The sequence below is a fragment of the Peromyscus leucopus genome, chromosome 15 (genome assembly GCF_004664715.2).
Source record: "Peromyscus leucopus breed LL Stock chromosome 15, UCI_PerLeu_2.1, whole genome shotgun sequence".
Lineage (NCBI taxonomy): Eukaryota > Metazoa > Chordata > Mammalia > Rodentia > Cricetidae > Peromyscus > Peromyscus leucopus.
The window spans coordinates 27638229-27706218 of NC_051076.1; the positions used below are offsets into that span (position 1 = coordinate 27638229).

Genomic DNA, 67990 nt, shown 5'->3' on the forward strand with positions numbered 1-67990 from the left:
TCTATATAAATAAAACACTGATGGCCAGTGACCAGGCAAAAAGTATAGGCGAAACAAAGAGAGAGGAAAATTGGGGAAACAGAAAGAAGGAGGGAAAGACACTACAGCCACCGCCAGGACAAGCAGCATGTAAAGATGCCAGTAAGCCACCAGCCACGTGACAAGGTATAGATTTATAAAAATGGGTTAATTTGAGATATAAAAACAGTTAGCAAGAAGCCTGCCACGGCCATACAGTTTATAAGTAATACAAGCGTCTGAGTGATTATTTTATAAGTGGATTGTGGGACTGCGGCGCTTGGGGAACCTGGAGAGAAGCCCTCCAGCAACAGGATACCCAGAAAAGAGAGACACCCAGAAAAGGCATTGAGGTTTCCGTGTGTTGGTCCTTGGTTAGGGAACGTGGCTACGAGTGGATGTACTCAAAGCAAAATGAACACAACTGGAGCACTCTGGGGAGTCTGAGACAGGAGAGTCACAGGTTCACGGCTAAAAATGTAGTTCTGTTGGTAGAGTGCTTGCCTAGCATGCAGGAAGTCCTGGGTTCAATCGAAGCATCACATAAAAACAAAAAACAAAACAAATCAAAAACATGCTGACTCCCAATTGTAACCCAGCATTTGGAACAACTCAGGAGGATTGCTGTGAGCTGGAGACGAGCCAGGACAACATAGCAAGACCCTGTCTCACCAACCTACAATTTTTTGTTTTGAAAAGAAAAAAAAGAATTCATTTTATTTTAGTAAATTATTATTATTATTATTATTATTATTATTTTAGGTTTACTCCTTTTTTTTTAATGTGTGTGGTATTATTTTGTTTCTATGAATGTTTGTATTTGTGCACCATGTATGTGCCTGATGCCTGGAAAGGTCAGAAGAGGGCATCAGATCCCCTGGAACTGGAGTTACTAACAGTTGTGATCAGCCATGTGGGTACAGGGAAGTGAACCAGGTCCTCTGTAAGAAATGTTCTTGACTTGTAGCTGGACATGGTGACACACGCCTTTAATTCCAGCACTCAGGAGGCAGAGGCCAGCCGATCTCTATGAGTTTTTTGAGGCCAGCCTAGTCCACAACGTGAGTTCCAGGACAACCAGGGTGGTTACACAGAGAAACCCTGTCTCAAAAAACAAACAACCAACACCCCCCCTAAAAAAAAAAACTGAAAAAAAAAAAAAAAGAAAGAAAGAAATGTTCTTGACCATTAAACTATCTCAACACTCCCAGTAAACACTTTTTTGGGTTTTTTGTTTGTTTGTTTTGTTTTTTATTCCAGTAAACACTTTTTGAACTTACATTTATTTAGTGAGTGTGGAGGTCAGAGGACACTTTCAAGAGTTGGTTCTCTTCTTCCACCTGTAGGTCTTGGGAATTGAACTCAGGTTGTCTTGGCAGCAAGTGCCTTTATCCGCTGAAGCATTTTACCAGCCTATAATGCTTCTTAAAACAATCTTCCGGGGCCAGGTGGTGGTGACACCATGCAGGTGGATCTCTCTGACTTCAAGAACAGCTTGGTCTACAGATCGAGTTCCAGGACAGCCAAAGCTGCACAGAGAAACCAGGCTCGGGAAAACAAAAACAAAAAACTTTGGGCTGGGCTCAAGCCCTGGTACCACACACGGTGTTCCAGACGGCAGGAAGTGGAGACAGGACTAGCTGAGGTTCAACTCAACTACATGAGACCCTGTCTCCAAAATCTAAATGAAATTTAAAAATGGAAAGTATATGAGACCCTGTTTGGCTTGTCAAAATCAAAACCAAAATCCTTCAGTGAACTAAGCGTTTATACAACTGTCTTTTGTTGCAAGTAAATTATGTCTCCGTAATTATAATCATAAAGAAATACTATGATCCATAATAAAGATAATGGGAGGGGTGTGTAGACTCATGACAAGGAGAAAAATTAAACCCAGGAGAGATTTCCCAATCTATTTCTGAGTCAGAGATTGGGTTTTGGGGGAAAACTGGCACCCGCCATTTACCCTAGACTCAGGAGTGGAGCACCTGGTGAGCATGTGCAAACAAAAACAAAACTCAACAATGTCTGGCTGAACTCCTGTAGCTCAGGAGAACGTAGGGTGGGTCAGTGCCTGAAGCTGGTGTGTGGAAGAGCAGAGGAAAAGGAAGGAAAAAAGCAAAGAAAACAGGAAATGTCTGATAAATTGTTTTAAACACTTGAAAAAAAAATCAGAAAATTGGGTTCCCATCTGAGCCAGCCTGCTCTTCTGGCTAAAGGAATACATTTGCGTTTGTGTGTGTGTGTGTGGGGGGGGTGAGGGGCTTGTTTTATCTTTCACAACAGGATTTCTCTGTGTATCTCTGGCTGTCCTGGAATCACTGTGTAGGCGAGGCTGATCTAGTGTGTGCCACCACTGCCCTGCAATTTAATTTTAATTTCATTCTATGTGTATGGGTGTTTTGTCTGCCCACTACATGTGTGCCTGGTGACTGAGGAGGCCAGAGGAGAGCATCAGATGCCCTGGAACTGGAGTGGCAGATGGTCATGAACTTCCAGGTTGGTGCTGGGAATCATACCCAGGTATTCTGGAAGAAGAGCCAGTGCTCAGTGCTCTTAATTGCTGAACGATTTCTCCAGCCCCAAGGGATACTTTGTGGTTTATAAAAATGCATGTGTCTTTATTTGGGTGTTTGCATATGGGCACATGCCACACATGTGAGGTCAGCCTGCAGAGTTGGTCTGTCTTTCCACCTTATGGGTCCTAAAGCTTGGCAGCAAGAGCCTTTAGTTGGTGGCCTGTCTCACCAGCCTGTATTTGAACCTTTTGTTCATCTTCTCAATTGTTTTTCAGCTAGTGTCTCACTGTGTAGCCCTGGCTGACTTAGAACTCACCATGCAGACCAAGCTGGCCTCAAACTCTGTAGTTCCAACTTCCTCTTCCTCCCAGTGCTGGAATTAAAGGGGTTTGCTACCACCACAAACAGCAGCTTTTTCTTTCTTTCTTTCTTTTGAGACAGGGTCTCTCTGTGTTGCCATGACTGCCTATAACTCATCATGTAGCCAGGCTGGCCCAGAATTCAGTCTAGCCCAGCCCAGACTAGCACCTAAAGAAATCCTGATGCCACTGCCTCTGCCTCTGCTCACGGTTTACAGGTGTGTTCCACCACACCTGGCTAAAATATTTTTTCATTAGAACTGGGGAAAGGACTTGTTGCAAAATCCTGAGGACCTGCATTCAAATCCCCAGAATCCATGTAAAAAGCCAGGGGTGATGGCATGTGCCTGTAACTCTAGCCCTTGGGGGGACAAAGACAGGTGAAGCTCATTGGCCAGCCAACATGCCTTGCCAAATCCCTAAGTTTCTGGTTCAGTAAGAGACTGTCTCAAAAACTAAAGATGGAAAGCAGTTAAGACAATTAACACACACACATTCACACTCACAAAGATATTTCATTATCTCAAAGAATATCCAAATGATTTACCACACCAAGGGAAGTTATATATCTACTTTCCAGCGAGTCTAGTTTCAGCAAGCATTTGCTAGTTGCTGTTAAGTTCCTTGTTGATGTTTTGTTTGGGTTTTTTGAGACAAGGTCTCTCTATAGAGCTCCAGCTGTTCTGGAAAATTATGTAGATCAGGCTGGCCTCCAACTCACAGAGATCTGTCTCTGCTTCCCAAGGGCTGGGACTAAAGGTGTGTGCCACCATACCTGGCTGGTAAATTCTTTTTAACATATACATTTATTGGTTTATTCATTTATTGGTGGTATACTAGGCAAGTGCTCTCCCACTGAGCTCTCTATCCAGTCCTTTTTGAATTTCTCACTAAATTGACTAGGCTGGCCTAGTCAATTTAGTGAGAAATTCTGTAACATAGACAGACCCTGAATGTGATACTCCTGCCTCTCAGCCTCCTACCTTAGACTTTCACCACCAGTCCAGGCCTAAATGCATTTATTTTCTTAAGATTATCCTGCCATAGTGACTTAGCCTTGAACTTGTGATCCTCTTGCCTCAAACTCCCAAATAGCTTTCTATAAGCATGTGTCCTACCCATCCCCAATGCTTTTTATGGTGGGTCTTTTTTGTTTGTTTTTTGTTGTTGTTGTTTTGGAAACAGGGCTTACCAAAGCCACCCTGGCTGTTCTGGAACTCACTCTGTAGACCAGGCTAGCCTCGAACTCACAGAGATCCTGTATCTCTATCTCCCAAGTGCTGGAATTAAAGGCGTGAGCCACCATCGCCCGGCTGAATTCAGAGCTTTATATCCATTACTCTACCACTGGGCCGACCACTAGCCCATAGGACTAACTTCATTACCTTAACCCAGTTCTAGACTCTGAGGAAGGTGGAACTGGGGCCAAAGAGCTGCAAATCTTGAGCAGTAATGGGCAAGCACTTTCTATAGAGGACCACTAGGTAGGGCCACTTTCGGTTCTGAAAGGCATGCAGCTGTTACAGCTCTTCTGCTAATTTTGTACAACAGTAGCCGCAGACAACACATAAAGGGAAGGTAATGACAGCAGTTTGTAGCTGCGTATGGGAAACATCAGAGCAGCCCATAAAATCACACACACCCAAGCTCTTTTCCTAGGTAGCTCAGGCTGGCCTTAATTAAATCTTTAATCCTCCTGCCTCCCCCTCCAAAGTGCTGGGATTATACACATGTTCTATCACACATAGCTAAAAAGTGGCTTTAAAAAAAAAAGATTTATATGATTATCTTGCTTACATGTATGTATTTGCACCTTGTGCAATCCTGGTGGGCGAGGAGGTCAGAAGAGCCCATTAGGCCCCCGGAACTAGAGTTACACACGGTTAGGTTGTGAGCTGCCATCCGTGTGGGGCCTGGGAACCAAATACAGGTTCTCTGCAAGAACAAGTGCTCTTTTGATTTTGTCCTGGAACTCACTCTGTAGACCAGGCTGGCCTCAGACTCAGCTGCTCGCCTTTGCCTCCTGAGTGCTGGGATTAAAGGCGTGCACCACCACCACCGCCAGACCAGGCTCTTCAGTCTTGCCGTGTTACCCAGACTGGCCAGGAACTAAACTCCTAGGTTCAGCCTCCCAAGAAGCTGGAACTGAACACACCTAGCTCCAAGATTTTGTTTGTCTTTTTAATTGGCGCTATCTTTTTTTTTTTTTAATTTAACTTTATGTGTATTGGTGTGAAAGTGCCAGATCCCCTGGAGCTGGAGTCACAGACAGCCGTGAGCTGCCATGTGGGTGCTGGGAATTGAGCCTGGGTCTTCTGGAAGAGCAGCCAGTGCTCTTAACTCCTTGAACCATCTCTCCAGCCCTGCTCCAAGATTTTGTAAAGCTATTGGGTGATTATCTGGTAGGCATTCTGGGCTGGAAACTGCCGCCGTAGGTCAACTTCAGTTGTTCAATAAACTGCTTTAATTGGGGAGTAGGAAACAGATCAATGGACAAGGATCCCGAGATAAACACTGAGAATGAGATTGCTATTGGAACCATTTTTTTGTCCACCTGACAAATGAAATGCTCTTTATTTGAGTTTTTCATGTGCAAAGCACCACAGAGACTTGCCCAACCCAGCAAGGTGGTCACGAGGAAGGGTCACAACCACCAAGGCTTCCACCTATCCCTCTTTCTCCAGCCATTCCTTATAGGCCCCAGCATAGTGTCGAGCCCTGTGGAGAGAAAGAGCGATGGAAGAGCAGGTCCAGGGGGCAGCCCCCGTCAGTTCCCAGCTAGCAAGCCTTACGCCGCCACTGCCTTGTCATACCCTGTGTATCCAAGACCCTGTGCCAGCGCTGTGGCCTGGGAGCCGCGCTTGCCCAGCTGACAGAAGAAAACAAGATTCTTGTCTTCAAGCTTTGGCTTCTCAGCACTGTACAAGGCTTGGAAAGTAGCTGGGTCCATGGTCAAGGCGGTTTCCAGCTCCGACACTGAGAGGGGACAAAATGGGGAGCCAGTGGCACCTTGGGGTTCACAATATGGGCCTCAAAGAGCTGGGTCCTGGCCAATCTGCAGAGACTGTCCAAACATATGGTGGCCACCCCCCATCCCCATACCAACCTCAAAGACAAGGAACAAACAGCCTACTCGTGTAGGAAGTTAGGCCAACAATGCAGTAGAGGATCAGGTGGATGAGGGAATCCCCCATCAGGCTGCTGACTTGCCCCTCTGGCTGCCGGCTATCCCCTCCAACTGGATAAGCTAGTTCCACTGCCAGGATTCTCCATTCAGCTTTTCTCTAGGGAACCCGAGTGCTGACCCCCGCTATCTCTACCAGCATCGCCCCTACCCTAAGTGAGGCCCCGTTAGCGAAGACCATCATGGGCTGTCCCTCTGCCAACACAAGAAATCCTGTACCAGGGATGTTGAGTGCCCCGGGGATGGTACCAGCTTCTGCCTCCTCCCGAGATCGAACATCGATGAGCTGGGCCCTGCCCGAGGCCAGGAGTGAGCGGAGTTCCGAGTACGAGACTGTAGGCACTGAGAAAGAGGACACGAGAGAACTGAGGCTGGGGGACCGCCAGACACCTGTGGCCTGTGCCCCCTCCCTGGAAGCTTCCGAACTCGGTGGAGTTGTTTGTGAGGACCGCAGCCACACCCCTACGCTCCTCTCTCCACAAACAACTCTATCCGCGGGACCAGCATACACAACCTCACCCCCACATCCCAGATACCCTCACGTCCTCCTCAGGTACCTCCAGTCATGGTGCCAGCAGCAGCAATTGTGTGACGGAGACGCAGGAAGGCAACCCGAAGCATCTCCCCTCCCTCCCTGAGCCCAGCCAGGGAAACCGGAACTGGAAGCCAAGTGCGGCCCCTGGCTGGCACCCACGCAGCGCCCCAGTAGCACCTGTTGGTGATAACCTCTAACTCCAGTCCACAATTGAAACCTTTAAAGACTGCAGTGTAAGGCCGGAAATGACATCCAGGCCTGGCACAGGTGCCAGGACTCTGGGTAATCAGTATAGGAATAGTCACCCCCACCCAAAGGTTAACCCAGCCCTCACTGGTCAAAGGGTAATATGTATTTCCCCTTCCCCCAGGACCCCATAAAAGAAGGAAAACAGACAACTGTGGCTCTAAACAATTTTATCTTTAAAAAAAAAAAAAAAGAAGAAAAGAAAAAGAAAAGAAATAAAAAGAACCATCCCCAGAAGGGGCTGGCTCTCAGTGAGCCCCTGCCTATCTTCCTCCCTGGCTTCAGAGACTTCTGCAGAGGCCCAGCTGCTCACTGGCCCCTCTACTATTCATGGGAGAGCAGCCACCTTGCCTCCTTCCCCACTTCCTGAATAAGCCTGCTCCCCAGAGTAATCAGGTGCGCATCTTAACTTCTGCTCCAGGAAAGGAAGAGCCAGTGGAAGTGCTGGACCCAGAGAGTGTGCACAGACCCTCCGCTGGGCACTCTAAGCAAGCACACGGCAAGCCCAGGTTCGGTGTGTCCAGTGTCCACGGATACAGCACATGCAGTGTGCAAAAGGAGCACAAGGACCCGGGGACTACACGGTGGGAGCGGGCGGGCGGGCAAGGCGGTCAGTACACGTCCACTTTGTGTTTCACACCACTCACTGCAGACCGACACACCACAGGGCCTCAGTTCAAAGTCACGCTTGCCAAACTGCCCCGGTCCCATGCCAGACGTGGGCAGTGAAGGAAAGGGGCATGGGATTAGCCTGTTGCTCCCAGGCTATCTGCAGTTCTAGGGCCCAAAGCCCCCCGAATCCCCATAGTTAGTTGCTGTCATTCTTGATGACGACCTCTAAGCCATGGTGCCGCAACTGAGCTCGTAGTAGCAGGTTCTTGTTTTTAAGATCTTCCACCTGCACAGAAAAGGAGGCAATTAGGGAAATGGCAGGAAAAAAAAAATCGATACTGCTAAGCCAAAAACGTAGTCACACACCCAGTGCTGAGTAGGACAATGTGAAGTGTTTTCTAGGTAATCCAAACTGGGTCAGTGGCTACAGGGTGGCGGAGGGGGCCTGTCCTGGCATTTGTCTGACCTGTTGTCGAAGCACATCATTGTCTAGCTGCAGCTGATCCAACCCCTGCAGTTCTTCAGACAACCGGTGGTTGCTCTGCCGCAGCTCCTGGATATAATCACAGGCTTTGGATAGGATTCCACCTTTACTCTGCAAGGCAAAGTCAACAAATGAGGACAAAGGCTTAAAACACCTTGCTTGCTTCCCAAGAGCAAACTCACACTTTTGGATTGTCGCGCCCCCACCCCCACCCCAACGGTGAGACAACATCTCAGAGAGTATTGTGAGAAAAGGACGGCCATGAACGCTTTATTCGCCACCATTTCTGAAAACAGTCCCAGGAGACAGAACTCCAGCCTCCTCCCCGCTACCAGGGTCTTTCCATGACCTGGCCAGACTTGGTGCTCTCCATGGAGCAGTCTGGGATGATTTTGGACAGCTGCACAATCCAGTTGTTGATCTTGTCCCGTCGGCGCCGCTCCACTGTGGGACAAAGTGGAGGACACAGGGACTCAGTGAACGACCAGCCCTTCCTGCCCTCACACATCCCACAAATCTACTGAGGCTGCTCCTGGCTTCACACCTGGCTATCCCCTACCTTCATTATGTTGAGCCCGGCGTTTCTCATCTCGAGTTGTCCTGGGAGCCTCTGACTTCCTGACAGTAGAGTCCAGGGTGATCAGACCAAGGAAAAGACAAACAAACAAAACCAGACTTTTTAGGGTGAAGATTACGCAAGATTTAGCAGCTATTAAAATCACTCAAAATGACTAAGAATACATAAGGTCACTCACGGGGAATAAGGGTGGGTCCTGGGGGCAATGGAACGCTGGCTCCCTCCCTGCAATACTTCTTGTGGTGACATCATCACAAAGAACTGACCTGTGAAGATGTGAGTTAGGCTTTTGTCAGGACCTGGGACTAGGAACCTCACCCAGACCTTGGGACCCTTTTGAGAGTATGCTCCCATCTGCTGGTAAAGCATCTTAGGCTCACTCTATGCCCTCATTTTTTTGGGGGGGGATGGGAGAGGTTCAGACATGGTTTTTCTGTGAAGCCTTGGCTGTCCTGGAACTTACTCTGTAGCCCAGGCTGGCCTCAAACTCGAGAACAGCCTGCCTCTGCCTCCTGAGTGCTGGGATTAAAGGTCTGTGCCAGCACCGCCCGGATTAAAGGCATTCTCCACCACTGCCCAGCGACGCTGAACTCAATAATGACTGAACGTCAAGTGCTAAGGCCCAGAGCCCCCAGCCACGCCCCACAGCCCAGCCCCACTAGCCCAGCCTTGTACAGCATCTCACCGGTACTGGGAGGGGTGGCCTGCCCCAGCAGAGCCTCTGAGCCCTGGGTGGTAACAACAGCAGTTGTGCTTCCAGATGTGGTACCCCCTGACCCATCTCCCACTGCGGTGCTGGGAAAGTAAGTATAATGTGTTTCGGCCGCTGTCCCCTCTGCGTCAACTGCATCGTCACTGGTGAAAGCACCCTGGATCACTGCCTGAGGAGGGAAACGAGCGGAGTCCAGTCAGGCAGGGACACAGTTCTACGCTATCAACCTGAAGTTGCTATCCCCTACCAGAAAGAAGGAAAAACAGAGAAAGCCTTCAAAGATAGCAACAAATGCAACCCTGACACAAAATTAAACTTACTTCAAATACGATCTGTTGTTTTTTTTAATTCAATTGTGTGGGGTTTTTTAGATTGATTTTTATATGTATATTTTGCCTGAATGTATCTATGTGCACTCTGTGTGCGCCTACTGCCTGAGGAGGCCAGAGGAGGCCATTTGATACCCTGAAACCAGATGGCTGTGATCCACCATGGAGATATTTAAGAACTGAACTCAGGAAAGTTTGTAAGAGCCAAGAGTGCTCATAACTGCTAAGCCATCTCCGCAGCCCCAAATGCACGTGCATGTATGGCTCATGGGCACGATCTCTGTAGATGACAGGGTCATCTCAATGACAAAAGGCTGACTACATCTGAAGCTAGTGCTTGGGGTCAAAGCCACCCAAGACGCACACACTGTTCCTAATCCCACCCCTCCTTCCTACTGGCCCCTCCCCATCCTCTCACAGCCTATCCCCTGTACCTGGGTCATAGACTGAGTGGCCGGGTAGCCACTGATGGCGCCAGTGCCCTCTGTCTGGCCATCCAGCTGCCCCTCAGACACCTGGATCACCCTGTACATCACCTGGAAGCAAGAAGAAGGGGGAGAGGTGGGAAGAGAAGACAAGAGTAAGTGCCCAGACCCTACGGATCCTACGCCCTCTCAGAAAGGGCCTCCTAGATTGAGTCCCACGAGTCGTTCAAAGACAGAGTCAGCTATTTGCCCTTTCTTTCCCAGCCCCACACCAATCTTTACTCTTAGCCTATTAACATGTCATCCCGATCACACAGTTTCATCTCATTCTCCAAGCTGCAGCTTCCCAAAATATGTTCAGGCACCTCCCTTGATCCCAACCCCAGGCAACGTCTGCAGTCACCTGGCCCCCTCCCTTACCTGGCCCCCATTCTCAGTTCGGAAGACGTACTTGACGTTGGGGTCGGGGAAAGTAGCAGCTGACTGGATGCTGGCGATGGCTACACTAGTTGGGTCCTCTCCAGTAGCCACTGCACCTAAATCAGAAGAGGCACAGAAAGATCTGTGAGTCACCTGCCTCTCTCCCTGGTCTACCTGCGTGTTGTTTAAAGACACATGGTATACAGAAGACGGCCAGTCGGCTGAGGTGGGGAGGCTGGGACGGGCTCTTGGTCTTGGTTTGAACATTCACCTTCCTGGATCTGCACTGTTCCCTCTTCGGCTTCAGCTGTCTTCTGCTGCCTATTTGAGGTAAGACAAAAACCAAAAACACAGGGGGAGATGTGAGACGCTCATGACTTGTACACAGTTCCCAAACGCACTGGCACTCACAACAGATGTCAGGTTAGGTTAGATCAGACAATGGCAGTATTTTACTGCCAGGAAATGACAGTTACTGCCAGTCATGGGGGCGCACACCTTTAATCTCAGCAGTCAGGAGGCAGAGGCAGGAGGATCTCTGATTTTTGAGGCCAACCTGGTCTACAGAGTGAGTTCCAGGACAGTCAGGGCTATGTAGATATATTCTGCCTCAAAAACAAAACAAAAAAACTAGTAAACTAAGTGTTTACCATGTACATAGACATCAGGCTATAAACACTTTTTTTTCTTTTTGGCTTTTCAAGACAGGGTTTCTCTGTGTCGTCTTGGCTGTCCTGGATGGTACTTGTTCCAGGCTGGCCTCAAACTCAGATCAGTCTGCCTTTGTCTCCAAAGTGCTGACATTAAAGGCGTGTATCACCACCACCTGGCATACTACCGTGACAGTAATAACACATGAAATCAATAGTGCTCTGCTATTTTATAGATAAGGAAACCAAATCACAGAGCTGGTAAGTGATGGAGTTGAGGGGCCCAAATCCAGTTCTGCCTGAATCTAATACTCTTAGCCATTCTGCATTCTCCAAGGCCATCCCTCTCTCCTCCCAGACTCCACTTCTTCACTTACCCCTTCATCTCTCTGTGAGGGGGCTCATCCGAGGAACTGGTCTTTTTTTGGAAGTCTTCGTATCTCCTGACTCAAAGGCCTGAGTGCTAAATCCTGGAGGAAATTATAGAGTTTACAGTGAGGCTAGGCAACTGAGCAGCTTTCCAAGTTCTGGAACCTAGGCTCCAAGAAGACAAAGGCAGAGAAATGAACCAATTATCTGCAGAGGCCAGTCAACTTCCCCAGTTCTGATGGCAAGGGCTGGCCTACAGTGATTGAAAAGCAACTCCTCATGAGACACAGTGGCTCACTCCTGGAATCCTAACACTGAAGGGAATGAGATGGGGGATTGGTGCAAGTTTGAGGCTAGCTTTGGCTACAGAATGAGATCTTAAAGAGAAAAAGAACCAGGTGTGCTTGCCCATACCTGTAATCCCAATACTTAGGAGATAGAGGCAAAATAATTAGGAATTTAAGGTCATCCTGGGTTTCAAAACAAGTCTTGGACCAGGATGGGCTACAAGAACTTGTCTCAAAAACAAAAACAAACACACACCATAAAGTGGGGAGACAGCTCAGGGGTAAAAGTACTTGGATGGAAGCCTAACACTTGAATTCTAAAACCCACATGAGAAAGGGATGCAGTAGTGAGAGCATCTCTAAGTCATAGTACACCTCGATGGAGAGATGAGCAGTAGACATAAGAGGATCTCTGGAAGCTGGGTGGCAAGTCCAGGACCGACACCCCAAGGTTGTCCTCAGAACAAAAGAAAAATCAGGTTGCTAAGGTGGCTCAGCAAGCTGGGCAGTAGCAGTGCACTGGGGAGGTAAAGGCAGGCGGGATTTCTGTGAGTTCAAGGCCAGCCTGGTCTACAGGGAGAGTGACTGATATGGAAGATCACTTTAACTAGGTAAAGGTGTGTTACATTTATTTGTGTTGCATTTGTTTAATTATGTAAAGATGTGTTGCCTGCTAAGGCACCTGCTTGGTCTAATAAAAAGCTGAACAGCCAATAGCTAGGCAGTAGAAGGATAGGCAGGGCTGGCAGGCAGAGAGAGTAATAGGAGAAATTTAGGCTTGGAGAAGAGGAAAGACAGAAGAGAATGAGGGAGACAGGAACATCCCCAGGGCCAGAATCCAGGCAGACAACAGCCAGCCAGACACAGAGGAAACAGAAAAGTATGACACACAGAATGAAAGAAAGAAAAGTAAAAGGCCCCAAGGCAAAATGTAGATGAAGAGAGACAGGTTAGTATAAGTTAAGCATAAGCCCCAACATCCACCCCATCTATAATCTGCTGGAGCACATGAAGGAGGGACCTGACCTGCAGACCCAAAGCTGCAGATCTCCAGGACACAGGGCAACAACAGGATATCCAGGAGGAGTCCCAGTGAGGGCCCAGTATTGATAGTGTAGCAGAAACCAGAGGCCTCGAGCCAGACCACTGACTCTTAGCAATGACCACTTGCCTGCATGATTCACTGTGTCACACTGCAGCCTCCATGAGATTTTTACCCCCCACCTTTTTCTCTTAAATTTTGTTTTATTTGGGGAGGGGTGCAGGGGTAGAGGACAGATTCGAAGGGAAGGGGAAATGAATGGATCAAGATGCATGATGTGCCAGGCAGTGGTGGGCAAGGCCTTTAATCCCAGCACTTGGGAGGCAGAGCCAGGCGGATCTCTGTGAGTTCAAGGCCAGCCTGGGCTACAGAGCAAGATCCAGGACAGACACCAAAACTGCACAGAGGAACCCTGTCTTGAAAAAAACAGCCCCAAGGCCAAAAAGACACATAAATAAAAAGTAAAAACAAGCATAAGATGTATAATTCAGCTAATATTTGGCTTTAAAGGGCTTATTGGGAAATGGTATCATTTTTACTATTTTCTACAGAGAAAATATTTTCCAGTTTCAAATAACTCTGGACTTTGGAATTACAACCTGTTTTTGTTGTTGTTTTGTTTTTCGAGACAGGGTTTCTCTGTGTAGCTTTGTGCCTTTTCCTGGAACTCACTTGGTAGCCCAGGCTGGCCTCAAACTCACCGAGATCCACCTGGCTCTGCCTCCCGAGTGCTGGGATTAAAGGCATGCGCCACTACCGCCCAGCTACAACCTGTTTTTATGTTATAAAAAAAAAAAAAAAATTTAAGTGGGAAATGCTGAAGGACCACTGAACTTGATGTTGTATTTACATATCTATCTGTATAAAATGATTATAAATGTTTTTAAAAAGGTGAAGTGCAAATGTGAATTTAATAAAAGTTGTAGATTTTCCACACTGTATACAAACTCCTTTATTACAAATAAATACTTATGCTTAAAAAAAACAACAAACAAATGAAAATAAGCATAAGGCCGAACATTCATAACTAGTATTAAATTTCTGTGTATGATTTGGGGGCTGGCAGTCAAAGAAAGTCTGCTACAATCTAGAACTACAGAGAAACCTTTTCTCGAAAAACCAAAAGAGAGCGAGAAAGCCAACTCTTGCAAGCTGTCCTCTGACCTCCACAGCCCACACACATGTGTGCATACGCACACACCATAACTTTTCTTTTAAAGCAAATTTTTAAATAATGTTCTTTGCTCCTTCCCCCACCCCCTTTGGTTTTGGTTAAGACTGTGCTTCTATGTGTGGCTCTGGATGTTCTGGAACTCACGCTGCAGACCCGGCTGGCCTCCAACTCACAGAGATCCTTCCTGTCTCTGCCTCCCTGAGTTCTGAGATTAAAGACATGCACCTGCTGCTCCTCTGAATTCATTCCAAGAGGGGAAGGAGATAATTATACTGGAAGGCTGAGAAATAATGTATTTCAAGGTACAGTATTGAAGCAATTATGGATTATTACTAAAGCTATTATACTCTGCTATAACAGCTTTTTCATAGGAATAGCTAGGGCCATGTTTAGACCACCACTATTAAATAACACCCACTATGGTCCCTGATGCTTCTTCCAGCTTCTTAGACACAAACTGTACAATAAGAAATTGTAAGCCAGGCAGTGGTGATGCGCATCTTTAATTCCAGCATTTGGAAGGCAGAGGCAGGCAAATAGATCTCTGAGTTAAAGGCCAGCCTGATCTACAGAGTTCCAGGACAGCCAGGACTACACAGTGAAACCCTGTCTTGAAAAACCGAACGAACGCTGGGCAGTGGTGGTGCAGGCCTTTAATCCCAGCACTGGGGAGGCAGAGGCAGGCGGATCTTTGTGAATTCGAGGCCAGCCTGGTCTACAGAGCGAGATCCAGGAAAGGCACAAAACTACACAGAGAAACCCTGTCTCGAAAAAACCAAAAACCAAAATGAAAAACGAACGAAAGAAAGAAAAAGAAATTCTAGTCCTCACCAGGCCTTTTGGTGCTCGCCTTTAATCCCAAGCACTCAGGAGAATCTCTGTGAGTTCCAGGCTAGCCTGATCTACATACTGAGTTCCAAGACAGACAAGGCTCTGCAAATAGAGACACTGTCTCAAAATAAAATAAAACAACAACAAAATTCCAATCCTCAAATCTAGAAAGGGAAAAACTGGAACGTCTTTTTGTCATTGGAAAACCATTACTAACCACAAAACCTAGATTTGGCTCTTGGGCACCATTCTACTGTCAGGGCTCTTGTTTTGGGGGAGTCCAGATTTACAGCATCTGTTACAAACTCTAAAGCCCAAGCGCATCATTTCAAAGCTTCTTTATTTTATTCATCAAGGCTTCCTGTAGAGAAACACAGTTGCTACAATGTTGCCATGACAACTCCACATCAACTAAGCCTCAGGAGGAAGGGGGGGGGGCGGGATCCAGGCTCAGGATTCTGAAGGAGAAAAGACAATGGGGGAGGAATCCATCTACAATGTTTCTGCCTTAGGACTCTTGACACCCCGCCAGAGAACCGGAACAACAAAGAACTGAGCAGACTGATGCCTCCCGAAAGAAACAGCTGCACAGTACAAAGCAATAAAATCATCTCAACAAGAAAGGGGCAAGGTTTTTGTAAATTCTCTACCCGAAAGATCCTCCAAAACCTTTCTAATCCAAAGAAAATCTTAAGTTTAGCGGATAATAAACCTCGGAAAGCCCGCGTAACAACAATAACAAAAAGGAACAGAAAGTGAAACTGCCCGTCCAAAGTAATGCTGCAAAGGGAGGTAGCCACAGCGCTTGGGGACCACCTAGCTCTCCATCCTCAAATGCCAGGAGGAAGAGTCCCTTCGAAGCTTGCTTGTTGCATGGCCTGCAGGAGGAGGCAATGAAGGGAAGGCGAGTCACAGGAGGCAACTGTATAGCCCACAGCTGTCAGAGCAACTTCTGAGGCCACTCAGCAACCGCGTCAGGCTACTTACTCAAATCTTGGTTGTACATCCGGAAGCGTTTCCTGAGCATTAAGAATATGTGACACGGAAATCAGCATAGGATGTTGTGGTTTGCACGCTCAAAAGGAGGGCCCAGCAAACGCCCTCGCCAAGCACGGACGCAAAGGCAAAAAAAAAAAAAAAAAAAGGATCAAGTTCCGAAAGACTTCACGCGCCGGGACCTTGCCTGAGATCGAGGCGTCTCCCTGCAGGCCCACCAACCAGTAGTAGGCGCTTGGGGAGCGGGGCACCCACCAGGCGCGAGCCCCGAAGCCCGCGCGGTGACCCCGTCGGCCCAGCCCCGCTCGCCCCGCGCCCCAGCTGCTCTGCAGAGGAGACAGGAAAGGACGCGGGGGACCTCCCCAGGCCTGCGGCTGGCAGCTGCAGCCCGAGGCAGGGCACCGCGGGAGGGAGGGACGTGTGCACCCCGGGGCGGGGAGCGAGCTCGGCCCACAAAGCAGGGCAGGAGATAAAGAGCCCGGCGCGGCCCCCTCCCCCAAAACAAAGGCTGGGTGGCCAGGCGTCGCCTGGCCCGAGGAAAGAAAGCCAAACCCAAGCCGCCCCGCCTCGCCGCTCCACCTCGTCTCCAGATTCCAGCTGCCTCCTACGCACTCACCGACCCAGGCCGCTTTAGTCGCCAATTTCCCCCGGCAGCGTTCTCCCTCTTTGGAGCTAGGGCTCGCCATAGACAGCTGCTCATGCGCAATCGCAGCCTGCGGCCATATTGGTGAGGGGCGGAAGTGTCTCCTCGGCCCGCCCTGACTACTGATTGCCCCAGACCAGCCCCGTTTCCGTTCGCTGCAAACTTCGATGCGGACTAAAGGAGACGTGGGTGTGTGAGGTTTGACCGGCCCCTAAGAGAAACAGTGTCCTTGGGGACGTCGCTGGCGTTCTAGCTGTTTTCAGCAAGAACCAGAAAAAAAAAAAAAAACCCGACTAAATTGTACTTCCAGCTTGGGGCTAGGCGGAGCCTTTTCAGTTCCACTAAGAGGAAGTAGGGGAGAAATGGCGTTCCTCGGCGCCATCTTTAACAAGGGCAATTTGGGACGCCATCTTGGTTCAGGGCATCACTTTGAGGGGTTCCAAGTGAACATTGGGACATTTCTGGGCATATGCAGATCTGGGTATATTCCTTTGAACGAGCGTCAGCAATCCCCAAAGACTTAATAGCTTCCAGTTTTTCTGAGGCTCGTATGTGACAACTTTGATTACCGTTTTTCTCACTCAGGGTCTATACCTATAATGGTTTTGGAATAGTCAAGTATAGTAGCTAGAATTCAGATTCTGAAACCATTCAGACCCCAATCTTAAATCCACAACTGACACTTTTTTTTTCCTTTCTTTTTCTTTTCTGAATAGGATCTCTATGTAGTTCTGAACTGTCCTATATTGACCAGGCTGTCCTCTATGTCGCTTAGATCCCCCAGCCTCTGCCTCCTGAGTGCTAGGGTTAAAGGCATGTGCCACCGGAAACTGCCACTTCTTAACTCTGAGATCTCTGATAAGCATTTTTAATTAATTACAGCTTAATATCCTCATCCGTAAAATGGAAATACTAATACCAGCTTCACCAAATGAAGTGGATTAAATAAATTCAAGGGCAAAGTTTTTATGCACACAAATCTAGCCCAATTCCTGGCATGAGATGAACATTATGTAAATACAGGTTTCTCTTCCCCATTTCTTGACCACCACGAACCTAGTTCTACTTTCTAACCGCAGGTTTCCATGACAACTGAGGAAGAATATCTAAACAAGAGATACACATTTTGGCAACATTCAAATGGGATGCCTTTCCCCCAGGCTTTAATAAGCGTAAGTCCATACACTGTTTAAGTGTAAAAAATTCCATTTTTATTATCAAACAGCCACCATCACTAAATGGGGCCCTGTAGCCCCTGCCTGTGCGAAGAAACAGTACCAGGGCCAGAGTGATGACCAGACATTCCCTTTTCCTGAAATGGGAGGAGGTTATTGTAATGGGAAAAAGAAAGGCCAGAGAGATCTGTATAGGACCTCTTCTGCAAAATAATCGAAGGCAGAGGATGTTATCCATTTCCTTCAGTGAACAGTGAGGACTTTAAAGAACTTCCTGGACATGTTTCTCCTAATCTAGAGCTAAAAGAGTCAGGAGATAGCCGAGGATCTGGAAACAAAACATGGGTGAACAATTCTGTATCTGACCCTGTGTTCTCCACGTCTACCCTAGGCTTCTTTGGAGAGAAGTTCACAGCCTCAGAAGGGGGCAGGAGTTTGGCTGGAATTCCCCCTCTGTATTTAAATTTAAGGAAAAAAAATAAGTTTCTATCTAATCTATGTTTTGGTTGATACTCACAACTTCATGGGAACAAGACTTTCCCATACTTCTTAAGACTCTGCTAAGAGACAAATGCTTTGTGTCTAATACAAACTCAAGTAAACCCACCAAGGCTGTTAGCCCCGTGGTCAAAACAAGTCGCTGGAGGACCCAAGCCTATGGCACTTCGGCTGCTGAGGGTGCAAAGACAGCAGGCAGGAGCTGCAGAGATTGATAGTTTTCTAGGCCTCTTGTCCTGCCCTCATCACAGCCCTTCTTTCCCACGGTTAGTCTGTGTTTCAAATGCGTATGTCTGGCGCTGAGGGGACATAAGAGGGACAGTGGGGTGAAGCTCTCTAGGGGGCAGACTAAGCCGACTTCTGGGCTCAGACCCTTCTCTGTCTTCAGGTGGGAGTTCCAGACAGCTAAAGGGCCGGGAAGAATGGGCAGGAATCATGCTACAAGGAGAGGTTCTGGAGTGGAAGCTATAATCCCCACCCCCAGTACAAGTCTGGGTGCGCCGAACTTCCTGAGCCTCAGCCCTCTGACGTTCCCGGGCCAGGGCCACAGCAGCATCAAAGGAAAGACTACCCCCATTCCTCCAAGAAGCCCGAGACGCCCAAGCCCTTTCTCCAGGAGTCCCGTCAAGCCTACCGGGTCTCGGACATGGGCTTGCGGGTGACACGTGGATCTTACCACACATCGCACTGGGCAGCTTGGCAAACTGTGGCTTGGGGGGCACGACAGGAACAGAGCGGACCTGTTGGACCTGAACTAGGCTGGAAGCCAGACGCATGCCCACACCACCAGTTGAACCACAGGGACATGAAGACAGGTCACATCCCTCAGGACTGAGCTGTCCCTCAGCCTCCATCCCCTCTGGCTCAGGTGGCTGTGGAGGGCCTTGTTCCTCCTTAGAAGACTGTTCATTGACTTCTTCTGTACTGTCAGTCTCCAGGAACGATATACCTGGCCCTTGAGAGAGGGCCGCCTCTTCTAAGTGATCACTAACAGCTCTCCTGCCTTCAGTTTCTACATCTATGCTTTTCGGTTCCTTGCTGACCTCCCCTTCCTCCCCATCAGCATCTCCTTCTGGACTTACACTATCTTCACCATGTCCTTGATCTTCTCCTGACTTGAGGTCACTATTCCCCCTCAGTCCTTTGATCTCATCCCTTTTGTCTTTCTCAGCCTCTTGTTTGTGTACAGCTTCCCAGCTCTCCCCAGGAAGCAGGTACTCCTGGACTGAATGCTCTGGATCCATCCCAGAGTCTACTGGGATGTCCTCTCCTTTCTCAGCCCCTTCTTTTCTCCCAATCTCTCCCTCCTTCTTGTCTTTATCCTCTTCTCTTGTTTTCTCCATATCCTCAGTCTCTAAACTTGAAACTTCTTGACCTTTGGAATTTTCTTCCTTGGTCTCTATCTCTTCACTTCTCCCTTCTTCAAAACTACCCATCACCATTTGGCTTCTTTGAGCCTCCCCTCCTTCCTCATCAGCTTTTCCAGCTTCCATCTCAGTCTCTGGAATTGCCTCAGCATCTTCCCTGTTATCCGATGTGCCTCCAGGCTCAGTCTCCTTGTCCTCTTCGGCTTCCCAGCATTCCTGTTTTTCTTCAGCCTGGTTTGGAGGTTGTTTCCCACACCTTGTTGCCTCTTCCTCCAGACTCCCTACACCCTCCCAGTTCATGGGTCGAGGCCCCAGAAGGGGACTCAAGTCATCATAGGCACTCAGGAAGACTTCTTCCCCGTTTTCCTCTTCCACTTCAGGTGTGGGGCCAGCAGAATCAGGGGAACAGCAGCTAGGAGCCAAGACGTACTGTGCATCATCCAGAGACAGATCATCCAGGGGCGGCTCCACGGAGAACTCTTCCACCTGTAGGCATAGCATTGTAGCTAAGAACCAGGTAGCCCTATCCACTCTCTAGGCTACACACTACCCGAATACCCAACATGGCTCCTCCTTACCTGAGGCCCAACTCCCAGGAGCTCCTCCAGGTAGCCCATCCCAGGGTCGTCCTCCCCAAGGGAGAAAGCTGCTGCTCCTGCGGCTCCTGCTGCTCCTGCCTTGGCCACCTCCCGGTCCTCCACCCCCACCCACTCAGGCTCTGAGCTGCTCAAGTCCTCTAGGAAGGAGAAGGAATCCTGCACCTCCTGGGACAAGGAGTCCTCCAGGACAGGAGTCATATCTTCTGGGCTTGAGTCAGCCAGGGGACCTGGGGCTGATCTTGCCTCCGACTTCTCATCTGTTGAAGGAAAGGTAGTTCTAGAAATCCAAAAGTCAAGGTCAGGCCCAACCCTTTCTGATATGGGTGTTTCTCAAACTGATATGCTAGGGGCCCAACACTCCCTTTATATAGTAGATAGTCATTCTGGTCTGAGAGGACGAGCCATGTGGACTAACTACTTATAGCTCTCTTCATTAATTCTCACTCAAGTGCCGAGCACCTTGGGTTATTTGAGTGTTTGTTTGTTTATTTGTTTTTTGGGTTTTGTTTTTGTTTTTGTTTTTCTTCAAGACAAGGTTTCTCTGTGTTGTTTTCGTGCCTATCCTGGATCTCACTCTGTAGACCAGGCAGGCTGGCCTTGAACTCACAGAGATCAAGCTATCTCTGCCTCCTAAATGTTGGGATTAAAGGCATGCACCACCATGACCAGCTCTAAGCATTGTGTTTTATATCTTTATAATGAATTTTTACATTTTCCCTACAGAATAAAATGTTATGTAGATGGTTTGGTTCACAAAGTGATTATATGGAAATATGAGGACCTGAGTTTGATCCCCAGAATTCCTGTAAAATAACTCTGGGAAGGTTGGTGTGCTCTTGTAATCCCAATGCTGGAACAGGGGGACAGGTAGGTCCATGGAGCTAGTTGGCCAACCACCTTAGTCTACTTGGCAAGTTCTAGGCCAGTGAAATACTCTGCCATAGAAAAAAAAAACTATGGACACCACCTAAAGAACACCACCTAAGGTTGTCCTCGGGTTCCGACATTCATGCCCACACATGCACTGCCACTCCCCTACACTCAAATACACTCCAAAGATAGAAGGAATGTTATGGAGGATGTTGTACCACATCTTTTGTTGAGACAGGTCTCCTGTATCCCAGGCTGATCTCAAACTATGGAGCTGGGGATGACCTCAAACTTCCATTCTTCCTATCTCCCAAGTGTTGGATGACAGACATGAGCCTCCATACCAGGTTTATGATGGGGTGCTGGGGATCAAATCCAGGGCATTGTGCATGCCAGGCAAGCACTGTATCAACCGAGCTGCATCCCCAGATCTTTATCCCCATTTTGCTTTAATAAAACTGAAGCTCAAAGCAGTTTGTTCAAGGTCTCACGGGTAACAAGTGGTACAGACAAAATCTGAACCTCCGTCTACTTAACTGTCCTATTTACTTCTATACAACCTCGGGAATCTCTGATCAGTGACACTTTGGGAATAGGAGTCTGAGCATAAATCAGATCTTAGCTCTTCCTACCTAAATCAGCAGTGAATTGTTTAAGGTATCTTTCAGGTTCTACTGTTGTAAGAATAACAATACTTATATCTTCATATTATGAGGAAGTGAAATGAGCTAAAACTTCAAAGTGCCTAATAAAGTCCTCAGCACATATTGGCAAGTATTATTTAGGTCTTAGTGTTAATGCTGTAATTAAGACTCTTTTGTTTGTTTTTGTTTTCTTGAGACAGAGTTTCTCTGTGTAGCCCTGGCTGTACTGCAACTGGAGACCAGACTGGCCTCAGACTCAGAGATCCTCCTTCCTCTGCCACCCTGGAATTAAAGGTATATGCCTCCACCACCCAGTGACTGAGCTGCAAGTCACTAACTTTTGTACTTACCCATACTTGTATGTATTTATTAAGTCCCTTATGTGTCTGTCACAGAGCCCTATTCTTGGGGTAAGTCAGTGATTTGAAGCCTGGCAGAGATCCCTTCTCCATTTCATATAACCTAATAATATTACTGGATTCCCAAACCCCAAGTCTAGGCAGACACCATAAGACTGTGTTCAAAGCCTAAAGGCTGAAGCCTCTGACCTTCCAAGGCTGCATCCTCAGCACCAGAACTTCAACCTAAAGTTCTAGATCCCTTTCCAGCCCTAGGCAATCTCCAAGTTCTCACCTGGGGGGCCAGGTCCTGGGCCGGGGCCTGAGGCAGGGCTTGGCCTGGGCTGTAAGGCAGGGCACTCAAGGCCACGGGTCAGCCTGGCCAAGGAGACGTTAGAGATGATGTTTGGAGGTACACTGAGGATAGAGGTTATGTGTAGAGGGAGGTTGACGTTGTAGGGGTCTGAGATGTGGACACCAGCGCAACGCTCTGCACGGCTGCTACCCGAGGCCCGAATAGCTGACCGCCCAGCTCGCGGAGTTCCTGGCTCAGAATTCGCACTGCCCTGTGCCTCTGCCTCAGGCTCCTGTTCACCCTCTGCTGCATCCATGGAATTATTCTCCAAGCTCTCAGACGTCAGTGAGCTCGGCTGAGGACTGCTGGGCCCCACCAGCCCCTCTGGCTCTGTGGAAGGGAAGACAGGGTCACTTAGTTAGTAGCCTCAGCTCCAGAGGGTCTTGACAGCTCAAATAAGACCTCAGCAGCTCTGTTTTCTTAGATTTTAGAGGTAGAATGACTGGAAGGTACCAGACCCAGCTTCCTTTGTCCCCTACTGCAAATTATCCACCCAGTCAGCAGGTCAAAGATCATACACAACCTGATGGATCCTCTTGCCTGTCTGTAGATACAGTCACTAGCAACCACTAACACACTAATGTGTGTGTGTGTGTGTGTGTGTGTGTGTGTGTGTGTGTGTGTGTGTTTATATGATGGGGAAATGTCTTTCTGTGTACTGTGAATATGTGTTGCTCTGATTGGTTGATAACTAAAGCTGTTTGGCCTATGGCAAGGCAGCTTAGAGGCAGGTGGGAAATTGAAACAGAGAGACAGCAGAGAAAGGAGAAGCAAGGACATGCTGCCAGCCACTATCATGAGAAGCAAGATATAAAAGTACTGGTAAGCCACAAGCCACGTGGCAAAGTATAGATTTATAAAAATGGATTAATTTAAGATATAAGAACTAGATAACAAGAAACCTGCCATGGCCATAGTTTAAAAATAATATAAGCCTGTGTGTATTTATTTGGGTCCGAGCAGCTGCAAGAGCGGCAGGTGAGAGAGATTTGTCCTGACCGCAGGCCAGGCAGGACACAAAAAACATTCAGCTACATTTATACCCTCCTACACACATACCCAGAGTCTCCAGGTACAAATACTCATGAATATACCCACAGATTAGACAATAGGCTCATCTATTGGAAAACTTGGCATCTGTCTCCAAGACTGGTATATAATAGGTATTCATCAATTTTTTTTAATTACTGGACACAGTTGGACACATTTATAGACACACAAGCCTGCATTGTTACTGTCACAACACACACACACACACACACACACACACACACACACATAGCCACTAACACCTGTACTCACCATCGATGGCCCCAGCTGCAGCACTCAGTGAGTCCATGCTCTTAGCTGGCCGCAATGTCCCCTTGTTGGATTTTTCTTCTAAAAATATGAATGTACATAGCACCAAGACCTTGCACACCCTCGGCAGAGCCCCATCCCCTCACCATCCCGGACTTACCCCTGTCCTCAGCCCTCAGTGGAAGTTTACGTTTTGTCTCATGGCCAGAGCGACCCAGATTGAAGATAGATCGCCATTTCCTGACCTTCAAAGACCCCTTTCTCCTGCAGAGATTGGAGATGCAATTAGGAGTGGAGTCTGGGTGGTCAGTGCAAGGGAAGACCCAGGAAGGAGGCCTTACTTGTGTTCTGCAATCTCAATGATAGTATGGTAGGGCCGGATCTGTGGAGGTCCATCGCCAGCCTGCAAGATGCTAGGCAAGTGGTAGGGAAGAGACCTGGGCATGAGGTCCTCGGAGCTGCCTGATGCCCGGGCCCCTGGAAGTGATTTCCACCCACTCTCCAAATCTGCACCAGCTAGGAAAACAAGAAGAACTGGTTAGCCAATAGCAGAGCCAAGAAAGGAACCTCAAGTCCCCAGTCCATCCCCCTCACCAAACAACCAGGCCAAGGATATATGCAGAGGCTGTTGGAGAAAGACCCTCTCTGTCCATTTCAGAAGGGTTATTCTGAAGCACAGAGGAGGCCAGGAGATCCCAAGACATTAGCCTTGGCATCCAAGGTGGTGCCGCAGAGGCCAATCTGTATGCTAGGATGCCAACAGAAGAGGCCTGCTCAAGTCCTAGCAGGACTGATATTTCTCCAGTGTTCTCTGTGTGCGATCATCACATCCCTCCCTCTGTGAGAGACACAGTCGTCTACCCACAAAATGAGAAAACGGGATGAAGTGACTTTCGAGGCTCTCTACAGTCAATCTTAGTCAAAACCATAAAACGGCTAAAGCTCTCCCTAGTAGAGAGTGGTGATAGGTAACGGGCAGAAAGGACACTGACCAGAGAGGGAAGCACCGCCGAAGAGCTGGTCCACGTGGGTGAGGATGAACTCCACAACAATGGACTGCACACGCACCTCCATGAACGCTGCTGTCCCGTTGAAGCCTGAGGCCTCTATGTCCTTAGACCTGTCAAGATGTGGGGTCAGTCCCTAGCAACTCTCAAAACACACACACACACACACACACACACACACACACACACACAGGAGGAATGACAGACAAGGTCTTATTATGTAGCTGTGGTTGTAGTTGGTCTAGAACTCTCTGTGTACACCAGGCTGGCCTTGAACCCACAAAGATCCACCTGCCTCTGCCTCCTGAGTGCTAGTGTTAAAGTCATGTTGCAAAATGCCCAGCCTCTGAAATACTCTGTACTCGCCGTTCCTTGTCCTTACCTCCATCTCTACCTCTTAAGCCACAGGTATGAGTCAAGTTCAAACACCACGTCCCCCAGGAAAGCCATCGTAGACACCCTCAAACAACCTCTCCTTTCCTTTCATACTCCTTGCACAGTAGCACAAAAGGAAGGCTATGAGAATTGTTATAATTAATAATGCTTTGTGCCATAGTGAGTGATCTACAGCCCAGTTCGTGAATAGTCTGTGAGATGTTTGCTCAGGAAATGTTTGTCAAAGACCAATATTCTAGTCCCTGAACCCCTCAGCACAGTGTAAAGAACAAAGGCCTTGCTCTTAAGAACTTCACTTGGTCTCCGAGAAGGCCCAAGTTGGTAGATTCTATACCACTCGGCTACTGCTGAACCTTCCTGTCTTCCTGTGCTAACAAGACTCACCCACCCCCAGCCCCTCCAATATGCTCACACAACCACATCCACTTGGGTATATCTTGCTACACCAAGGTAAATCTCCCAGCAGCTCCACACTGCTCATACCCACACCCACCTCAGCAGGTTGGGGGCCCACACAATCGCCAGATTTCGGGCATGCATGTTGGTTTGGGCACTAAATGAGGCCATGTGGACCAAGTGCCTCATAAGGAACTCCAGTGTCCTGCAGAAACAAGAAGGGGATCACTGAAAAAAAGAAAACTTGAAGCAGGGGTGGCTGAGACCTGAAAACTGGGAGAGACAAGCAAAGGCTTGGGCTGTAGGTGGGGAGGGGTGGGGTGGGGAGGGTCTCTGGGGTACAGAGGGTGGAGTCCCACACACCTGTAGTTTGGGGCAGGGAGTTCTTGAAGCACGTCTAGGATCTTGATCAAGCGCTCCGGCTCTAACTGCACTGCCACTGCCTCCTAATTGGGGACAAGGGTGTAAGAAGGAGACGTCGACTCAGAGATGACCATCTTGCTTCTTAGAGGTCCAAATTAAACGTTCAGAAATGATCTATTGCTGTGTTCCACAATGGCCCCACCTAGATCTTCAAGGCACCACAAAATAGTGAAAACACCTCAGTCTTGAGCATGGTAGCACACGTCTATGATCCCAGCACTCTAGGCAAGAGGAAGAGAACAAGGGCTGGGATGTAGCCCAGTGGCAGAGTACTCACCCAGCATTCACAAAACCATTGGTTCGATCCACAGATCCACAGAAAGCTTAGGACCTTTGGGCCCACAAATGACTACTGAATCTTATTTATATTTAACAGTCTGTCTTGTGACCTTGAGCAACTCACTGTTATTCCCCTGCCTCAGTGTCCACACTAGACTGTTTTAGCTGTCTGGGAAGGGGATATGCCCAGGCTAGTCTGGATGAACTAAGCAGGCTGTGGTTGCTATTCAGAGTCTCCGTGTTGTTGCGCTCAGTAAAATGCAAGCTCCTTTCGCAAGTAGATGGGGTTTTGCTATGTTGCCCAGTCTAGGCTCAAACTCTACACTCCAGCAATCCTTCTGCCTCAACCTCCCAAGTAGCTAGATCTTTAAAAGTATTACTCAAATCAGGACACCATTTTTTTTTTTTTTTTTTTTTTTTGAGACAGGTTTTCTCCATGTAGTTTTGGTGCCTGTCCTGGATCTCTCTCTGTAGACCAGGCTGGCCTCGAACTCACAGAGATCCGCCTGCCTCTGCCTCCCGAGTGCTGGGATTAAAGGTGTGCGTCACCACCGCCCGGCCCAGGACACCATTTTTGTTGTGTTTTCTCCTCCAATGCTGTTTAAGATACAGTTACAGTTGATGGAGGGACATTCCTGAAAATATTTTTGTTAGGTAAATAGCATTTTCGTTCTCTTAAGTGTAGGGAAACTCTGGTCTAGGTGCTTTCCAAGGCCTCCCAGCTCGGACAACCTGCCTTTTATCTCCCAAGTCTTACCACTGTGCTGTGTGCGGTCTGTAGGCCTTAGGGAAATACACCATAGGGAAAAAATGAAGACAAGAAGGACAAGGGTTGACAGAGGTGGCAGGGGACTGAAGAGATCTGAGAAGGAGGGGTCTTCTTCTCAGTAATGCTTTACTGTCCCTCAGGATCCCTAGGACGGTGGCTGGCACAGGACACCCATGGGATGTCAAAATTGAAGTGGCGGCCCTCGACCCTTGTCTTCCATCCCTCCTGCCTCTCACTCAACTCACCGCAAATTTGTCATAGAGCCGATAAGTGAGAAGAGGATCTGGTAGTTCTCTGAAATAGGCCTTGCACAAGGAGGAGACGCAGTGAATGTCCTGGAGGTAAACGTCCCGCCGAAGGTCGGGCTTCCGCTCTGCCTCGAATTCCTGCCTGGGGAGGTGCAGAGTGGTCAGGAGGGGTAAAAGTCAGACAGAAGCTATGTAGGGAGAAGTAGGATCTATTAGAGGTCAGCTGCAGACAGGGTCATGGTCCAACACATGTGAGACTTGGAAGGAGAATGTTAGAATGTACACGTACACATGTGTATCTATTATATATACATATATATTCACTGGCATATTTATATGTATTTTCTATATATGTCAGGAAATATTAGGAATTGCATATGTGGATATGTAGATGTGAATGTAAAGATGGGTGTAGAGGTAGGTGAGTGGATCTATGTATGACCAACCAAGGATGCATGATTAGCAGCGAAGAGGTATGTAGGAATCAGTAGACATGAGCAATGGATTTAAATGTGTCTTTCCTTTTTCCTTGTCGTATTTTGAGAAGGGTCCCATTATACAGTTCTAGGTGGCCTGGAACTCAATACATAGACAAGGTTGACTTCTGACTCACAGAGATCCATTGGCCTCTGCCTTCTGAATGCTACCATTCAAAGTGTATGCCACTGTGCCTAGCCTGGGTATAATCTTTAAAAAAAAAATAAATCTTCATGGTCTTGATTAGATTAGCCAACAGTTGCTCAGATATGGCACCAAAAGTACCAACAACCAAAAGGAGAAAATAGATAAACTGATGACCAAATTCTCCTGAGACAGGAGGATTCCCATGAATTTGAGAGTAGCCTATGCTATATAAGTTCTAGTCCAGTCTTAGTTACACAGTAAGACTGAAGAAAAAAGAGATAGAGAGAGCAAGACAAGGGTCTGGGGAGATAACTCAGTTGATAAAGTGCTTGTCCCATGAGCATAAGGATCTGAGTTCAGATCCCCGGCACCCACATAAAAAGCCAGGCACAGCAGCAGAGGCCTGTAAGCTCAGCACTGGGGAATCCCAAGAGTTTGCTGGCCAGTCTGTCTAGCCTAATCTGAAAGTTTCAAGTTCAGCAAGATACTCTGTCTCAAATAACAACAATAACAGCAATAATGTAGGGGGGACTGGAAAGATGCTCAGCAGTTAAGCTGCCCTTCCAAAGGACCTAGGTTCTATTCCCAGCACCCTCGCAGCCATTTGTAAATTACAATTCTGGGCCTCCTTGATGTCTGTGGGCACGAGGCACACACATAGTTCACAGGCATACAAGCAGGCAGAACACCCATACACATAAAATAAAAAATTTTAATAAAAATAAATTAATTTAAAAAATAAAATGATTGAGGAAAACAAGTATTATTGATCTCTGGCTTCCGCACAAATGCACATACCCACACAAACACATACGTACATATACCATACACAAAAGAAGAAGAGAAAAGGAACATTTATGTGTCAAAAGACACTATCAATAAAAAGAACCCTGGGTTCAAAATTCCCACTACCACAAAAGAAGAAAAGAAGGATAACACCCACAAACCACAGATGGGGAGCAGGAAACGCTGTTCATCATACATGTGATTAAAATCTAGTACTCAGTCAGGCTGTGATGGCTCACTTTAATCCCAGCACTCAGGAGGCAGAGGCAGGCAGATCTCTGTGAATTAGAGGCCAGCCTGATCTACAGAGTAAGTTCCAGGACAGCCAAGGCTACGCAGTGAAACCCTGTCTCAAAAAAAAAAAAAAAAAAATCTAATATTTGGAACATACCATCTTATTACAACTCAATGATTTAAAAAATGATTAAGCAGAAGCATAAGGTTTGAATAGGTGTCTCCCAAAAGAAGTGCTGAAAGTGTTCACCTCATCTGTAGCTGGGGAAATGCATAGGTAAGTCACAATGACTTATCAGTACACACCCACTAGGATGACTGCCACCAGAAAGACAGTGACAAATGTCGGCAGGGCTGTGCAGAAATTCGAACCTTCATACATTTATGGCAGAGATATAAATGATACAGCTGTTATGGAAAACAATTTGGTAGTTACTTTTAAAAGTTCAACATGAAGTTACCATATGGTTCAGCAGTTCCACTCAGGTATACATTCATAAGAACTGAAAATACATCCATAAAAGCTTAAACATGTTTGTAGTAGAATTATTTATAATAACCAAAAGGCAGAAACAACCTGGATAGCCATCAACTGACAAATGGGTAAAAAATGTTATGTAGCTATCCTGGAGAACTGTATTCATCCATAAAAAGCAATAAAATACACAGCATGCATGAACCTTGAAAGAACTCAGAGTGGAGAGCCAGACTCACAAAAAACATGTATTGTATCATTGGTTTATTTATGTGAGATGTCCAGAACAGACAGATCCATGTGGACAGAAAGTCAAGTTAGGTGAAGGGGAAATGCAGAGATTTTTTGAAGGATGGTGACATGTTCTGGAATTAATGATGATGGTTGCAGTGTTGTGAATATACTAAAAATAACTGATGCAAACATTTTTAAATGGTGAATTTTATAGTATGCAAATCGTGTGTATGTGTATGTGTGTGTGTATTAAAAGCAGACTGTATATGTGGGAGTGGAGAGAGTATGTGTGCTGAGGGAATGAGCTTGGGGTCCCCACCTTCCCTGACCAGACTGTGGAGCCTCTCCTTGGAATAGTACCTAACATCTGTGCTTCCTTCTCCCACTTCCCCTTACCCCTCCTGCAGCTTTCCCCAGCAGCTTTTGCCATGGCTCCCTGGCCCACAGAGCCTGCCAACTCTGTCTGACTCACCGGAGCTTCTGGATGTTAGAGGAGACCCCTGAGAGGCGGTAGATCCCATCCACCACTCCATACTCTTGCACAAATTCTGCACAGCTCCTTAGCACCTGGGGCACTGGGGACACAAGATAGGCAGAGAAAAGAACATCTGAAAAGCTAGAGACTGTAAGGGGTCTGAGAAATGGCAGCATCATGGAGGAGGGTTCATGGAGATTAATTAATTAAGGGCAAAGCTTATGAAATAAAAAACTCCCTGGAAAGGTTCTTACAGGTGATCAGACTCAACTCACCTATCTTTGTATAATATTTTTATCCCGTGGTCCTGGAGTCTCAGCATAAACTCCAGTACTTTGAAGAGGAAGTCACTGCTACTCAATATTAACCTCTCAGTGCTATCTCTTTTTCAAAGATAAAAAAAAAATTTTAATTATGGGTATGTGTCTGTTCACGGTAATTTGCGTATAGTACTGGTGCCTGCAGAGGCCAGAGATATCAGATATCCCTGTAGCTGGAAGTGTAGGGGCTTGTGAGGTGCCCAACATGGGTTCTGGGAACTGAATTCGGATCCTCTGCAGCAGCAGTAAGGGCTTTTAATCGCTTCAGCCCCAGGTCTCTAACAGGCTTTCTCTTTGGCCACCAATCAGCTCCCAAATTATGAGGCAGAGAATGATTGGTTATGAATGCTCGGCCTTATCTTATGCTTGTCCTGCTAGCTGATAACTTAATCTGTTTCTCTTCATCTAGTTTTTTGCCTTAGTGCTTTTTACCTTTCATTCTGTATGTCCTACTCCCTATTAAGCTGGCTGACGGCTGCCTGGCTGGCTGGCCCTGGGCATCTCCCTCTTTTCCTCTCATTCTCTCCTCCTTCTCTTTCTCTCTCTCTCCTCCTCCTACTTACTCTCTCTGCCCACCAGCCCCACCTATACCTCCACTGACTGACTATTGGTTGTTCAGCTTTTTATTCGGCCAATCAGGTGCTAAGTAGGCAGGCAAGGTGAAACAGCAACACATCTTTACATTGTTGAACAAATGCAGTGTAAACAAATGTAACATCTTTACATCATAAAACAAATGCAGCATAAACAAATGTAACACATCTCTACATAGTTAAACAAATGTCGCATAAACAAATGTAACACATCTTTGCCTAGTTAAAGTAATATTCCATAACACAGCTCTACCTCTATTTGTTTGTTCATTTGTTTGTTTTAAGACAGGGCCTCAGCCGGTCGGTGGTGGTGCACGCCTTTAATCCCAGCACTCGGGAGGCAGAGCCAGGCGGATCTCTGTGAGTTCGAGGCCAGCCTGGACTACCAAGTGAGCCCCAGGAAAGGCACAAAGCTACACAGAGAAACCCTGTCTCGAAAAACCAAAAAAAAAAAAAAAAAAAAAAAGACAGGGCCTCATGGATCTTGGCTGGCCCTCAACTTACTATGTAGTTGAGGAAGACCTTGAATTTCTGATCCTCTTACCTCTACTGCTGTGGAATAATCTTTCTCTACATTGTGTGAATATATGTCACTATAATTCGTTTAATAAACAAGCTGACTGGCCAATAGCTGAACAGGATAAAGTTAGGAGAGAAAGCCAAACTGAGATTAATGGGATGAGAAAGGTAGGAGTCAGAGGAGATGCTAGCTAGCCACCTAGCAAGCAGGACATGTAAAAAATGAGGTAACAAGCCATGAGCCATGTGGCAAAGCATAAATAGAAATATGGGTTAATTTAAGTGTAAGAGTTAGCTAGTAACAAGCCTGAGCTATTGGCCCATCATTTATAATTTATATTCTGCCTCTGACTCCATTATTTGGGACTGGGTGGTTGGGACAGGAAAACTGTGCTTTACACTCTACTCCTTGAGTACTGGGATTACAGGTGTATACCATTACATTCTATTTGTTTGTTTTTGAGAGTCTCACCTAACCCAGGATGACCTTGAATTTGCTGTGTAATTGAAGGTGACTTTGGATTCCTAATCCTACTGCTTCTGCTTCCTGAATGCTGAGATATAAGCGTATGCCCGAATACTTGGTTTACAAGGTACTGGGATCAAACCCAGGGCCTGTGCATGCTCGGCAAACACTCTGCCAACCAAGCTACATCCTTAGTCCCTCTTTTTATGATATATACCCAGTAGTGTATCTTGTTTATTATTTAAATTTTACACAGAAAATGATGGGCTAGGGTTGTAGAACAACAAACCATTTAGTACAATAACCTTACATTCTATTTCAACAGTTTATATATGTTTTACAGCTTATATATAAATCCAGATGACAAAAACCTTAAACATCAATTAGCTTAAAGATAAAGAAATAAGCTTGGCATGGTGGTGCACACTTTTAATCCCAACACTTGGGAGGCAGAAGCAGGCAGATCTTTATGAGTTTGAGGTCAGCCTGATCTACAAATTGAGTTCCAGGACAGCCAAGGCTACACAGAGAAACCCTGCCTCAAACAAAACAAAAACAGATAAATAATTAAGAAACACAAAAGAACTGGGCAATGGTGGTGCATGCCTTTAATCAAAGCACTTGGGGGAGGCAGAGCCAGGCTGATCTCTGTGAGTCTGAGGCCTACCTTGTCTACAAATTGAGTTTCAGGACAGCCAGGACTGTTACACAGAGAAAACTTGTCTTGAAACACCACTCCCCCCAAAAAGAAAGAAACATAAAAAGAAAACCACCTCAATCTAACTTTAAATATCACTGTCCATATTACAAGAAATAAAAAAATATTCGAAAATAAAACTATTAGGTAAATCACAACCTAAAACGGAGAAGTAAGATAAATGGTATCTCTTTGTTTGTTTGTTTATTTTTGTTTTTCAAGACAGAGTTTCTCTAATTAAAGGCATGTGTCACCAATGCCCGGCTAGGTAAATGGTATGTCATTAATAATCGTGTGTGTGTGTGTGTGTGTGTGTGCGCGTGCGTGCGCATCCCAGGATCCCTGAGTGAGTACAGAGAGGCATCCCAGGATCCCTGAGGTAATTGCAGGTGGTTGTGAGCTGCCCAACATGAGTGCAGGGAAACCAAACTCTGGTCCTCTGCATGTGTTCTGAACTGCTGAGCGGTCCCTCCAGCCTCGCCCTCAGCTTTCAATGCTGTAGTTATGGGAAGAATAGGTCTGCACCTTTGGAACTGAAACTTCTCTTTGTCATCAGTTGTTACCCCAGAATTTTTAAAGGGGGCAGCAATTTTGTGGGGCAAGGGAGGCAAAGTAAAAGACTGGTCCCCAAACTGCACTTATGCAACACTCTGCCAGCCATGAAAAAATGAACACTGGTTATCCCAGCTGAAATGGAACCCAGCTGGAGGCGTTTGGTTTGAGGCACTTTCTCTGGTAAGAAAGCTTACGGTTGACTTCAGAAAGTGCCAGACCTGATGACTCAGTCAGGAATGAAAGGAGAGAACTGACTTCCAGGTGCCTTCATGGCACATGTGTACCCACACAATATACACACAAAATAACGTTTTTTAAAAGTGCAAAAAATTATTTTATCTCTACTGACCCTGGGCCACCACTGTGTTACTAGACTAATCTCCTTAAAGATAATATTGTGGTATTTCTCATGTTATCTTGATATAGTATTAGCTGTGATAGTGTCTCAAAAACAAGTGTTGAATCCCAGAGAGAAAGCCATGCAGCCAGACGGTGGTGGCCCATGCCTTCAATCCCAGCATTCAGGAGGCAGAGGCAGTCAGATCTCCCTAAGTTTGAGGCCAGCCTGGGCTACAGAGCTAGTTACAGTACAACCAAAGCTGTACAAAGAAACCCTGGCTCCGAAGACAAAAAGCAAAACAAACAAACAAAGAAAGCCACGCAGCCAAAGGTAGCTGTGAGTGCAACCTAACTCAGATTATAAACCCTTTCCCCACTTTCAATCCTAGGCTATATAAACACCTAGCCTGCTCTAACCAAGTAGTCATTGCTTATCTTAAAGATACAGAATAAAATATGAGCTCCTCAGCCTGAGATATAAAACCTTCACAAACCAGGTCTTGACAAATTCTATGACTGAGCCCTTTGCTCCATAATCAAGCCTGGTTACCATTCTTCATTGATGTGGCTTGGATATGCTTTTTCTCTCAGTGGTTCATGAGTGTAGTGATGTCGAGACGGGAAACAATTAAGAAAGTGGGGCCTAGTGAATGATAATTAGGTCATGGGGCTCTCTCTCCTCATGTATGAATTATCACCGTCTCTTGGATTTTGTGGGAAGTTTGTTTGGCTCTTTTTTTTTTTTTTAAACTGTGTGTATGTTCTTGCTGTTTGAGACATGGTCTTTATTACTAGCTCAGGATGGCCCTTAAGAAGCTCCAATACTTTTCAAGTAGTGGGGTTATAAATGTGTGCCACCAAGGCTTACAATGCTGTACCTCTTTGGGGTGGAGTGGGTCTTGCATGACTGGATCAGAGAGTGGATTATCGTAAGCAATGCCACCCCATGCTTCTGCATGGTCCCTTCTGCATACAGAGAGTTTTCTTTCCACCTCATCATATTGTGACATGTCTAGGGGTCCCTTGCTAGGATGCCGACATACGCTCTCTGAAACCCTCAGCCACTATAGCCATGAGCAAAATCAACCTGTTCATAGTTTCTTCATTTGAGGCATTTTGCTGGAGCAGCACAAAACTGACTAAGGCACTTGTTCTATTCTCCTGTCTGGAAATAACTTCCCCTCCAATTGCCTGGTAAGCTATTACTCAAAACATCTCAAGCATCACCTCCTAGCTGGGCAAAGTGGCACATGCCTATAGTCCTAGCTCCTTGGGAGACTGAGGCAGGATAATTACTTGAGCCCAGGAATTCAGTCAGGGCTAACGTACAACATAATGAGACCATCTTTAAAAAAAAAAAAAGCCGGGCGGTGGTGGCGTACACCTTTAATCCCAGCACTAGGGAGGCAGAGGCAGGCGGATCTCTGTGAGTTTGAGGCCAGCCTGGGCTACCAAGTGAGTTCCAGGAAAGGCGCAAAGCTACACAGAGAAACCCTGTCTTGAAAAAACCAAAATAAATAAATAAATAAATAAACAAACAAACAAACAAAAACTGAACCAACTAAACAAGGGCTGGAGAGGTGGCTCAGCAGTTAAGAGTGCTTGCTGGAAAGTAAGGGGACTGGAGTTCAGATCCCCAGAATCCATGTGAATTCATGTACAGGGCTTGCAATTCTAGCCTCACAAGGTAGAGACTGGAGATGCCCCAGAGCAATCAGGCTGATGATACTAGCCATAGCGGTAAACTGTGGGTTTGACTGAGAGACCCTGCCAAAAATAATGTGGTGGAGAGTGATGGAGAATGATCCCAAATATCAACCTCAAATCACCACACACTTATCTACACACACACACACACACACACACACACATACACACACACGAATAAGACAAAAGTAAATAAAAAAGATCACTGTTGATTCTGAACCCTTTGCAGATTCTATATTACAATTCCCATAGTCCTTTGCTCATCTCAATATTTTTAAAGATGTATTTAATTTATATGTGTATATGCATGCATCCTCTATGTGCACCATGTGCATGCAGCTACCTGAGGATTCCAGAAGAGGGCATCAGATTAAGGTGGAACTGGAGTTACAGGCAGTTTCGAGCTACACTAAGTGGATGCTGAGAACTGAACCCAGGCCCTCTGCAAAAGCAGCAAATGCTCCTAACTATTGAGCCATCTCTCCAGTCCCCAATATCACAGTACTTACTACATTTTATTATAAGTGGTTGTATCTGTACCTCCTGACAAATGGTACTCACTTGTCAGAGAATCATATCTCTCACTGTGGTAAAAAATAAGGTACTCAAATGTTCGTTAGATTACATGATGAATTAATTCAGAATTATGTCAGAATCATGACATCCCCTAGAGATTTGATAAAGGATATTGTGTTTGAGAAAACACTGAGTCTTGTTGACTGGAACTCACCAGAGAAATTCCTCATTTATGTCAGTGTCAGGGAAAGCTGTGTTTCTTCTCAGCTACCTATTTTTTGTTCCCTAAAAACCTTGTGAGTTTCATATGACTTTAACCACTACGCAGTTCAAGGCCCAACCCTGGCAGCCACAGAACTATCTGACATGCATTTCTGGGTCCTACTCTTCCTAATTTCCCTTCAATTGAGTCTCTTCGGTCGTTTATTTGTTCGTTAAGTTGTGTCTCAGAAGTCAACCCAGCTTTTATGTTTGATGTTTATTTGTTTTGTTTTTCGGGACAGGGTTTATTTGTGTAACAGTCCTGGCTGTCCTGAAACTCACTCTGTAGACCAGGCTAGCCTTGAACTCACAAAGATCCACCTGCCTTCCCAAGCTTTTTGTGGAACAAACACGACAGAAAACCAGAGTGCAGAATATAGATAATAATCCCACCAGCCACTGGTTTCACCTTTCTTCCAGTGACCTGGTTTTCAGATCCTTTGTCTTTTTGCTCATAACCGGAACTTAGGTAAGACAAGAAAAAAAGCATGGAGGGTAAAAAAAAAAGGAAGCCTTTGTTTTCAGGGTTTTGCATGTGTTAACATGCATCATCCTTAGAATGAGGGGCCTAGGACATTTGCACAATGTCCCTGGAGTGAGTGGTTCCTAAGTTTTGGGCCCCTCTCATCTCTCCTCACCTCACTCTAGTCTCAGCTGTATGGATTACTGTTCATGCCTTCAGAACCTGCTCCCATTTTTCCATGGTCCCCTGTCCTTAGTTCTGCACTGGATGCAGAGATAAGGCAGCCCTCCTTGTTGAAGCTGCTGGGTGCCTGATGCTGCATCAGTTCTTTTGGCCACCACATTACTCTGCTGATTCATAAACAGTCTGCTGGCTGGGCCTGGTTAGTGCACACTTGTAATCCCAGCATTCAGAGCTTACACAGCAAGAGGATATCTCAAAATGGAATAGAGAAATATCAATATCCCACTCTCATTTAGACTCCTAGGTTTAATCTTAACCAGGTTTCCCTGTCCTATTCTCTTCAGTTGATTTTCAACCTCTGGAGTAGGTCTTTACAGAGATGGGCGATCTTAAGGAGCCTGAGCCATAAAGGAAATGGGCCGAGAGATAACAGGGTCAGAGATGGTGGCACTGCAGATATAAATCAAAGAAATGAAATCAGAGATGTAACCTAGAGACAAGATTGGGGTGATGGAGTCAAAATGATATGACGGATATGGGTGGAGTCAAAGAAGAAGTACCTACAGTGAACCAGAAACCGAAGCAAAGTATGTAAGTGTATGTAGGGCTGGGGGGAGGAAAAGATCCATTTAGGGTAAAAGAGTTGGGGAAGAGGTCTGAAGCCGAGCAAGGGTATAAGGATGAAGAAAAACCATCAGATCATCAGGGAATATCAGTACACCAAGAGCAGATGATCTCACTGGCCTGGACCTTCATTTTCTTGCTGGGTATTGGGCTAAAGAGAGAAGCTCTCATCAGCTAGCCTCACTCATCCCTAAGAATTTCCACCTCTCTCTACCAGGGTGTTTTGGGTAAGGGGAGGAGTTCTCACTGCTGCTCTGGCACCCAAGATTCCTCTCTTAAGCCTTGGGATCAGGTGAACTTCTGATAAGGGACAGAAAGTATTTCTCACCTGCTCTGAGTTCACCTGCAATCAGGAGCCACTGGCCTTTCATTACTCCTGAATCTCTAGGGGAGAATCCCTTCACCTGCTGAGAATGATGAGTCTGGGAACCACAGAAAGGGAGTCTGGGCTGTCTGTGGATGATGGGAATCACAGGAAAGGGCTGAGCCAGGATAAGGAGGCTGCACTGAGGGTTTGTCAAGAGCTGCAAGAAATCCCCAGTTAAGTCATATGGCTGTCTGTCAAGAGTCATTGTCTGGTGCTGGCTAGATGGCTCATCAGTTATGAGAATAGACTGTTCTTCCAGCGCACCCACACGGCAGCTAACAATTTTAACTCCAGTTCCAATGAGAATCTGATGCCCTCTTCTGGCCTCCATGGATACCGCACACACGCGGAACACAGACATACCCACAGGGAAGACACTCACGCATATAAAATAAAAATAAATAAATCTCAAAAAAAAATTTTGTTTTGATCATTTAGTGCTGATGAGATGGTTCAGAGGGTAAAAAAATGCCTGGCACCAAGCCTGAAAACCTCAGTTCAACCCCTGAGACTCACTCTTTATGGTGGAAAGAGAGAATCCGATTCCAAAAGTTTCCCTCTGACTCCTACATATGCACCATGGTACATGTGGGGACACACACACACACACACACACACACACACACACACACACTAATAATAACAATAATAACAATAACAATAAAAATATGGCCTGCCAGGCAGTGGTGGCACACACCTTTAATCCCAGCACTCGGGAAGCAGAGGCAGGCAGATCTCTCTGAGTTTGAGGCCAGCCTGGTCTACAGAGCAAGTCCCAGGAAAGCCAGGGTTACACAGAGAAATCCTGTCTTGAAAAACAACAGCAACAACAAAATATGGTCTGTGAGGTGGTAACAGTAGGTGGGTAAAGGTGCTTGCCACCAAACCTGATGACTTGAGTTTGATCCCTGGGACCCATTGATGATGGAAGGAGAAAATCGATTCCCTCAAGTTGTCCTCTGACCTTCACACCTGCATTGGAACTAATATTCCCCTCCCCAACATGCATACAAAATATATAAACAATGTGGTAACTTTAAAAAAAAAAAATCATTATCAAGAGTGGGATGATCGTAAAAGAGCCAGGCTTGCTCAGTGAGAAGAGGAAGGCACAGAAAAGTCCACCTCAGCTGTAAACACTCTTTCTTGGGGCCTGGGCTTTCCCTTAATGGAGGCTGGTGGGGATGGGGCCCTCTGATGGAGGAGAAAAGGGGAAGGAGGTGTCTGGGGACACAAGGGCGGGGCTAAGAGCAGGAAATGAGCTGGGAACCACCATCACCCTCCCTTCTCTGCAGGCACCACAACCAGAGAAGGGGACAAAGAGGAAATGACAGATTGGGGTGGGGTGGAGTGGGGGGGGAGAATCATGCCCTTTTTTGTAAGTCGCTCGGTGTACTGAAAACAAGCTGGACAGTGTAGTCCCGATACCTCAGTTTCAAGCCAAATTAAGACATGGTTCTGAATGCACGCTAGGCAGAGTGGTGAACCAGGGGTTGTCCCTGGGCATGCCGGCTTCCAAGCCCACTGCATAGTAAGCCAGGGGAGGAACTGAGGAAGCTCCAGACAGTGCCCACACCCCTCTTTATTAAACAGCTTCTACTCCCAACTTCAAATCAGGGCTTAAGCCACCTCCTTCACGTCTCCTGGGTTCCCCACATCAGCAGCGTCTCCCCTCGCCCTTCGACCACCGCAAACCCGTTCCTTTTTTTGCAAGCCGTCTAAAGAGGGTCACTCCTTCCCCCGACCCCCTCCTGTGGCCCAGCAAAGGTGCAGAAAGTCCAGGTCCCTTGTCCCTGGGTGCTGTTCTCCAGCTAGGATGCCTCCTTCCTCTCTCGCCAAGCTATATCCTCAGACCTACTGGGCCCATTCCCATCTGTGTCTCCATTTATTATTCTACCAACCCTCCCCTTCAGCCACTCTCCTGACACAGGACCTCTGTTCCCACCCTCTGTCCTGTCTCCGTCCCGTCACCTGATTCATCTGCATCTCTAGACTTTTCCAAATCTCACCGTCCCGCCTCTTGTTCCCTTGGACTTCCCACCCTCGCCCCCGTCTCAGCGATCTGTCCCCTAACTCTTACAGAAGCGAGCCTCTCTGCCTTCTCTGAACCACATTTCCTGTCTTGCCTGTACACAGGTCTCATGGATGGTGACCCTGGGCCACTGGGCCCTAGCAGCTGATTCTTCCCCACAGACCAAATCAAGCCAGAGAAGACAAGCTTAGTGTCTGCGTGGCGGTCCATGCACCCACCCAGCTTCCCCCGGCTCTGGTTGGTCCCCTTACCGTCCTGGCCTGAGTGCTGTAGATGTTCCTGTAAGTCGCACCCAAACACCCGTTCCTTGGAGCAGCCTTTCTTCTTTCCTTTCTGCCGAGACTTCATGGCCAGAGCCCCAGGGATCTGGCCCCTCCACCTCTGTCCCCCAAAACCTTTGACCTACCAGTCCCCCATGGAATCCCAGTCAGTAGTTGGGTTTGGCCCGGCCCCAGAGGGGCAGGGCTCCAAACTGGAGGTGGAGGGTGGCCTGGGCAACGGCCAGCAGCACTTGCCTCTGGGGGCCCCCTGGGGCCACACGGAAGTGGATATGGAAGAGGAAGCTACCAGAACCCGGGCATGAAGCTGCGTCTCGTGGCCAAGCTGAGCGGCAGCCCTTCTCGCCCTGTGCAGCTCTAGGGGGGCAGGAAGCTCTGCAGCTCCCCAAACCCGCTTCCTGTTAGAGCATCTTTGCAACCACAGGGCCCGGGGTGGGGGTGGTAGCTGACATTCACATCCTCATCATTGCTGGGACTTCATCCATTGGTCACGAAGGGAGGTGATGTCAGAACCCTTGGGTGGAGTAATGGTGCCTGGGTTGTGAGCAGGTGGCTGGCATTTCTAGAGACCAAAATTCTTGGGTGGGACCGAGAACTGAGGCTTGCCGGTGAGCAAGGCAGGAAAGGACCGTACAGAATATACTCAGGATGGAGGGTGCCTCAGATGACCCTGTCATCTTGGTCAAGCCACATTCCTTCACTGAGCCTCAGTTGCCATACCTTTCAAAGGGAGGACACAGACCAGCTGGCTTTTGGGGTTTCAGTTTCTTTGTCTGTAAAACGGTGCATGGCTGTCCACCCCACACAGCTGCTGGAAGTTTCCAGTACACTCAAATTCGAAACACGTTGCAAACGAAGGCCGATGAAGGCCGACCGGCTTCCCCTGAAGAAGGTCCTGTCCACACTCTCCTACCTGAGGGCACTCAGAAATGGCTGAAAGTATTTTGAAAGCCATTTGCTCCCTTCTTAGCTGCAAGTATCTGAGTCCTCACCCTGTCTGGGAGCAAAGGAAGGATGACATTGAGACTCAGTGCATGGCACTTGTGACTTACCCAGATTAAGGGGCAAGACAGGAACCACACAGAAAAAGTTTTATCTGTTTATTTAAAAACAGAATATCATTTTATGTACAAATATACATATATTTACATGAAATATACACACTAGGACCCCAGATCCTCGGGGTCCACAAGTCCTGGGTTGCTTGGGAATAGGATGAAAGCCTCTCCTTTAGACCAGATGTCAGGCCGCACAGGGTTTGGATACTAAATCTCAGTATTCTGGCTGAGTATGTTTGAGCAGGCTAAAGAAAAACATGTAACCCCAGGCCCCACACATAGAAAGTGCCAGAAGAGCCCCAAATTAATGACTCAGGAGACCCTGGGGAAGGAGCTACTGACACCCTTCACCCACAGCAGCTCTTTCTCCTCACCAGGACTTCCACCTTCCCTCGCTACCCTCTGCCCTCTACACAACTGAACCCGGGGCCCTCGACACCACGTCCCAACTCCATGAAGGCATACATAACTGCAGATACAACCAGGGGAAGGTTTGAGGGGCCAAGGGAGCCAAGCACCCCATCTCTATTCTCCTTTCCCAGTGTTTATATCTCACATCACTGGTTCCAGACTCCGGCAGCTGCCCACTTCCTCTCCAGAGCCTCTTTGGGTGAAAGTGCCCTAGGAGGAGAACTTTCCAGAACCATAGGAATTAGCCCCTGCTGTGGGGTTTGCTCAACAGTCTTGTTGAATGCCTATGTGGGTTGTCCTTGCTTAAACAAGCCCAGTAAAAAAGCATGCTCCTAATTCAAAAAGGGTTTTGTTGGTTTGTTTTTAAGTGTCTTTTTCTCTTACTGAGGGAGTCTGAACCGAACTCCAGAGGTTCCCTCGGAGGTTGGTTTACAGAAGGTATGTACATGCAGCAGGCACACAGGCCACCAGAGGGCAGAGGGCTTCTGCCACAGTTCAAGCCTCTGACAGACCCCTGGACGTCTGCTTCACACTTGCTCCCAGAGTGTGGGAACACAGCTCCCCCACTCTGGAGGTCAGATTCGAGCTCCAGCTGTGCCCGCACACCTGGATCTGGCCCATAGTCTCCACCTCTCACTTCCAACCTCTGCATCACTAATACTGCTCTGGGGTCGGAGGAAAATACCTGCATCTGCAGGCAGAGGTCACACATGAGACGCAACTGCTCACAAGCCACACCCTGGCCATGCTCTGCACACAGCCACGAAGCCCGAGTCACACATACCATTCACTTGGACTCTCAACATGACATCACAATGCACACCAGGCACCATGGACAATCACCCCTCTGTGCAAATACAATGGAGTGCCATGAATGCTTACACACACACACACACACACACACACACACACACACACACACACACACAAATGACCTACACACAATGATGGGAGGCACTCAACCAGTGGAGCCCTCCTGATGAACAGAAGGAGTGGAGGTCAAAGTGGAGCAGTCAGTGGGCTGGGAAGTATCTTCCTAAAGAAATGCAGGCGTTTGAGGAGGGTTCCCCTTAGAAGAGTTGAAATCCCCCACGGAAGCAGAAGAAACCAGGCCTGGGGAGGGAGGCCGACCTGGGTCAGACCAGGTGCCCTCGCCCGTTGATGTAGATGCCGTTGCCTGTGGGTTTGGCCCTCAGGGTCCCATTCTCCTGAACAAAATGGTTCATGGCCTGTTTGATGCCTTCATCCTGATCCTCCTCGTCGTCTGTCCTCCCAGAGCCTGGAGACAGCAGTTCTGTCTGTGTTTCTATCTCCCTCACGGTGGTCAGCGTGGAGTAACTACGGCCCTCTGGCTCTTCACTCTGGAGACCAAGGACAGAGGCGGAAGTCGGGAGTCAAGATCAAACAGGCAGATGCGGTAGGGTAGGGCTGGGTTGTGATGGGGTCCGAGGTCAGGTAAAGCACGCACGCACGCACGCACGCGGAACGGCTGTCCCAGAGGCATGGGGCTTGGAAATTTGGGGGTGGGGAGGGCAAGAGCAAGTGTTGTACATAGGGACGGGGAGGCAGAGAACAGAGGCATAGCAGTGGGAGGGGGGACGGGGACGGGGGGGCGGGGACGGGGGGCGGGGCTTGCATGTGAGCCAGGGATGAGATGCAGGGACTGGGCTAGGGGGGCTGCTGTCACACCACATCGGGGCCAGGAGAGGGGCCTGAGGAGAGTGTTGGGGACACCGGTGGGGCCGGGGGGCCTCACCATCACAGAGCAGCTACTGTTGTCCTTGAGACTATCAGGGTGGCCCTCGGCTCTCAGCCCTACACTCTCCTCCGGCTGCAGGGGCCCAGACACAGGGGAGGAGTTAGAAGAGGGCTCAGCCTCCTCCCCCAGCCTTTTCACCTCTCTCTTGCTCCACCGGCCTCGGCCTCCTCCCTGATCGCCTGTCCCCCCCAACCCCTAGGTCCACGTGTCTCTGACACAAACATCCTCCTTCCCTCGCTGACTCCCCCAAACCCACCCTGGAACCAGCACTGGTGGTGGATTCTCAGAGCAGCCCCCCAACCCAGAGCTAGAGGGCCTTGCAAGGAGGAGTCCTGGCAGCCCCAGAGCATCAATCCCCGGCTAATACCCCAGCCTCAGCTCAGCTCCAGCTATGAGGAAGCAGCCAGACCTGGCACGGGGCTATGCTCTTATCTACAGAGGAGCCCAGACCCAAGCAAACCTGCGTGCCCACGCCCCACGCATGCACCCAACCTTAGCACACACCTGGCTCCTAGGGTCCGAATGGTGGGAATGCAGCCTCCGGATGGAGTTCTCCCTGGTCAAAGTCAGCTCCTCCTCACTGGGGAAGACATCCTCTCGTCAGGAACTGAGAGCAGTGTGACAGCCCCCTAAGGTGAGCCTAGCCTGGCTGAGCCTGTGTAAGGTGACTGCCCAACTATGCCTACCACTGAGTATGTGGCTGCAGATGACAGCGTGGCTGCAACGCGTGGGTGTGCCACATAGCGCTGAAGTGTGCAGAGTAGATGATACCTGGGGAATGCGGATGTGTGCTTCTCTCTGGCACATGTCTCCTCATCCAGCTGTGGTCCAGGTCCCGGGCTTTCCTCACGTCCCCAAAGACTTTGCCCATCTCGGGGACCCAGTGTCCTTTCTCCTCTGTTCACCTCCTGCTTCACCCATCTCTGTCCTCAGCTCGCGTCCACCCACCCGGTGTAGCCAGTACTCACTATTTCTGGGTCATCTGCTGTGCTTTCCGCCGGTGATACCGCGACATGAGGACCACCACCACCACCAGGAGGCAGAACAAGAGCGCAGCGATCACACCCACCACCACCACTGAGGCCGACACGAGGTCCACTTGCTTCCCTGGATCTTGAGGGTCTGCTGGAGACAGGCCAGTGTCTGAGGCACGTGCCCAGATCCTTTCTGGAGCCACCCCAGATCCCCTTGCTACCCAATGAGTATCCTCACAGAACACATCCACAGCTACCCACTCAGCTTAACTCTCTCCAAAATATAATATCTCCCAAGACATTCTTTCCCATTTCTTTCTCTGTCTTGCTTCCTGTTGCCCACCCCCAGCTCTGAACTCAGCATCCCTGTCTTTGTCCCCCCAACCACTGTGCTTACCAAGAACTTCCACGGTGACCTGAGAATCCCTCGAAGAAAGTTCATTGCTGACATGGCAGACGTAGATGCCACTGTGCTCAGGAGCCAGTCGGGGAAAGCCCAGAGTGTCCCCTTTTGCTCGCACCCCACTCGGCAGAGGTCCATCCAGCCTGAAGGACAGGGAAGCTGAAGGGTGCTGGCTGGGGCAGGCTAAGGCTGCCACCACCCAGCGTGCCCAGGCAGCTCTTCATCCCCTTCCCCCATGACGTCATCCAGAGCCTCAGGCTGTTCCCACGGTGCCCCTCCCTACCCCAGGCAGGTCTAGGCAGAGGCCCTTTCTCCCTGCCGCCCAGCCTGACCCGGGCACCCCCACACACACTTGGGGAAGATCCACACGCGTGCCATCCCACATGCTCCCACAGGCATCACGTCATCCAGCACCAGGTAACAGGTATACATGCTACCAAGTCCACACAACAGGACACTCCACTCCTAGCTGGGCTCAGAGGTACTTGGAAACTGTGACTGCATGCTCCAACAGCTATGATATTGCATGGTGGAGTAAACAAACCTAGCCCCAGGCACAAGGCCACATGTGTCATTCACATGTCCACATGTAAGGACATGCCTGTCATAGGCTCACACACATGGGTGTCCCACCCACCCCTTTCCAATGCTCTGAACTCTTGAAAGAGCTGGTGGAAGTGGGTGGGAGTCTCTGAGGTGCTGGCAACATTGTTACAAGCAGCGTTGGTATAACAGTAGTTATAGTCCGCTGTCTTTTTGTCTCATGGGCTTTTAGCACTCACAAATACGTAAAAGATTAATATTTACTAAGTTATATTTCATAGTTTAGAGTTGGAGGGGGAAGCCAAGAAGATAGCTACGTATTCCCTATGGGTAACCACACATCCACACATTCCCTAGAACAAGCTAGTAATATTTACTGACTATGGATTTTTTTGGTTTTTTGAGACAGGGTTTCTCTGTGTAGTTTTGGTGCCTGTCCTGGATTTCACTCTGTAGACCAGGCTGGCCTTGAACTCACAAAGATCCACCTGCCTCTGCCTCCTGAGTGCTGGGATTAAAGGAGTGTGCCGCCGCCGCCGCCGCCGCCGCCACCGCCGCCGCCCAGCGACTATGCATATTTTTATATTGGTCTGAACATATGCCCTAACTTATCTAGGGTTCAGAATATGTGGTCCTAGCACATGATAAAAGAAAAGGATGATAGCCCCAAGCTAGGCCTTCCTTTCTCCAAGTATAGACCCTTACCGTGTCCAGTTGTACGAGGGAGGGGGCTGTCCTTCACTCAGGCACTTGAGTGTAGCTCCTTCTCGGCCAACATGCCACAAGTTCTGGTCCTCCAGGCCTCTCACAGAGGCCTCTGCAAGGACTGGAGTGGGAGGAAGCAAGAGGAAGAATGGGAAGAGGCCTTAAGCCATGATTCTTTGAAGGCCCTCTTGCCCGGCTGGAACAGCCTTCCTTTACCCTCACCCACAGCTCCTGGCCACACACACACACATACACACACACACACACACACACACACACACACACACACCCAAGCTCAGAGTCTATTTTGCTTGACCTGTGCCTTGAGCCCGCATGTCCCTTGAGGTGATGGAGTTCCACACTCTTCCTGGATCTTCCGTGGCGTCTTAGCATAGTGCTACTCACAGAGCAGGAGCTCACTAAATGCCTGACAACCCACCAGTTTGTCCATTTCTCTAACAAACATTTGTTGATTTCCTCCTTTGTGTCAGATGATAGTGAAGTCTGGGCTTGAAGTCTAATGCTGGGAACACACTATCATTTCCTGAACCCTTGTAGGATTTAAAATCTGGGAGATGCTTTGCATTCATGGATGCTAATTCTCATCAAAATCGGGTAAAGTTGGTATGATTACAGTCATTAGAAGAAAATGAAGTCTAACAAGATTAAACACCTGTTGGTAAATAGTGGAATCGGGGCTTGTCCCAAGCCCATCTCCAAACCCTAAACCGTATATTTTGCAAACACCTTCACTTCTGTATTTATATTTTATTCTCCCATCAACACTGTAAAAACAAGGCAGTCTCTTCTATAAAGCTCACAGAGACACCAGGTGGCGATGGCACACACCTTTAATCCCAGCAGAGGCAGGGGGATCTCTGTGAGTTTGAGGCCAGTCTGATCCACAGAACTAGTTTCAGGGCTACACAGGGAAACCCTGTCTCAAAACAAAACAAAACACTAGCCAACCAAACAAACAAAGGCTTACAGAAACCCCAGTGATTTTCCCAGGACATCTAGGTTGGCCCCCAAGTCTTCTGTCTTTGGATTAGACTGTGGACTCCGGGACTCAGGCTGACCCTCCTGGCATGGTTCAGGGTCCTAGTGTCTTATTACTATTTTCAGAACGTAGGGATACATAGGAATATCTTACCCCTATATCCCAATACTCACAGGCCACTTGGAGGGTGAGGGTGATTCTCTGGTCCTGGAGCAGGCCAGGGTGAGACACCACACAGGTCAGTGGCTGCCCATTCATGCTTCGGCTAGGCACCAGGTGAAATTCTGAAGTGACAGCTGCTGAGCGGGTGTGCTTGAAGGAGCGGCTGGACTGTGTGCCTTTGACCTCGGTGTCCCAGGTCACACTGGGAGCTGGGCTGCCCTCCGCGGTGCAAGAGGCCGCCAGTGTCAGGCCTTGGCCCTCCTCCAGGGGTGGGCCAGGATTCAGTGAAGGCAGGGGAGGCACTGTGGATGGGGGGAAGGGGTGATGAAAGAGCCGCACAGTTGTGGCCAGGAGGCCTCTCTCAGTCTTACACAGTTGCACACTCCAGTCCCCCTTTCTTATCTTACCAATAAAAGTGCCAGATCAGTGGTGTAACTTCAAGTGTCTTTACATCTTTCTTCACTATTAGAATTTTTTACTATGAGCATAGGTCATTTAAAAAAAATAAAAATAGTTTTAGAACTAATTAGATACTATCTGTGTAATAATAACAATAATAACCACTACTTACTATGTGCCAACTATTATGCTAAATATTTTGCATACATTATCTCATTTAATTCTGCTAACAAACTTGTGAGGTGGGTATGATTATGCCTGTTCTTCAGATGAGGAAAGCAAAGCTCAGGGAGACTCACTGATTTGTTCCAGGTCGTCAGCTCTTAAGTGACAAAGCCTAGAGTCACAGATTTTGTTTTGGGGTGTGTGTGTTGGCCTCAAATTCTCCATCCTCCTGACTCAGCTTCTGGAGCAGCGTAAGTATTTATATGTATCACTATGCCCAGCTTTTTTTTACACTCAGGTTTTGTGTTGTTTTGTTCCCTCCAAGGCTTATGTTACTAATCTCTACCCAAAGCAAAACCATAAAGGCTCTTATTTTTACCTTCAAAATAGCCCAAAGCAGAATTTATTTGTGTGTTTGTTTTTACTTCTGGCTTCAAAACAGCCCAAGCACAAAATTGAAAAGACAATTTAACCATGGGTCCAGTTGACCAGCACCTCTGCCCATGGGTTCGAGGGAGTAGTTTAAAACGTCAATGTGGTCTTAGACGACATTCACTGAAGGCCCAATCAAGGACTGTATTAACCCCCCTGCTCACATACAGCCACATCCCAGCTGGGCCTCATGTCCACATTTGGGACTCCCGCATTTTAAAACCAAAGCGCTTAGGATGATGAAGAAGGCTTTGCGTTGATGTCTTCTGTAGAATCAGTAAAGGGCAGCTTGGAAAAGAGGGCCTTTAAGTGGAGTCTGGCAGAGGTTTTCAGCTCTTTGAAAAGCTGTTCAGAAGAGTTAAGTCCATGCTATACTGCTCCAAAAGGACAAAGGTGTGCAGGGTAAAATTCGGGCCGTCAGAAGGACAGCTTCCTAAAATATATATTATTCCCCAGCTTTGGCGGCTTTTGGAGAGAATTTATGGATTGGGTGGGAGGGGCTGGGTAATCCTCCCTCACCTACGGGGGCCTTATCTTTCATGTCTGCCTGTTCTGCCTCTGCCCATCATCTCTGCAGTCCCGTCCTGTCTCCTCCCCGCCCCCCCCCCCGCCCCCATCCTGATCACGCCTAGCTGGCGCTGCTTACCCAGAACACGGAGCCGCATCCGTGCCTGGAAGCTGCCGGCCGGGAAGGTGCTGACTCGGCATTCATACTCGCCCTCATCAGCTTGCACAGCGTTGCGCAGGAGCACGGAGCCGTCCAGAGGGTCTCGTGGGGGCGGTGGTTGCTCCACGCGGTCCTCATAGGCGGGGCTCACATGAAGCCCGTATTTGGAGTGCAGTAGGGCCAGCTCCCGGGGGCCCTCGTTTGGGTCCACCCGAGCCCATGCCACTTGCCCCACCTGCTCATCCGGATCCCCTCGGTAGAAGCAGGGCAGTTTTGCGTCCTGGCCCAGCACCACTGTCACTAAGTCCGAGGTCTCCAGCTCACCCGCGGGGCATCGGCCTGCAGGGGGCAGACAAAAGCCGTCAGGCTGAGGGGGGTTGCCAGAACCAAGGGACCGCAATCAAAATGATAATGACAGCAAAGGCAGCCGGAACTGGAGCGGTTTTGTGCTTGCGAAGCGCATTCAGTCCATTACCTCATTAGATCCACACAACATTCCCAAGAGGTAGGCGTTATTATCGCCATGTAACAGAGAAGGAAGCTGAGATCCAGAGGGAAGCCGCTTGCCTAAGGCCACAGAGATGATTTATGGAAGACTCACCCTTTTGCAGCCTAGGATTCTATTTGAGCAAAGAAACCCTAACAGGACCAGAGACATAGCTCCTGGCCTCAAGGAGCTCACAACCTTCCAGGAAATGGAATCTCTCTCTGCACATAGAACCAGGAAACCAGGGACGAATTTCACAGGAGGCCCAATCTACCAAGTGGGGTGAAAGTAAAAGTGAATGCTTTGGGAAAGAACGGTGAGGAGCAACTGAAAAGGTTGAGAACGTTTGGTGCCTGGAATGGGACATTTGGGGAGGCTAACGTCCATCCTGACAGGCCCTTGGGAACATTTTTCACATGGCTTGAAGATGAGAGGCCTGGATTCCCAGAGAGAAGGAGGTATTCCATGTGGGAGGAATGGCATGAACTGAGGTTTAGGGGCAGGAACCAGCAAGTCACTGAAGACAGAAAGGGCCCCCAGGTCAGGGGCCTGGAGAGATGAGGTCAGGGCAGGCACACAGCAACTGTGTCAGAAGGTTGAGCCAGAATCACAGGACCAGGGATGAAGGACTCGTGTTTTGATAATCGATGAGCAGCTGTATGAAGCATTTGGAAATTTTGAAATTAGATTTGTCTATTACATAACCTTATTGGCAAATAAAGATCCATTTCCTGCCCTCCTGGAACTCAAGGTCTGTTTAGGAGGAAGAAATTCAAATGGTAGACATCTATCTATCTATCTATCTAGATATCTATCTATCTATCTATCTAGATATCTAGATATCTATCAATCATCGATCTACTAATAGACAGGTGTGGAATCATGCAATGATAATTTCTTTTCTCTGTCTCTCTCTCTCTCTCTGTCTCTCTCTCTCTCTCTCTCTCTCTCTCTCTCTCTGTCCTCCTCCTCCTCTCCCCCCCTCTCTCTTTATAATTTACTTAACTTTATTTAATGTGCATTGGTGTGAAGACATCAGATCCCAGGGAACTGGAGTTACAGACAGTTGTTAGCTGCCATGTGGGTGCTGGGAATTGAACCTGGCTCCTCTGGAAGAGCAGCCAGTGCTCTTAACCACTGAGCCATCTCTCCAGCCCCTCCTCTTTCTTTTAAAGACAGTGTCTAACTATGTAGCCTGCCAAGCTGACTTCAAACTCACTGTTCTCCTGTCCTAGCCTCCAGAGTGCTTGGATTTCTGGATGCACCATCACACCTGACTTGCAATGGTGGTTTCTGGTTTAGTGTTTGATGACTTGTCGTAAGTTGTTTGAGGGATGTGGGAGTCATAGGGAGGGCTTCATGTATGAGTTGGGTGGGATCAGGAGGCCCGGGACACCTAGAAAGGCATTATAGATACAGGTCAAGGTAAGCAATCACTAAGGAAGTGGGGAGCCTGGCTGCTGGTTCAGGAAGCAAAGAGAAGAGGACCCAGCCTAAGGTAGGGTGTGTGTGTTGAGCAGCAGTGGAAAATATAGCTGGGCTAGGTGGGTCCAAAGAGCCCAAGACTGCCCATTGCCAGGAAAAGGAATTCAAATTTGGTCAAGAGGAAATGGAGAGTCACCAAAGCTTCCCTAGCCAGCAAGTGGCACAAAGCAGGTGACAACATGCAGTCTGACCAGAAAACAGGTCATGGAAGGAGACTAAGGTAGATACCATGAGGCCATAGCCGCATCCCTGGCAAGGTGGTACTGGGCAGATAAAAGGGACATTGGGGGTGGTGGTGGTGGTTACTGACTAGAGAGAGGTGAGAAACAGGAAAGACTCAAAGATAACTGGATGTCTGGGACGAGTAACTTATAAAGGAGGTTGTGCCTGGAAAGGCCTATGGTTATGAAAAAAATAAACAAAACCCAGGGCTAGGGGCTGGGCCAGGGCAGAAGAGTGGGATGGCAAGGGCTCCAGCTTAGAACATCCAACTCTTTGTGGCCCTTGCCTCTTACCGGTACCCCACACCCTGTTGTCTGTCTCCTTTGCTCACACTGTACCCCTGCCTGGAATGTTCACCTCCCAGTGTCTGGTTGCTCCTACTCATCACTGTCTGGAGAACTCCTACTCATGCCTCAGGACTCTGCTTAGGCATCATTTCCTCCTGAGTCCTCCCTCCCTCCCTCCCTGCCCCACCTCAGGCAGCTTCAGGTGCCCTGCCCCTGGCTTCCCCAGCATTCTGCTTTAACTCCAATCATAGCACTTTAACCTATAGATTAGACTTCCTATTTTCTTGCTGCTCTCCTTTCCCAAGGCGTTGAGCTCCATAAGAGTCAAAACAGGGTCGTGTATCACATATTAAAAACATGGTTTCTGATTTCATGCTCAGTCAGTGGTATGTGGTCTCCTTCCTGTCACATAATTGGACCTTGAATGAGTGTTTATTGACTGGCTGAATGAATGAATGAATGAAGCCAGGCATGGTAGCCCATACCTCTAATCCCAACACACTTGGGGAGGCTCAGGCAAGAAGATCTTGGGTTCAAGGCCATCCTGGGCAACAGGTAGACAAGGTCTCAATCCCCTCCTCTCAAAAACAAAAAGAACATACAAATGGATGAACAGATGCATGAAAGAGATAGGTGGCAGAAAGAAAGTAGAGTCAAGAGGCATGCACAGTCCCTTAGATGGACTAGGCCGGGGAAGTGTTGGCATGGCAATCTTGGGGTGGGGTAAGATCAACTGGCTGTCTGAATTCACTGGCAAAGGGAGCATCTCTGGACCAGACAGAGGAGGAAGGGGATGGAGATGGGCAGCATGTAGTGAGGAAATGAAGCTTGGACTAGGGCAGAGGGTTCCGGTGAGACAACTGGATGGGTCTTGTGGCCCTGAAGGAGCAGAGGGAAGGCTGCTGCTGCTGGGAGTTGGGAGGGCCCCAGACTGGACGGGACAGACCTGCAGGGCCAGATACCAGGGCCCTGACCTGCCTAAGCTGACATTGGTCCCACCCAGCCCAGCCTGGGAGTCCAGCTAACCACTTGCACCCCTCCCAGGTACCTCCTCCTAGCACCAAAGGGAGCAAGGTTGTCAAAGAAGGCTGGGGGTGGGGTGCGGTATGGACTCTCCAGCTCACTCTGCTGCAAAACACTAACACAGATGTAAGTCACAATAATGTGGAGTGCAGGTCACGGGGACTCTAAGCCCTGCCCCCACTAGGAGACACGAATCCTTCCAAAGATTATTTCTGTGACACTATCAGATCCCATATTTCCATCCTTAAATTTTTACTTTTTTATTTATTTTTATTTTATGTGTATGAATGTTTTCTTGCATATATGTATACTATGCGCCTGGTGCCCATGTAGTTAGAAGAGAGCATCAGATTTCTTGGAACTGGAGTTACAGGTGGCTGTTAGCTGCCATGTGGGTGCTGGGAATTGAACCTAGGTCCTTTGCAAGAACAAGTGCTCTTAACTGCCATCTCTCAAGCCTGTATATTTCCATCTTCATCCCTAGACTGGCCCCGCCCCCACCACAAATCCTATATATGCTATCCCCCAAAATACCTCCTTAGGGCACAGTAAGAATTGGGTACCCGCCGGGCAGTGGTGGCGCACGCCTTTAATCCCAGCACTTGTGAGGCAGAGGCAGGTGGATCTCTGAGTTTGAGGCCAGCCTGGTCTACAGAGCAAGTTCTAGGACAGGCTCCAAAGCTATACAGAGAAACCCTGTCTCGAAGAAAAATAAAAAAATAAAAAAAAAGAATTGGTACTCATCACATGCCTGAGTCTCCATCCTCAATGTCCCTAACCCATGAGTCCAATATCCTCAAAAGTTCCTTTGGAATTGTTCCTATGAAACCCACACTGTCCTAAAGCCACTATTTAGTAGAAGTATCTCAGGCTGAGGCATCCCCGCTTCCAATGGTCTTCAGTTCATCTTCTAAATAAAGAGATGAGTTAAGAGAACTTGGGCCCAAGTATCCTTGTCCTGAGCTAAATGGACCCGGGAACCCAGGCTTCCAAGCCAGGGCAGGCCAGGATTGTCTCCTCCTCTCCCCCACCCAGTGCCTGCCTGGCGTCAGCATGATGATGTCACCAGACTGAAGGAGACACACCGCCTGCCTGGTGAGGTCACCTTATGGGCATGTAGTAGCCAGGCCAGGCCATGCCCCACAGACCCTTCTGCTGCTGCATGGTGTTTGCTGAGGCTGGTGGCCTCTAGCTTCTCGGGCACTCCTCTCCTCCCTCCCGACTCTTCCCCACCTCTCCTCTCCAGGAGCAGCAGGACGCTGGTCAGGAGCCTTAGTGACTCAGAAGCTGCCACACAGCAGCAGGCCTAGCCACAGCCACCACCACCACCTTGCGCAAGGGAGAGAACAGGCCCAACTGGCCAGACGGGATCCCTGCCCTCAGCCTCCCCCACCCCTGGCCAGCCCCCCTCAGGCCTCTTTGGGGCCCTGCCCTTTGTGTACCCCGCCCGCTCCCAGACAGGTCCTCCATTCCTGGCTTGGGCTAACTGACTACACCCTACTCTGTTCCTTGGCTCCAGCTTTCCTTTCTGTATAAGGCTTGGCCTCCTGAGCTCAAAAGGGGAAACTGAGGCTGGCCTTTGCAGATACTCAGCCATAGTAACATATTTGCGAACAAGATCTTTTCTTTTGAGGGACTTTTATCCATCAGCATCTTCTGCTGGTGCATGAAAGGATATATACACATAGGGGGTCCCAGAGGTGGGTCTGTGTGACAGGGGATAACTGCCTGCCTTCTGTGTCTGAATGTCTGTGGTATCTTTGGATGAGGGCTAGGCCAGTTTTCTATTATGCGCATGTGAAGCTATTTTCTTGTATGTTTCTTGCATGTTTCACACATGTATGTGTTCATGTTTCTCTTCGGGGAAATACACATCCTAACATCCAGAGGGAAGAGCTATGTGTTAGCAGACGAACATATATATATATATATATGCACCATTACATATAAATCTCACCCTCTGAACACACAGTCCACATTCCCATCCTGCGGAACTCCGCACACATAGTAAATATTTTGATGTCGTTTATCTTGGCTTCCGCATGTCTGGCTCAGCTGCATTTGGTCAGTGTGTGGCTCTGGGCTTTTGCCCATTCGAATGTTGCCCCTGGCTTTTCTCCCCATCTCACCCCAAGACTTCAGGGCAGATTCATCTCAGGTGCAAGGTGGAGGTAACCAGAGATGAGGTCACTGTCCCTCCAGGTGATGGGAAATTGCCACCAAGCCTCCCTGACAAACAAAACAAAGGCTCCCTCTCTCTTGCTCTTTGGGTTCCTACAAAAGGACTCCCACCCTTTCTACCCCCTCTGGCCACACCCCTGGGCCCCCCAGTACTTCTGGCCCCCCAAGCATAGATTCTTCCCTGGGAATCTCTGTCAGGGTTTTGTTGCTTGCCACCACCAGAAAAACCAGCTCTGGCTCTAGGCCTGGGGTAAGGGCTGTCTGGTGCAGGTTTGGTGGGAAGCAGCTTGGGGGGGGAAGGGGACGGGAATCTGCCTGGGGCAAGGGGGAGGGGTCCAAGCTGTCTAGGGTCTCATTCTTTTTTGTTAACTCTTGCCTCCCTTCACCAGCGTCACCAGAGAAGGCTGGCATAGATGTGTTAGCTTGAGGGAAGAAAAGACAGGAGAGGGAAGTGTCTATAGACCTCCATCCACCCAGGACAAGTGATGCAAACAAAGCAAGAACCATTTTGGTCCTTCCCGTGCCCATAACCTTGGCCTTGGAATTGAGAACTTTGGAAACCAAAACCTTTCCCTCCACCTTCACCCACCTCTCTCGCTTACCCCCCACTTTTCCTAAGCCCCCCAGCTTAACGAGAGCTTCCCAAGCTGGGCAAAGCGCCCACCCACAGATTAGTGTCTAGGGAGGGGAGCCACAGAAGTAACAGGGAAAGAAGAACCATGGGGAGGGCAGTTCACGAGGCAGTCAGCTCTGCCTTAGACACAGCTCTCAGCACAGATAAGTCCCCTAAACCCCCCGGAGCCAGAGTCTGAGCCCTGCTGAGTCACCACTGTGGGTGGGAGACCTAGAATTCAACTTCTCTCAAACGCCCGAGATCTAGTCTCCCCCCCTCCCAATTCTGCCCACCCCCTCCTCCATTGTGGCTAGCTCTGCCTCATTTCACATCACAGCCCCAACATTAGCCTTCAGAACAGTTTTAGAGAGATGTGTTGGGGGTGGGGTTGGCACAGAAAGCCATGGGAACGGCTCCTCAGGCCACAGGCGCCATGTTGGTGCCTGTTCCAGTGAAAGAATTGTGCCCCCATTCTCCTCCAGAAAACAGGTGGGTGACTCCCCACTTAAAATGCAATTGCTTTAGATTCTGTTCCCAGTTCTAGACCCCAAAGTTTCTCTGCTCTCTGTGCTCCTGACTCAGTTCCCCACTTTTCATTTCCATCCCTTCTCTGCCAGGGTAAGTTTTGGAGACTAGGTTATGCAGGCATTCTCTCCTTCCAGGCTTGCTTCCCCTCAGTGGCTCGCACCCCTTCGCTTTGCCTGAGGACCCCCAGATTCTGAGGCTTTGCTCTAGAAGAGCGGGCTGTGCCCACGAAACTCCTCACTGCCGGTTCTGGAGCTGGGGTCTCGCCACTCCGGCTGCGTCACTAGAAAACACCTGGACGGAACCAGGGTCACCGGGGCCAAGGGCTTCCCTGGGATTCTCCTAGCTCTCCACACTTGGGCGGGGAAGCAAACCTCCCTTTCTGGCTTCTCTGGGTTTGGGTAGGTCCTACAGGAAAGGGCCTGCCCACCTCTGTCATCGGGAGTAGAAAAGCAGGGATGGGGCCCCTCCCTTTCTAGGAAATTAATTTCAGCAAAAAGTTGATCCTAACCTTCAGAAGACTCACACACAACAGCGTATGCCCAGGTCCTGCAGGACCCAAAGAGTTAGACACCCCGGGATCCTATTGGAAAGTAGTTTGCAGATTCAGGCCCCTCAGCCCCGGGGCAAGAGATGGGGGGGCGGGGGGGAGGATGGGACCTCACCCGGAAACTCATCCCATTAAGGAGAAACAAAGAGCTGTGGTGTTGGAGGCGCCTCCCAAGCCTGGGCTCCTCTCCCTGTCAGGGGTGGGGCAGGGCCCTAGGGCTCGGTGCTCTAATGGCCCTGGAGTTGGGGGGCAGGTGTCACTTTGCAATTGGGCCAGGAAGGCTGCGTCTTTGGGAAGGGTCCTCTAGGCCACAGGGAGACTGATCAGTTCTTCCACAAACACTCCCCTTCAAGCCAGGAGCTGGACAGTCAATCACAGAAGCCTAGTAGTTCAGGGTCAAGAGGTCTGCAGAGACCATCCAGTCCTTCTTGGCCTCCTGAAGTAGAGTCTCTTAGCTGTTCAAAAGTACCTAACAAATTAATGGAAGAAATGGGATCACAGCTCAAGGCTCCTGATTTCCAAATTTGTGGGGCACTGAGAGACATAAATTTTGTCTAGGTTCCTAGGGCCTTTAAGGGGATGCCCATACATACACACAGGGGAGCCAGAATGGATGGAGGTGATGGGACTATCTAGTCCTTGGGCTATGGCCCCCTGTAGTCCAAGTTTCCAGGGGTCCCTGGGAATGGCCTTCATCTCTGTGCAGGCCGAAGTACAGCGACATCGGAGTAGTTACTAGCTTCCTGGGCAATGCTGGAGACAGCTTTTCTCCTCAGCATAGCTTCTCTCAGACCTGGGTGAAGGCTGGGGGAGTGTTCCAGCCAGTTCTTTCCCTCTTCTCTGGGCTTCTATTAGAAAGGACAGTTTCCCATCATGGAAAAGGAAGGCGGGAATGGTATCCTCACTAGTGTATTGCGAACATCTAGTACCATATGCCCTCAACTATGCTGTTTTTTTTTTTTCTCTTTTCAACAAGGAGTCAGGTGACCATGACAATAACCCTGGTTCTGCTTCTTACACTGAGCAATCTTGCAGATCTCACCTGCCTATCTGTTTCTCTTACTTAGTTTTCCCATCTGTAAAATGAAGGAGTTGGAGTGGTGATCTCTTTGATCCTACCCTGAGTCCTGAGACAGCATGACTCCATTCTTCAGGTGTGGGTAGATTCTACAGGAAAGTGTCTCTTGGGTTCCCTGGCCCAGCAGGAGGCCCCGCCCTCTTGTCTTAAACTTAAGTGAAAAGGGCTATACCCTAGATGGGAATTAAGAGCAGGGGTTGGGGGTAAGGCCAGGTGGCAGAGCTTGGAGCTCAGCATCCTGAGATTAGAGAGTGGACCGCTGACCCTTCTGTTACAAGGCCAGAGTGAGGGCAACCTTGAATCCCGCCAGGCCAGGCATCTACGCCTTGTTCTCCTCTTGAACTTCAGCGGAGAATGGGGGTGGGGCGGGGAGAGTCACCGAGTGCTGCTGGACAACCCACAGTCCCTTGCTACTGCTTCTTGGGCTGAGGGTCCTGCTGTCCTTCGCAGACAGGGCCCTGCCTTTCTAAGGAAAAAGAGTTCTCGGTCACTCCTTCCCCAGAAACAGCCAATGGCACCCTACTTTGGCCTCACTGTGTACATATTCTCTCGCTCTCAAAAATGATACATTCCAATAATTTGTATACATTCTGAATATATTAGGCAGGCAGAAAGTATAAGTACTGTAGAGGCATTCAACAGAGGAAATGGAGATAATAAGTGAATAAAAGTGGTCCATACCCCATCTAGAAGGCCCTTTACCTCCCCCTATCATATAAGGAACACATACCATTATTCTCCACCCATTAGTGTGTGTGCCAGGGAAGGAGAGGGGCCGGGGAAGAGGAGTTTCTTGGCTTTCCTGTAATCCCTCAATGAGCACCTCAATCCTGCTGCTCAGAATATTATCATGGGATGAGAAGGAGACAGAAATGCCCACTACTCCCCAGACACCACATTTCCTACACCTGGTGAATGTTGAGGCCGTTCTGAAGCTGAGGGCTAGGCCACAAAGCCTTCAGGAAGCCCTGGAGTGAGCAGGGTCCTGGGTTCCACCTTTCAGCCCACCTGCACGGATGCATGCGTGTGTGTGTGTGTGTGTGTGTGTGTGTGTGTGTGTGTGTGTGTGTCCCCACAGAGGCTTTGGCAAGCAAGACTTTAGCAGAGGTAGTTCAATTAGGGACTGTAGACATGCAATGGCTTGGCCTCGGGGCAGAGGGGACTGAAGAAGAAAGAGCTACATTGCTTCTTCTGGGGGCCACTAATGGCAAGTGGAATGACCGGGAAAAAGAGATGGTCTTCTTCATCTAGAGTCCAGTGAAAGGGAAGGTTTGCGCATGTGGTGCGTTCGTGTGTGAGTTTGCGTGCGTGTGTGTGTGTGTGTGTGTGTGTGTGTGTGTGTGTGTATTTGTGTGTCTGTCTCTGCCAGGTAGGGCTCAGAAGCAAGAGCCCTGACGGTTCGGGCAAGTCCTACCTGTAAACGATGCCAGGAACAACAGCAGCAGCCAGGCTTCAGGGCCCCACATCTCGGCTCCCAGGGACAGGGGCATTGGCCGAAAAAGCAGACCTGCCCAGTGATTCTGAGGTTCCACGGAGTTCTCCCTGGGAGCCGGTTCTGGAGCTGTGTAAAGCTCTGACCCAGAAGGCAGGAAGTCACGGAGTCCCCAGGCACTGACGGACCTGCCTGTCCCACTTGGGTCTCCACTAGGGGACCCAGGCCCCAGTTCTACCCACCCAGCCGTGGCTACCCCCAAGAAGCCGTGATCGGGGAGCCCTGAGCTCCCCCAGAGCTGCTTCCCACGCCGTGGCCAACAACGAAGGCAGAAACCTGGGAACCTGCTAAGCAGGTCAGAACAGGTGCGTCTCCGGGGGCCGGGCCTGGCACAGAGAGGAGACTCCGCAGCCACCGCCCCCACGGCCTGGGCTAGCTAATGGGCGCCAGGGAGGGAGGGAAGAAGGGAAGGATCTGGGTGCGGGTAGTGGGATCTCATCTGCAACAGGGGCTTTACCTGTGAGGGTATGGACGGCGCTGTGAGGGGGGGGGGGGCTAGTAGGAGGGTGGAACAGGAGGCCTGGGTGTCTTAAAGAGGGAGGCACCAGATGTGTGTGAGAATGAAACCAATGCTCTTATATGCCAGCCAGGTCAGCTGTTTCCTGGGGTCCTTGACAAGTTCCTCAATTTCCTGAAGGGCTCAGTTTTGGTGCCACAGAATCAGAGAACTGAGGAGGTCCCTGACCTGCTGGCCCACCTACCTCATCCTTCAGAAGGCCTACATTGGAGAATGGACTTGCTAGAAAACAGTCAAGTTAGTCTAGTGGTTTTCTGGAAACAGGAAGCTAGTTCAGAGACCCCTGAGAAAGAACTTCACTGCTTTCCTCCGGCTCCTCCCTGCATGGGACAGGTGTGGGGACAGACAAAAGAAATTAGCTCTATGGATTCCTGGTTTTCCTCTCAGAACCTTCTCGCCATAACTCAACACCTGGCCAGGAGTTTTAAAAGAGCATCAGCACAACCTGAGGAGGGGGGTGGGGTGGGCTCTCCTTTTTCTCTATGGTGTGTCCCCCCCAGGGTCATGGGGAGGACAACGTGCCTGGACTCTGCAAGGACGATATTGATTTCACTCTATCCTTGTACTCCTAGAACACGTATACTCATCTGATCATATATTTCCGGTTTGGGTGACTACCAGTAACCACCGAGTGACAGCTGGAGAGCCAGAAGAAGGGGTGTGTATCGACCCCCTGAAAGAGAGAGATGAGACCTCTGGCAGACTGGAATTTCAAAGACAGGTAAAAGCCAGACATGCTGGTGCACATCTGCAGTCCTAGGCCCCGGGAGGGGAAGGCAGGAGGATCAAGAATTCTAAGACAGTTTTAGCTACATAGAGTTCGGGGCTATCCTGGGCTAGATGAGGCTCTACCTCAAGCAACAACAACAATAATAATTTTTGAAAGACACATATACGTGGAGATACACCCAAGGAAAGAAAATATAGAGGTTACATAGCCCTCATGTCCAGAAACACAGAAAGGAAGGACAAAGTATCAATAATGGGGGAGGTTATTAATGTGGAAGATGACTATTTCCCAGCTCTACCTGGTCAGGTTTTTGTGTTTGTTTGTATTTTAGGTGGAGGCCTAGCCCCAGCGCTTTGTGCATACAAGCTCTCTCTAGCACTGAGCCACTTCCTCAGTCCCCCTTACCTGTCAGTCTTGCTCATCTCTCAAAACTGACCTCAAACGCCACATCTCCCAGGAAGCCCTCTCAGCTCCTCCCACTTGAAATCAGCCTTTCTTCTCTCCTTCCTCAGCTTTTGCCAGTCTCTTTATTATAGCTTGGGCACTCGTAATTTGTGCACATCTTATCTCCTTAACTAAATTGTAAGCTTTAATTCAAGAGCCATTGATTGAGGCCTGTGGCATGACAGAGATTCAGTAACCTTGTTAAGCCGAGGGAAAGGATGGCAGCTGTCTTCCATGAAGTACTGGAAAGTCGAGCCCGTATTATAATTTTGTCCGGTCAACCATGCTAGGGCAGTTCACAACCCCTAATGCGAACTGAGTGCTTTATTTATGAAGGCCTGCGTTTCTGAATAGACCAACGTCAGTGTGGAGAAGATGGTGAGGCAGGGTCAGTAGGCAGAGATCTCAAGTGATCATGTTACCATCCCGAACCTGGGGTTGTAATCTGGACTCTAACACTGCCGTAGAGTGGACCCATCTCTGGACCCCACCTCTCAGCAGCGGTTGTGATAGTGACCTCTTCTTCAAGGGCTGTTTCCTGCAGGTCTGAGGCAGATTCGAGGGTCAGGCTAGATGCCAAATCTTAATTTCCCTCCACCTCCGCCTTGGCAGACCCCTTCCCCTCCTCAGGACTCAGATCCCCACCTATGCCAGGGGAACAGCCCCACCCCGATGCTGCTTTGAGATCCAGTGTGGCAGGGGTGGGGTAGGGCCAGGGGGCTGGGAGAGGGAGCATCCTGTGTTATAATTATAATTATCACACTTTGGATCCTATCACATGCTTTCAGAGGAGCTCTTTCCTTCCCACGGATCCATCCCTCTAGGTACAGGAAATCACAGGAGAAACTGAGGCATGGGGGTGGGAAAGCAGCTAGGTCACAAATTGAGCATCCAGTCTACTTTGGCATTTCTATTCACAATATATTCTTCCCCTCAAAGTGCTACCGGCCAGAATATCTCTGAGCTGCATGGTGGGACCCTAAATCACTCACCCCAACTTTAGTCATAAGGGAAACAGAACTTCTCTGATGTGGTATCAAGGTAATGAGCACACCCACATCTTCATGGCTATGGTTAGGCCCTAGTAAACAACCTTAAAATGGGGGCTGCAGGTGCCACTGGCCAGAGAGAATAAGGTAGCCATCCATGCCTGTAATTGAGGTAGGGATTTTCCTTTCCTCATCTAACAAATATTTATCTTCGAATCCTCTCTATTCTCTCATTCCCTTAGTTCTAAAATGTCTCACATGGACCATACTCCTGAAGAATATGCTTTATACTCAGGCCTTTTCTGTCCTCTTCTGGGATGAATCCCAGGGAAGCCATATTTCAGGTCAGGCGCTATACTAAAATGATGGTTACGAAAGCCTTTCAAGACCAATGCCTATATCCAGAGCTCAATTCTTTCTTCTACATGGACTCCCCATTCCCCTCGTGCCTCACGACCTGCCCTCCTCCCACTGACATTCTGAGTCCTAAGAATGGGAACAATTCAAGCCATGATGGATGGCATCCTCAGCGCATGCATTTGTCTGTGCGACATTACTGCGCATGACTGCAGGCGCATGCATCTGTCTGTGCGACATCACTGCGCGTGACTGCAGGCGCACATTCATTCAACAGACACTCAATGAAGATCACTGGGTCAGGCGCAAGGGAGGTGATGGAGACATGGGACCCATGACCCCTGCCCTCGAGGGCCCCTCACTCAGGAGACAGACACATATATATCTGCAACAAATCACACCTCGCCATCACGTGTTTCCTCCGTGTGCCTCTGTGCCGCTAATACACATGGGACTGCCCCTGTCCCTATCCATGTGGGTATTACCTGCGTGTGTCCAAGCATCCGCTTGAACTGGTCCCAGTCCCCGTGGAAGGCTGCACACCTAAGCCAAACCGGTTGGAGAGGGTTGTGCTGAAATTTTTGTTTGTGACAATGCGGCCTGGGGTGAGTCAGGGAGGGACAGGGCTGGGTGGGGAGGTGTGGGGGAAGGAGAGTGAGAGTGAGGGTCAGAGTGAGTGATCGAGGGAGGAGGGAGGGAGGGAGGGGGCCAAGGTGGGGAGGGGTGGGGTGGGGTGTCAGGAGAACGGGCCTGGGGTAGGAGGACATCAGGGAACTCCTGATTCAGGGAGCGATAGCCTGTTTGTCCAGGTCAGAGAACAGACATCAGCTTGAAGGGGAGCTCTGGCACAGAGAGAGAGAGAGAGAGAGAGAGAGAGAGAGAGAGAGAGAGAGAGAGAGAGAGAGGAGGGTGAATAACAAATCAGAACGCAACTAGGTAGAGGCATGGGTGTGGATGAAGGGTTGGCGCTCCGTTTCTGCACAGCTTTGATAAGCTGTCCATCCTCCGGCTTCCCGCAGAGTCCACACAGCGGGCTGTGGGGTGCTGACTGACGTGGTAGAAGAATACCCGTCACTGGACTTGACCCTGTCCCCAGGACTGAGGGTTCCAGCAGGTAGCTTCCTCACTTCTACTGGTCCTCCATAGGATGCCTCTCTGCTCACGGAGATGTGGAGAGAGACCCCCCCCACATACACAACACGGGGGGCTCCAGAAGCCCTTCCTACACTGAAAAATGCCTTTGCTCCCCACTCCCCACCCCCAACCTCCAGCTTAAAACCTCGCTATGCCCAGCATTGGGATGGTGGCGTCTTGTTTTCCGAGCTAGTCCATCTCAATGTTGATACGTGCCGTGCTGTTCTTATCTGCCAATCATGCAGTCTCGATACCCAGCCCAGCTCCTAAGGACAACCATGTTTCCTGGTTGCCTAACAACATCCCTTCGAGCTCAGGGGGGCTGGGCATGCTTGTTCCTCAAGGGTTCTAACGCTGGAGTAAGCAACCCAGGAAGAGAGAGGGCCGAACACAAGGCATATCTGGGTCCTGTTTCTCATCAGAGCCCGATGAACGCAGAGCTCCTCCTCTATGCTCTCGGCCTTCTGTAAACACACTTCCGCAACATCAGTGACGAGAACATGGGTTGAGAGACAAAAGCCTTTATTATTTTACCCTGTGTTTATGGATGGGCTGACACTTTCAGAAGGCGGTTGGAATAGGCCCTGGCTGGCACGGGATGAGACTAGGAACTCTCCTGGAAATCAGTCTTCTGAGTGGTCACAGTAGCAGCAGAAGATGTAGCAGCGAGGGTTCAGGAAGCCAGAGCAAAGAAAGGTAAGGAGGGAGCCTGAGAATTTGGTGAGAAAACGGATTCCAGTGAGGCCCTTGGCTGTGTTCTCTGGCCCCACTATCGATCACAGAAAGAGCTAGTTTCCTCCCCGGGGGAGCCCACTGGACATGGAGGCAGCCCCCAGAGGTGAGTCTACCCTGCCTTCCAGCTTTACCTTGAAGTCTTCCTGAGCTGGTTTCCCTCTCAGTTCCAGAAACAGCATAAAAGCAAAAGGGTTAGGAATCAACAATGTCCACTGCACTGATAACTAACAAGGTCAGGAGCCTCAGCCTGAGAGCTGTGAGGAAAGAGCAGAGGAACGAGGACCGGCATCTAACCTCCTTGCATCTAGGCTTACACTCACTACGGTCTTCTTTGGGGACACCTGCTGCGATCGGGCCTACCTAGGAAGTTGAGGCATTTTTTGGTGGAGGGAAGACTCCTGGAGTGCCTGTATTCTATATGGGAGTCCCAAACTCAGGACTGTCTCAAGACATTTTTTTTTTTTTTTTTCAAGACAGAGTTCCCCTGTATAGTTTTGGTGCCTGTTCTGGATTTCGCTCTGTAGACCAGGCTGGCCTTGAACTCACAGAGATCCACCTGGCTCTGCCTCCCCGAGTGCTGGGATTAAAGGCGTGTGCCACCACATGCCCGGCTCAAAACATTTTTTTGGAGGGCTGACACAGGCCAGGAATGGTGCCACATGCCTGTAATCATAGCAAGGGCACAGGGAATGTCAGAAGTCCAAGGCCACCCTGATCTACACAGAGTTTCCAGCCAGCCAGTTACATAGCAAGAACCTCTTTCGTGTGTGTGTGTGTGTGTGTGTGTGTGTGTGTGTGTGTGTGTGTGTGTGTGTGTGTGTCAGGGGTGGGGTGGGAGGCAGTTCCTGGCAATGGAGCTCAAGAATCAGCATGCTTGTTTAGGACCTGGAATCCATTTCTAGGTTTTGGTTTTGGTTTTTTCTAGACAGTTTCTTTGTGTAACCTTGACTGTCCTAGGTTTAGTGGTGGGTCTCTTTGTTTGATGAGCCATCTTGCCAGTTCCCCAAAAAAGAATTTAAAACGCAAAAGATAGCGGGGTGTGGTGGCCACACCTTTAATCCCAGCACTCCAGAGGCAGACACAGATGTATCTCTGACTTTGAGGTCAGCCTGGTCTACAAATCAAGTTCCAGGACACCTAGGTCTACTCAGAGAAACCCTGTCTGGAAACACCAAAAAAAAAAAAAAAAAAAAAAAAAAAAAAAAAAAAAAAAAAAAAAAAAAAAAAAAGACAACAACAACAAAAAGGAAATCAAAAGATAGACAATCTCTAAAGAATGGAAATTACAGCCTGGTGGTAGTGGTGGTGGTGGTGGTGGTGGTGGCGGCGGCGGCGGCAGCGGCGGCGGCGGCGGGGCGGCGCACACCTTTAGTCCCAGCACTCAGGAGGCAGAGGCAGGCGGATCTCTGGGAGTTTGAGGCCAGCCTGGGCTACCAAGTGAGCTCCAGGATGGCTAGGGCTGTTACAGAGAAACCTTATCTCAAAAAACCTTAAAAAAAAACTTCTCCATTACCCCCTCCATCCTAAATATGCTTACAATGTTATCTTTCTATCTTTCTCTCCAATACTTTCTTTTTCTTCTTTTGGTTTTTCCAGACAGGGGTTCTCTGTGTAGGCCTGGCTATCCTGGAACTCACTCTGTAGATCAGGCTGGTTCCAAACTCAGACTTACCTGACTCTGCCTCCCAAGTTCTGGGATCAAAGGCGTGCGCCACCACTGTCAGGCTTCTCTCAGATACTTTCTAGCTCATGTCCAATAAAAGGAGCTCTCAAGCCCTGGCCTCATGCAATTTATTTTCCTGGCTGCTCCTCTGATCTTGTGTGTCCACATCCTCTTTGAGCTAAGAACACAGTCAGAATTGGTGTTAGGCTAGCACAAAGCCACGGAAGTCAAGTGGCTGCAGGAACAATGTAGGCAGGTCAGGAACAACAGAGGAAGAGCCAGAGAGAAGGCCTGACAGATGAGGTAGCCTGGAGAATACAGGAGGGCACTGTGGAAGTCCTGGGACTGTGACGGAGAGTCACTGGGCTAAGTGTTGTTTTTTTGTATACACTGGACAATTCTGAGAACCAGAGATGATCCCAGGGTCAGAAAATGGCTCAGGGCCAGACATGGTGGTCCATGCCTGTAATCCTAGCTCAGGATTAGTTCTGTGCAGCCTTGACTAGCCATCTTCCTGCATCAGCTTCCTAAGTACTGAAATCGAAGGTGCTGTGTATTCATGTTGGTGTGTGTGCACGTGGAAACAGAGGCCATTGTATGCACCACCCCCACTCACCCCCCACAATCCTCACGATTGTGCAGAGGATAATCTCAGGTGCTGTTTCTCAGATGCTGTCCACTAGTATTTTGAGACAGCTCTCTCATTGGCCTGGAGCTCACCTAAAAGGCTAGGGATCCACTGTCTCTGCCTTGCCAGCACTGGGTTGCCATGCCCAGCTTATTTTCATGCGGGTTCTGGGGACGGAACTCAGGTCCTGGGGCTTGCATCATTGAGCTCCCTTCTCAGCCTTAGATGTTTGTTTTAGTAGAAGAGAATTTTACCATAACCTTTGAAAACTGAGGATCTGACTTGTCAAATACAGGAAAAGATAATTGGATGGGCAAAGACACAGAGCTATTGTTGAATCTCGGCTTAGCATACAGGTGGGGACAGGCCTGGTGGGCAGGCTTGTAATCTTAGCTAGTCAGGAGGCTGAGGCAAAGACTGCCTGGGTTACAAAATGAGTTCAAGGCCATCCTGGGAAACTTATCAAGACTCAAAGTTAAAAAAAAAAAAATTGTTTGGCGATGCTAGGTTCAATCCTCAGTAGCATACATTTTTAAAAAGGAAGGGAGGGAGGGAGAAAACGGCAGCAGGTCCTGGTCATCATCTAGTCTAGACTGTGCCTTCCCGTGTGTGCCCTATCCACGTAGTTTCCCTCGAGATTTAATTGGGATCAGGAGGATAAGGCCCAGTGTGCTTCTGGTCCCCTGAACCCCATGCCCGTCCATGGCCCACTGAAATCTTGGACATTCTCCGTGGCCTGGATTCCTCAAGCTAATGGGGAGCAAGTTCAAGTTGAGAACCCAAAGGCCAAAGTCACAGCCATCCTTCCCAGATCAGTTTCTGTCCCTCCCCAGCTGGGCTAGGAGCAGAGATAGGTCTGTATTTCCTCCGACAGCAGAAACCAGTCCGTCAGCCTTGATCTGGGCCTCTGCATTCTGCTGTCCTGTGGGGACAGCGTGAAGACCTTCAGTAACCCGGCTTGAATGAAAGGAAGAGAGCAGGGAGGGGCAGGAGTGTTTCTCTCTCCTCCCCGTCTCTTCCCCACCCACCTTCTAAGGCTGGGCAGCTCTGGCCAGGATCCTATCAGGAGAAACTCCCTGCCCTTCCTTAATCCTGAGTTCCACAGTGGCTCCGTTTCCACGTTTACATTATCCTAAAGAGGCAAGATGAAATCGTTGCTCTTCCCAGGACTCGGTAGTGAAAATTTGTCCACGATACGCCTAAGCTATTTTTCCTCACCCACTCCACCCTCTGTACCCCATCTGCCCCGCAACCCACGTGTCGGTCCGTGTCCCGTCCCCGCCCCCCTCCCCCCCATCACCATCATCACCTTTCGAGCCCGGCTCTTCTCTCGGAGACTGGGCTCTACTGCCCTCTAGTGGCCAGAGGTGGAACCACTCCACCCAATCAGTACCTTCAAGGACTTCACCACTAACGGTTACATAAATGGGAACGCTGAGGGACACCTACCCAAATCTCAGACACCCAACCCATTTAGTCCACGTTCATTCCCTCAGCCTCTGACCTGTGACTTGTTTCTTTCCTACCTCATCCCTAGAGAAAATCCCAAGTTGGAAACCCTGCAGCAGGAAAAAAAAAAAAAAGAACCCCCACGGTCCGTTGGTTTCCCCCACCCCTGCGCCTCAAATGTCATAATCACAAGCTGATTTGCCACTATTGGGTTCTTCTAAGGAACTGTCAGCTCCCAGCCTTTTTGAGCCCAAGTCTTTTAGGATATTTACTGGCTTCGCCACATCTCGTTGTTGTGGCGACATCACTGCAAGATCGCGGTAGCTAACCAGGTCTCCTGTCTCCAAGGTAACAGGCGCTTTGCGACCTTCAGTTTGCAGCGGTCGGTCGGTCGCACTGCAGTCCCTGCAGTGGTTGCTGGGCGACAGCCGGGGAGAGAAGGGGTGTCTGGAGTAAGGACCTGGGCTGGTCTTGGAGGGGAAGCTAGCCCATGCCTGAGGGAAGTGCTGGGCCCCGCGAGAAGGGGTGTGATCTGAAGCGCCCCAACTGCTCTCCCCTCGGCTGGGCCCATGGCTGGGGCGGAGTCCCCCGGGCGAGCAAGGGGCTCGGCCTGGACCTGGAGGCCAGTGGCGCGGGACGCGCTCCTGGCTCGTGCCTTCCATTCATGCACCGAACTGCAGGGACGGTTCTATCTGGTAGGGGGTCTCCTGGAAGGTGGTGCCAAGGTGCCCAGCAGCGATACTGTGATCTTTGACCCAGCTGGGGGCCAAGCTGTACGACTGCCAGCCCGGGGCAGTCCCACTCGCAGTCACCACGAAGCGGTCCTGGTGGGGGGACGGTGGCTCTGCGTGGTGGGTGGCTGGGACGGGTCCCGTCGCTTAGCCACGGTGGCAGCTCTGG

At 49.0% G+C, this 67990-nt stretch overlaps 5 protein-coding genes across 15 annotated transcripts in view; 1 reads left to right on the plus strand and 4 right to left on the minus strand.

Moving 5' to 3' along the window:
* Nucleotides 1-5406: 5406 nt before the first annotated feature.
* Nucleotides 5407-6908, minus strand: Tstd1 (thiosulfate sulfurtransferase like domain containing 1). Its single transcript, XM_028860078.2, has 4 exons — nt 6638-6908; nt 6300-6422; nt 5710-5872; nt 5407-5614 (listed from the first exon to the last, which is right to left on the minus strand). The coding sequence occupies exons 1-4, from the start codon at nt 6699-6701 to the stop codon at nt 5563-5565; spliced, it is 402 nt and encodes a 133-aa protein (XP_028715911.1). The 5' UTR covers nt 6702-6908; the 3' UTR covers nt 5407-5562.
* A 106-nt stretch (nt 6909-7014) lies between these two features.
* Nucleotides 7015-16630, minus strand: Usf1 (upstream transcription factor 1). 6 transcript variants are annotated; one of them, XM_037211247.1, is made up of 11 exons: nt 16386-16630; nt 11448-11540; nt 10692-10741; nt 10421-10536; nt 10010-10111; nt 9220-9415; nt 8713-8800; nt 8517-8632; nt 8307-8401; nt 7940-8068; nt 7015-7759 (listed from the first exon to the last, which is right to left on the minus strand). In XM_037211247.1, the coding sequence occupies exons 2-11, from the start codon at nt 11453-11455 to the stop codon at nt 7670-7672; spliced, it is 990 nt and encodes a 329-aa protein (XP_037067142.1). In that variant the 5' UTR covers nt 11456-11540; nt 16386-16630; the 3' UTR covers nt 7015-7669. The 6 variants fall into 6 exon arrangements, with proteins under 6 accessions (XP_037067142.1, XP_028715910.1, XP_028715907.1 ...); XM_028860077.2 differs by having other exon boundaries at nt 8517-8575; nt 10452-10536; nt 16386-16621; XM_028860074.2 differs by having other exon boundaries at nt 8517-8575; nt 16386-16612.
* Nucleotides 16631-17600: 970 nt separating this feature from the next.
* Nucleotides 17601-40221, minus strand: Arhgap30 (Rho GTPase activating protein 30). 2 transcript variants are annotated; one of them, XM_028860073.2, is made up of 12 exons: nt 39797-40221; nt 29901-30003; nt 27073-27217; nt 25720-25802; nt 25454-25561; nt 24550-24677; nt 23899-24073; nt 23718-23821; nt 23561-23638; nt 22199-22588; nt 20031-20308; nt 17601-19938 (listed from the first exon to the last, which is right to left on the minus strand). In XM_028860073.2, the coding sequence occupies exons 1-12, from the start codon at nt 39891-39893 to the stop codon at nt 18331-18333; spliced, it is 3297 nt and encodes a 1098-aa protein (XP_028715906.1). In that variant the 5' UTR covers nt 39894-40221; the 3' UTR covers nt 17601-18330. The 2 variants fall into 2 exon arrangements, with proteins under 2 accessions (XP_028715906.1, XP_037067141.1); XM_037211246.1 differs by having other exon boundaries at nt 20214-20308; nt 39797-40220.
* Nucleotides 40222-40909: 688 nt separating this feature from the next.
* Nectin4 (nectin cell adhesion molecule 4) lies at nt 40910-58992 on the minus strand. Of its 4 annotated transcripts, none has more exons than XM_037211251.1 (9): nt 58367-58991; nt 48481-48840; nt 46850-47140; nt 45677-45797; nt 44423-44571; nt 44020-44176; nt 43556-43631; nt 43049-43123; nt 40910-42653 (listed from the first exon to the last, which is right to left on the minus strand). In XM_037211251.1, the coding sequence occupies exons 1-9, from the start codon at nt 58440-58442 to the stop codon at nt 42429-42431; spliced, it is 1530 nt and encodes a 509-aa protein (XP_037067146.1). In that variant the 5' UTR covers nt 58443-58991; the 3' UTR covers nt 40910-42428. The 4 variants fall into 4 exon arrangements, with proteins under 4 accessions (XP_037067146.1, XP_028715904.2, XP_037067148.1 ...); XM_028860071.2 differs by having other exon boundaries at nt 44020-44173; nt 58367-58990; XM_037211253.1 differs by lacking the exon at nt 43049-43123 and having other exon boundaries at nt 58367-58992.
* Nucleotides 58993-67459: 8467 nt separating this feature from the next.
* The window catches only part of Klhdc9 (kelch domain containing 9), an 11693-nt gene continuing 11162 nt past the window's right edge, over nt 67460-67990 (plus strand). For both annotated transcript variants that reach the window (XM_028860107.2, XM_028860106.2), the window contains exon 1: nt 67460-67990. This exon is cut by the window's right edge and continues 196 nt beyond it. In XM_028860107.2, coding sequence (XP_028715940.1) covers nt 67660-67990 — 331 coding nt within the window. In that variant the 5' untranslated portion in view covers nt 67460-67659.

What these genes read in the sequence shown, in the direction of transcription:
- Tstd1 (XM_028860078.2), bottom strand. Translation starts at nt 6,701, where the DNA reads ATGCTTCGGGTTGCCTTCCTGCGTCTCCGTCACACAATTGCTGCTGCT. An exon ending in TGCTGGCACCATGACTGGAG is followed by an intron (nt 6,423 to 6,637) that starts GTACCTGAGGAG and finishes CCTCTTTCTCAG; the next exon opens with TGCCTACAGTCTCGTACTCG. An exon ending in CGGGGCACTCAACATCCCTG is followed by an intron (nt 5,873 to 6,299) that starts GTACAGGATTTC and finishes GTCCCCTCTCAG; the next exon opens with TGTCGGAGCTGGAAACCGCC.
- Usf1 (XM_037211247.1), bottom strand. An exon ending in GAACTGAGAATGGGGGCCAG is followed by an intron (nt 10,112 to 10,420) that starts GTAAGGGAGGGG and finishes TCTTGCTTCCAG; the next exon opens with GTGATGTACAGGGTGATCCA. An exon ending in GGCCACCCCTCCCAGTACCG is followed by an intron (nt 8,801 to 9,219) that starts GTGAGATGCTGT and finishes ACATCTTCACAG; the next exon opens with GTCAGTTCTTTGTGATGATG.
- Arhgap30 (XM_028860073.2), bottom strand. Translation starts at nt 39,893, where the DNA reads ATGAAGTCTCGGCAGAAAGGAAAGAAGAAAGGCTGCTCCAAGGAACGG. An exon ending in CTCCCTGCCCCAAACTACAG is followed by an intron (nt 25,562 to 25,719) that starts GTGTGTGGGACT and finishes TTGTTTCTGCAG; the next exon opens with GACACTGGAGTTCCTTATGA. An exon ending in CGGCGGTGCTTCCCTCTCTG is followed by an intron (nt 24,074 to 24,549) that starts GTCAGTGTCCTT and finishes TTGTTTTCCTAG; the next exon opens with CTGGTGCAGATTTGGAGAGT.
- Nectin4 (XM_037211251.1), bottom strand. Translation starts at nt 58,442, where the DNA reads ATGCCCCTGTCCCTGGGAGCCGAGATGTGGGGCCCTGAAGCCTGGCTG. An exon ending in GTTCCTGGCATCGTTTACAG is followed by an intron (nt 48,841 to 58,366) that starts GTAGGACTTGCC and finishes TGCCCCCTGCAG; the next exon opens with GCCGATGCCCCGCGGGTGAG. An exon ending in ATTCGGACCCTAGGAGCCAG is followed by an intron (nt 43,124 to 43,555) that starts GTGTGTGCTAAG and finishes GGGCCCCTGCAG; the next exon opens with CCGGAGGAGAGTGTAGGGCT.